Source organism: Panulirus ornatus, chromosome 70, assembly GCF_036320965.1.
Source record: "Panulirus ornatus isolate Po-2019 chromosome 70, ASM3632096v1, whole genome shotgun sequence".
Classification (NCBI taxonomy): Eukaryota; Metazoa; Arthropoda; class Malacostraca; order Decapoda; family Palinuridae; genus Panulirus; species Panulirus ornatus.
This window is the reverse complement of record NC_092293.1, coordinates 6,889,707-6,961,795: the sequence shown is the minus strand read 5'-3', so window position 1 is coordinate 6,961,795 and position 72,089 is coordinate 6,889,707.

The following is a 72,089-nucleotide window of genomic DNA, read 5'->3' as shown; positions in this document are numbered from 1 at the left end:
TTACTAACGATTGTATTTAAGACCACTAAGGTCCGTCCCAGTAGGGTTATTCAATCCCCTACTAATAAATATCTATATAAAATATATTTAAGCAAGGATAGCGATCCAGATGAGATCCTATCCAAGTTTACGACCATCCCCTTCAAGCTAGATGCATCGATAGTGCTAATAATATTGATGCATCTATCTTGTCACTTAACCCCATAGAGATAACTGAAGCCATAAATCAAGAAAACAGTGACATTAATGTCATCAACGTTTTCAAACTGAACATTTCAAGATCACTAAAAATACAATGTTCTAACTGGACCGAGACAGATCGCCTACTGTCCCGGGGAATCTTGTTTCCCATGATCTCAGTGCCTGCCAAATACCACAAACCTGACCAGTAACTCGATATACAAGGTTTTAAATGTCTACAACACGGACACGAGACTAAGAGCTACAAAGCTCAGCGCCAGACATGCAGTCAATGTACGGAAACTGGTCACGGTTTTCGTGAGTGTAAGGCTCAGGCAGCAACCTGTGTTAATTGTAAAGGTCAACACGTTGCTGTATCTGGGCAATGCCCACGAAAGTATGAGCAACTCCGCTCGGCGCGACAATCTCTCAAAACCTCCAGCTCGTCCCCTTCTACAAACCCTCACCTCTACGCAGCAGTTGCTGCTGCACCTCCGTCTGCCACCCAAGCTTCTCCTATCCCAACCACAAACTCCTCCGACCTCCTCACCCTACAAGGAAGGATGCAAGCGTGCTACCTCAAAGCACTGTTCTTGAGCAAGGAAGACAAGTGTGAATTTGTCATGATTTTCCACTTGCTGCCAGCACACATTAACCTGCCCAATGTACTTACTCCACCCGAACTCCTCACCTCCCACGCCAACAGCCATCCTTCCCAGGCTCCTGTCACACGTCTCCCTGACCCCTAACGCAAATATGTCCCAGGATACTTCCAGTAACACTTCAAACTCTCCACCAGCAACACAACCTGTCACCCTCCCAATACCTCCCCCGCACACCCTAACACAACTCCATCCACCACCCTTCAACCCAACACCAACACCCCACCCATTTTTCCACTTACCAGTTCCTCTTCCACACTCACCATCACAACTTCCGCTTTCCCCCGACCGTCCCTCCCGAACCTCCACTTCCCAATCCCTCCCCTCCTCCCCCACTATTTCCCCTCCACCTCCCCTCCTCTCGCACCTAACCCTCCCAGAGGAGCCACAGAACCTGACCCTGCCGACTCACTAGACAACCTACCTGCTTACAACGTCAACATTCGACTCGTCGACTATGACTCTCCCTCTCCCTAACTCCTCCCAGGAAGTTGCTGACCCAAGACCAGATAAACCTCCACCGAAGTTCACAGAAGACCCTCAACGGAATACCAATGGTTGTCATCGAACACAGAAGTAAAAGAACGATAGATTTCCCAAAATCGTAAAATGCTTAAAATCTTGCAGTTTAATGTGCTCATCTACCACAATGGCCGTCATCTAGTTGCCACTCTCCTCGGAGAGAAAAGACCCGATGTTTTGATAATCAACAGCACATGTATCACTAATGGGTGTAGAATTAGACACTACGGATATACATCCCGACAGTCTTCAGACGGTAGACACGAGGGAGTCGCCATTCTTACAGGCAATACTGTCGAACACGAATGATAACCACTTCATGGCGTCTCGAACACTTTCTAGCGGTAAACACCATATATGGCTTCATTATCTTGTGCACTACATACTCTCGACCCAACACTAACATTCCACTCCACGATCTTTGGACCGTATTCAATCACACTCATATCCCAGTCTACCTTCTAGCTGAACTCAACGCCCAACACAGAACCTTCCACCACAACAGAAACAATTCTCATGGTGATGACCTATTCACTTTATGCTCCTTCAAACGTCTCAACTTCCTGGGACCTTTCTTCCATACCATCTTCACTGGCCCTGGAGGAAAGGGCAGACCCGACCTTGTCTTCTCCAACAAAGCAAGCAATTATCTTCATTACTTTTTGTCTCCAGGACCACTGTGTTTCCGACCCAATCCTTCTCTTTTTTCACCTCTCATCTAACCCTATCCCCGTCCCACCACCCTCACACTACCACTACAAAAAAAGCAGACTAGCGCAACTTCAAAGACACTTTTTCTAATTGCACTTACACCACAAACTATGAAAATCACCCAATAACACTAATAGACACAGAAATAGAACATATACACGAAACAATCACACAGGCAGCTGACATTTCTATTCCCAAATCTTCATTTACATCAAGATACTCCTTCTTCCCTTCTCCCAAAACAACAAGACTTCTCTCGTGCTACCGTCGCAAAACAGACATCGTTTGGGCCTAGTACGGTGGGACCTCACATCCCTACGAAACCACACACTCAACAGCCTTCTAGAAGACCACAATAGACACTGGAAATCTCTTATCACCACAACAGAACAACACCGAATCAAATCTCCTCAAGAGTTTTGGAACAGAATACGAAAACTCAAAGGAATATAAAAAACAGTCTTTAATGGGCTTAATTACGACAACACTCTACACCATAACCCACAAGACATTGCCAACATTTTTCAAAAACACTGGGAAGGTATCTTTCACCCTCACCCCCCTCACCCTCTGGCGTGCGAAAACACTCAAATCGTCACACAACACATACAAAACAGACCCAGTCACTTCTTCCCAGAACAGATCATACACCTCCAATCGCTTTCACACGACAACCTTCTCACAACTCCCATAAAATCGAACGAAGTCAAATTCCTCCTCCTCAGATCACCCAAAGTAGCCCCAGGTAATTCAGGCATTGGTTACCAGCTACTTACACATCTCCCTAACAACACTATTAGAGCCATCACCTTCCTCTTCAACGTGGCACTAGCCTCTGACAATTTTCCCGCGGCCTTCAAAACAGCAACAACCACAATGATACCTAAACCCAACAGATCCAACAGAGACCCCATGAACTACAGACCCATCAGCCTACTTGAGTCCATTGGGAAGACATTTGAAAGAATCACAAACAACAGACTTAGACAACACCTTACAAACAACAACCTACTCTCACACAAACAGTTTGGCTTTCACCAACATCGCTCCACACAAGATGAACTCAACATCATTACGAACTACATAAGAAACAACACGCGGACATACAAAATGACCGCACTCATCACAAAAGATGTTGAAAAAGCCTTTGACACCGTGTGGCACGATGGATTGAGGTATAAACTAAGCACCCAATTCCAACTCCCACGACCCACCATTAAGCTTCTCTCTAACTATCTTAGCAAAAGAAAAACCCGAATCAAATACAGAAACACTTACTCAAACTACTTCTTCCTCAATGCCGGTGTATCTCAAGGCTTCGTGCTGGCCCCTACTCTTCACACTCTACTCAAATGATCTTTCCAGTCCTATACACCTGGACTCCATCACTCTCCAATATGCAGATGATGTCACGCAGCTAATCAGAGCCAGAACCCTCACACACTTAATCAATAGAAACCAACAGGAAATTAACCACGTTTCGCTCTAGGAGTTACAATGGAAGATTAAAACAAATCCTTCAAAATCTAACATATCCTACTTTAATGTACGTCAGAGATACAACATAAGTAATGTCTACCTACACTCCCGTATACACCGACATTTACCCATTCCCATCTCAAACACCAACACTGTGCTGGGCCTAAACTATGATGTATACCTGAGAATGAGCCGACATATTCAGTCTAGAGCGGCTATTGCGAGAGCAGAGTTCGCGAAATTGTATAGATTTAGAGAGGCGCAATTCAAAGCCAAATTGCACCTCTATAAAGCATTAATAGGATCACTTATCACTTATGCCCCTTCAGCTCTTGAACTCGGAGCCAAACCCAACATCCGTGCACTCCAAATCATTCAGAACAATGCTCTACGTTGGGTTTTTAACATCAAATGGCACGAGTTCATCAGGAACACAGAACTTCACGAGAGAGTACGAATCCCTCCATTAAACATCTATTGGAGGAAATTGTTTGAAAGACAAGTAGAGCGATTTCAAATACATCATACTCACTGGATTGATTACTTCAACAATCTCCTGGCAATAGATCACCCAGGTAACATGTTTAATATACAACCTGAACAACATCCAGTGCTAATATATTAAAAACTAAAAATCACTATAGATCTTGCTGCTAAGTCCGTGCGGGGAACGCCTTGGTAAAATCAGTGTCCATCTGCCAGAGATACGATCCATCTCCTCCTATATCCTTATTAAAAAGAAAAATTAATAGATAAATAGATAAATGAATAAATAAATGAATAAATAGATAAATAAATAAATGACAAATAAATCTACGAAAAGAATATCAATAAAAAAACAAATAGAAGAAAACAAACTCGCCCTCCACTTATTATCTCTGCCCTACTTATTCGATTATTCCTATGCAAGCTGGGTTAAGCCCTGGCTCTTTTCCTCCCTCTAAAATTCACTTCCTCTAACAAATCTTGCTCTTCCCCCCCTTCCTCTCTTTTCCCGCTCTTCCTTGGAAGGGACTTTTCTATCATCATTCCTCATCATCATCACCAAACTAGTATGATTGGAGGGAACCTACAAAATTAAGCAAAGTTCTTTTGCTTCTCTTTACTTTTTCGTGTTGATCCTGGCGTTAGTATTTACTGAAGATTCAGTGTCTTGTATTATGTCATACAGAATCACACATGTACTATTCAGTTTCTAGGTCCACTGGTTTAACAAAGTTGGAGGAGGAGCAACACTAGAGTTTCTGATGGACGCACTGGTGTAAAACTTGAGTAGGGTAGACCGTAAGCGAGGTACGGCCTCCAGTAGTTTCAGTAAATGATCGTAAGTGTAGGGTAGACCCTCCAGGCCCAACTTAACTGTGTCCCTCACGATGTGGACCCCGCGGGGAGTCGTGAGAAGGGCGCCTGGTACTGCCATGGTGTCATATACAGGAAGACACCAGAAGGACATGAGAAGGAAGAACCTGGAAAATGATAAACTTAGCAACTTCTTAAAGGCGAAGTCTTAATGAATACTGATGTGTGTGTGGTGGTGTTGTGAGGGTGATGGTGATGTGAGGGTGGTGTTGATGTGAGGGTGATGGTGTGGGGACAGACTGAACAGTGGTAGAAGGTGGTTGGCTTACATTGTTTGGAGGTTGAGGAGTGTTGTCTGGTGTGGGACCGGGATGATAATGATGATCATGTTCACAATAATGTACAACTTTCAAGTGGTCCTCATGTTCTTCACGAATGTCACTTGTATTTAGATGTCGAACCCTAAACTTATGTCCTTTAGATGAGCTAAGACTCTATAGGGTCCAGAACATTTTGGGTCAAGTTTACGACCCTCACCTGTAGAGTTAAATTCCTGCGCCATTACCAAGAGTCCGGGAGCCACCGTTAATGGTTTGGTCGATTTATTAGCCTGATCCGTGAAGGTTGTAGTGGCTTCAACTAGATTTTCCTTGATCCTTTGATGAATCAATTGAGTCGTGCGATATTTTTCCGCTACAACTGATCTCTGGACCGCTGGACATGAAGGAGGGGACGCTATTATGTCATACCGCAACACTTTATCAAAGCCGTGTAAGGCGTGGAAGGATGCGTCTCCAATTGACTTATGATATGCAGAGTTTAATGAACATTGGACATCAGACAGGTACTCACTCCATTCATCATGATCAAAATTAATGTTGGTGCGAAGACACTGGAGGATCTTACGGTTCAACCTTTCTGCCAGGCCATTCGAGGCTAAGTGATGAGCCATTATATTACATTTACTTATGTTATACAATTTACGGAGTTCTTCTAATAATGAGTTATTAAATTCCCCACCATTATCTGTGACTGAAATCTTCGGCGCATTATGTCTGTCTAAGATATGTTTTTTGAACGCCTTAGCGACCGTAGCTGCGTCTTTAATTTGAACTGGAACTAATTCACAATATCTCGTGAAGGCATCAGTAATTACTAAGATGTATCTGTAGCCTGCCATGGACCTAGGAAAACCTCCTAATATGTCCATATAAACTCTTTCCCATGGGTATGAAGGTAAAGGATATTTCAACACAGTCTGCGGGGTAGTGGGACTTCCCTTGTGTGTGTTACATGTCTGGCTCCTTAAAATATGATCTGTAATGTTTTTCTGCATCTTGGGCAAAAATACCTCAAACGAGTTTGCTTATAGCATTTATCTGCACCTGGGTGTGCGGTCTGCGGTGAATCATGTGATAACCTCAAGAAATTCTGTACTAATGCTGTTGGAATTATTGTTTGTTTAACAACACGGGCGAGCACTCCTAATTTCGCGTCCCTGCACAAGACTCCCTCACTGTGCTAAATACAATTCTCTGACTGGAACAACTGTTTTAGCATCCAAGGAAGATCTTATACCCTCTAGGAATTCTATGACAGGACCCCAGACTGGGTCATCACGTTGATGCTGTCTCAACCTCTCTACATCACCCACAGTGGCTGCACCCCACTCTGCGGGAGAGCGCGTCTGCAACTACATTGGATGAGCCAGAAACAAAACGAAAATCTGGGTCAAGTACTTGTATAATTAGAAACCATTTCTGAAACTTTCCTGTAGGATCTTGTCTTTGAAAAATACCTAACAGTGCTCTATGATCTGTATAAACTGTCATAGGGTAACCATATATGTATTCCATAAAATGTTTGAGTGCCCAAACAACTGTAAGGCCTTCTAATTCTGTTATTGAGTATTTCGATTCCGTCTTCGAACATGAACGGCTCGCATAGGCTATGGGAAAAAGTCTACCCTTATTTGATTCTTGCATAAGTACATCTACAAGACCCTATTTACAAGCATCTGTTGTGTGTAAAACGAAGGGTTTCTCAAAGTTGGGAAATCGAAGGATAGGCGCCTCGATCAAGTGTTGCTTGAGTTAAACGCACTGTCTTGCGCTGTAGACCACTGGAATGTAACTCCCTGTTTCGGAAGTGAAGTAAGGGGGTTTGCGATCTTCGCGAAATTAGCGATAAATCTTAGATAATATTCTTCTAACCCAAGGAAGTATTTGACCTTGTCTGTTGTGGAAGGGACTGGGCATTCTACAACTGTTTTGACTTTATGTGCATCAGGTTGAATACCGTTTTCATCAACGGCGTGACCTACGTAATTAATTCTTGTCTGTAGAAAGGAACATTTGGATAACTTGACTTTTAGGTTCTCATCCTTAAGTCGTAGGAATACTCTCTAAAGACTTTTGAGATGAGAAGCAATATCTGGAGACATGACAATTATATCAACAAGATAAACCAATACATCTTTGCCCAACATGTGACGACAAATGTTAGTCATTAACCTTGAGAAGGTGATCACCGGTGAGGAATGAAGACCGAAGGCCATGATGCATGTGAACTGCCAATGACCATCTGGCGTACTGAACACAGTCAGGGGGCGGCTTTCCTCTGACAAGGGAATCTGCCAAAATCCGCTCAATAAATCCAAAGTTGAAAATACCTTATTGTTACCGAGGCTATGAAGAAGCTCTGATACCACTGGTAATGGGAAACCATCTTTCAAAGTGACCTTGTTGTTGAGTTTTCTAAAATCTATGACTGGGTTTAAAAGTTCCGTCCTTTTTCGGAACGATCAGTTGTGGTGAATTCCATGGTGATCGTGATTCCTCTATAACCTTATCTTTCAACATGTCCTGAACAAGTTTGTTTGCTATGTCTCTGTGCGCGTGTGGCAATCGGTAGTCTGGGACGTCAATGGAACGTGTGTTTTTCTCTAAGTTAATAATGTGAACATCCAAATGAGTTCTACCGAGTGGCTCTCCTGATAAGGCAATAGTAGACCTTTACTGGTTAAGTAAGTCTGTTAACTGGTCAACATGTTTGGTTAATCCTACCTTGGATATCATGTCAGGGGTGATGGTGGGGAGCTGACTCAAGCCGTGCACTGCTGAGTCAGGGGTAGGAGGAGTAGGTGGTGGTGGGTTAATGGAATGTGAGACCAGACGGATATTAAACTCATGCAACTCCTCGTCTTGAATTCCGGACTTCAAAACGGAGAATTCCACAAGCTTGGTCCCACTACGGAGACGGACAGGAGTGGGGTCCCGTATTGGCAATGTATATGGTGACCTCTCTATCTGGGGTCTCATGAATAGAGGCGTCCATCATGGATAGTCGTGTGACAGTTAGTGAGGAAGGTTCAGCAACTACTCTTAGTGCGAGATCACCCTGACTATGTCTAAGTTCATGATCATTCATGCATGTTCGAGAAAGTGAGAGAGGAACCTTCGTTAATGTGTTACTATGCAGAGTCATGTTGGTTCTCAGTTTACCAGGGCAATGATGAGTAGAAAAGTAAAAAGGATGCGTATTGTCTACCATGAAGCAGGACGTGGGAGCAGATGTATTAATGACTCTGACTGAGTGAGAACTCTTCTCTGACAATGGCAGGAACGTATTATCAACACAAACCACATGATAAATAGGACAGATCTTATGTTGTGCCACACATAGAGTGGCGTTCTAGTAACAAGTTAGCAGGAAAAGTTACACCACGAACAATGTAAGGGGTGACGGTCATGACCAAGTCGCATATGCGAATGTTCATTTTAATAGTGCCCCTTACGTCGAGATTTTCATTTGAGATACTTTGAAGGGATGGGTAAAAGTCCGAGCATTGAACAAGTTGAGTGCGCCCCATTAATGGTTGAATAAAATCATAATGAATGACATCTGCTTCCGTGCCGCTGTCTAGAAAGATTGTGATTGGCTTATCCTGGAAAGAACCCACTAAATCGAAACTTGTAATGTGAGAAAATGGCGAAGAACGAAAATGTCTTAAGAGTTCCTTATGTGATGGAGTCTTGTCATGAGCGAGAGATTGTCATTGTTGATAATGACATGATGAACCTGTGTTAGGTGACGTCTGTCTAGCTAATGCTCGACATTCCGCTGAAGTGTGTCTAGCGTTGATATGATATGAACACCTGCTTGGTGGTGTTGGGCGCGAGCGGGTGAAGGTCAGCCTGATGTCTGACTGGAGGAAATCATGACTAGGTCGGCAGAATTGTGACGACCGAGGCTGTGATGACATGGGTCGTTGACTGCGTTTGTTGTTCTGGTCGAGGCTCACGTGAGAATGAGTCCCATGTGTAAGGACACACATTCGCTTTATGTCCTGGTTGGCCACACCGGAAGCACGTCACTTTATGTGAGTGTTTGTCATCACTGAATCGCTGTATTTGACCATGAGAAGAATGATTGTGTTGACCACTAGAATGTTACGTCACACTTTGGGAAGCCGACACTCTCCCCAGTGTCTTGGTGTTGGAATAACCACATTTCTTTTGAGTGTAATTCAACACTTTTGTTACTGACCCACAATGATGGGTCGATGTTCTCATTAAGTAACCGTCGTCTTACGTCTGGAGGTCAGGTCCTTGAAAATGAAGGTTATGTGTAATAAACGCATGAATGTTTGTACATGAGTTTCAGGATTCATCATGGCCGATATCCAGGGTAAGGATTCATAAGCCTGCCTAACTAATCTCATTCTTCCATGTAAGGTACTCCAGTGATCAGGGACTGACGTATCATCCAAGTATGTTGTGTTAAGAGCACGTAAAAGGACGTGTAGTAAACTATCTGAGAATGATTCCTCACAACCTGATGTAAACAACGTTTTAAATTCCTCCCAAGATGTACAGTTTCCAATGTCATCTGAGTCATAGACAACCCTAGCTTAATTGTTAGGCTGGTTGAAATCAATGAGGTTTTTAACAGCCGATATAAGCGCTCTGTCTCCTGAATCACCATTATGTTCAACAATGTCCTCTGCATTTCTAATCCACTGATCAAAATTTGACAGTTTACCATCAAATAACTCGTGTGGTTCCCTAGCTTGTTTTAGTGTTACAACGGTTTTTAGTGAAGGAGTTTTTGTGAGGTGGCGGGGGAGGTGGGTGTGGGTGTGGTAACGTGTGAGAAGGTTTCTGTGGGTCATATGTGTCACCAGAATCTGTCAAAACAACTTTGTGTGACGTCACCATTTTAGAAGGCTGGTTCCGTTTATAATAAGGGATTCTAGGTAAATTCCTAAGTACATATGAACCTTTACGATTACCGCATGGAATATCTTCGGACATGTAATACAATCTTACTTAAAGTGTTTAAGTAATAATCCTCTCGAAAAAATCAAAATACAATGAACACTATTGTCCTAATCCAAAATACCTAACCTGAATATTATTTGAAAATATTGTACTGAAATAAAGGCAATAAAAAGTGTGGGATAACAATATAACATATCAATACAAGATTCTGTATGTGAAAGTAATCATCACTGAAAACAACAGTAACAAAGTATGAAAACATAGGAATATATGCAAGAATAACTAAAACCCTTAGATTAATTTGCTAAACTACAAGGACGAATAGTCATATTACCCAAAAGTATATATATATATATATATATATATATATATATATATATATATATATATATATATATATATATATATATATATATATATATATATATATGTATATATATATATGCGTGCATAGTGCCATTGTACAAAGGCAAAGGGGATAAGAGTGAGTGCTCAAATTACAGAGGTATAAGTTTGTTGAGTATTCCTGGTAAATTATATGGGAGGGTATTGATTGAGAGGGTGAAGGCATGTACAGAGCATCAGATTGGGGAAGAGCAGTGTGGTTTCAGAAGTGGTAGAGGATGTGTGGATCAGGTGTTTGCTTTGAAGAATGTATGTGAGAAATACTTAGAAAAGCAAATGGATTTGTATGTAGCATTTATGGATCTGGAGAAGGCATATGATAGAGTTGATAGAGATGCTCTGTGGAAGGTATTAAGAATATATGGTGTGGGAGGAAAGTTGTTAGAAGCAGTGAAAAGTTTTTATCGAGGATGTAAGGCATGTGTATGTGTAGGAAGAGAGGAAAGTGATTGGTTCTCAGTGAATGTAGGTTTGCGGCAGGGGTGTGTGATGTCTCCATGGTTGTTTAATTTGTTTATGGATGGGGTTGTTAGGGAGGTAAATGCAAGAGTTTTGGAAAGAGGGGCAAGTATGAAGTCTGTTGGGGATGAGAGAGCTTGGGAAGTGAGTCAGTTGTTGTTCGCTGATGATACAGCGCTGGTGGCTGATTCATGTGAGAAACTGCAGAAGCTGGTGACTGAGTTTGGTAAAGTGTGTGTAAGAAGAAAGTTAAGAGTAAATGTGAATAAGAGCAAGGTTATTAGGTACAGTAGGGTTGAGGGTCAAGTCAATTGGGAGGTAAGTTTGAATGGAGAAAAACTGGAGGAAGTGAAGTGTTTTAGATATCTGGGAGTGGATCTGGCAGCGGATGGAACCATGGAAGCGGAAGTGGATCATAGGGTGGGGGAGGGGGCGAAAATTCTGGGGGCCTTGAAGAATGTGTGGAAGTCGAGAACATTATCTCGGAAAGCAAAAATGGGTATGTTTGAAGGAATAGTGGTTCCAACAATGTTGTATGGTTGCGAGGCGTGGGCTATGGATAGAGTTGTGCGCAGGAGGATGGATGTGCTGGAAATGAGATGTTTGAGGACAATGTGTGGTGTGAGGTGGTTTGATCGAGTGAGTAACGTAAGGGTAAGAGAGATGTGTGGAAATAAAAAGAGCGTGGTTGAGAGAGCAGAAGAGGGTGTTTTGAAGTGGTTTGGGCACATGGAGAGAATGAGTGAGGAAAGATTGACCAAGAGGATATATGTGTCGGAGGTGGAGGGAACGAGGAGAAGAGGGAGACCAAATTGGAGGTGGAAAGATGGAGTGAAAAAGATTTTGTGTGATCGGGGCCTGAACATGCAGGAGGGTGAAAGGAGGGCAAGGAATAGAGTGAATTGGAGCGATGTGGTATACCGGGGTTGACGTGCTGTCAGTGGATTGAATCAAGGCATGTGAAGCGTCTGGGGTAAACCATGGAAAGCTGTGTAGGTATGTATATTTGCGTGTGTGGACGTATGTATATACATGTGTATGGGGGGGGTTGGGCCATTTCTTTCGTCTGTTTCCTTGCGCTACCTCGCAAACGCGGGAGACAGCGACAAAGAATAAAAAAAGAAAAAAAAAATATATATGTCTATATCTATAGACTAGGGACTAGTAACACACAAACGGAGCATACCTCACAGAGTGAACCATTTTGACACAGTTCTTATCTGAATGGGAGGTTCGCTCGCTTAGTCGTCTCGGGTGTGGCGTAGCGAGGTGGAGACGTGTGCAGAGTAGCGGCTCGCTGAGTGTAGCGAGGTGGAGACGTGTGCAGAGTAGCGGCTCGCTGAGTGTAGCGAGTTGGAGACGTGTGCAGAGTAGCGGCTGGCTGGGTGTAGCGAGGTGGAGACGTGTGCAGAGTAGCGGCTCGCTGAGTGTAGCGAGGTGAAGATGTGTGCAGAGTAGCGGCTCGCTGGGTGTAACGAGGTGAAGATGTGTGCAGAGTAGCGGCTCGCTGGGTGTAGCTAGGTGAAGACGTGTGCAGAGTAGCGACTCGCTAGCAGGAAAGTTGAGTGAGCGACAAGGGCTGGACCACGCGATGCTGACGTCTGGGATGTCGCCACGGCTGATGATGACGCGTCTCTGGAGCGGTTGACAAGATGACCTCCACGTTGGTGTTGGCAGGATGGCTGACCTTGCTTGACACGTCTGGATGTGATGACAACACTCCACGGCGGTGGCGCTGTCTTGATGCCCTTGCAAGCGACACAGTGTCAGCAATGCAATAAAGACGTATCTTCAATGCATTGAGGTACGGGTGATGGAGCACGTAGCCGGCCGTGGGTTCCGCCCTTAACGTCCACAGGAGGGAGCACCAGGACTGTGTCAGGTAGGCTTGTATGACTGCTGCCAACACCAGACGTAGAAATATGAAGTAGATGTGACGGTCGTGTGTGGTCACGTGGGTTCTTACGTCACTGCCACCATTTGTAAGGTTGAGTTGATAGGAAGGAAATCAGGTCTTCTTCGTCTGTGGTACTCAATGAAGATCAGGCAGCCTTTGTAGACTTATTACAACAAAACGTGTACGTCCATCTGTAGTACTCTGGGCTATAGTCTTATGACACATTACGACACACTCTAGTGAACAGTGTGACGATGCTGGCCAGTATGTCCCTCAGGTCACACTGGCAGGGGTTATATGGAATTCCGTCAACACCCATTCAACAACGTGTTCAAATAACAGATCAGCTCTTACTGTGTTCAAATAACAGATCAGCTCTTACGTGTTCAAACATCCTGATTAACAGTAGCCCGTGGGAACAGTGGGCCCGTGGCAACATGCATCTAACTCTATGTAACTCACAGTAAAATGATAATGACAAATACCTAATGAAAAATTAACGGTAGTGTGCGTGAGTCTTACACCGTCACTGTACACGTCAGTCACCATACATTACTGGTTGTCTGGTACAACATACAGGTGGCTCCCTCACTGTAGACGTCAGTCACCATACATTACTGGTTGTCTGGTACAACATACAGGTGGCTCCGTCACTGTAGACGTCAGTCACCATATATTACTGGTCGTCTGGTACAACATACAGGTGGCTCCCTCACTGTAGACACTGTAGATTCGTTAGGTTTAACCATAAACCTAAACTAAAGCAATATGGGAACATGAACAAATTTTACGACTGAAATATCAGAGACGATCGAAATTAAGAGTGAATGAGAGCGATATAAACACACAGTTTAAAAGGACAAAGTATGAATGGCAGCCAGGGAATAAGAGGCCGCCCAGCTAAATTTAAAAGTTCGCGTTCAGTGGCAGAGTTAAATTAATTGTACAAAGTCCCATTGCTCTGGTGGAATTTAAAGGTCATGTGTACCTCTACAGACAGAATTTAAAGGTACATATTAAAGTGCAGAATTCCAAGAATATCGTTAAAATAATTCACTTTAAATTCTTTAGTTATGTGAAGCATTTCATACAACAGCTGCAATATGACGGTGTGTAAAAGTTCACTGTTGCATGGTAGTATTAAAGTGTTTAATTGACGAGGTTAATTAACCTAACCTAACCTAACCTAACCCAACCTAACCTAATGACGTATCTAAAAGGACTTTGTTGACATAATGCAGCTGGAAGATTTACGTTCAAATGATGATGTTTAGATGTTGGTTAATGAATGAGGGAGTTAAATGGATGAATTTTAAGTTCGCGTTTCATGGAGTAGTTTTGAAACAATTTGTTAAAATGTCAGAGTTTAAATGATCATATGTACAAGGTTGGCCAGATGGCGGGAGTGTGTAGACACAGCCATAATTATCCGATGATTGCATTTAGAAACTGACAGCTGTAATATAGCAAGAAATATGAACAAAACAGAGTTGGTGACATGTTTCATATATTTGAAATACAACTCTGAAGATAGTTCGTAGATCCTTAAGGGGAATGAATGGTGGATAAATGGTGAGAAAATGTGCAAAAACGGGGCTAAGTATTTCAGTCCAAACTAGAATTCTTTTGTTCACTTCTTCGACATTGATCTCAGGACATTTCAATGGCGGAGATTTACATGATACAGAAAACCATCGAACAGGGACGATAGACAGATAAAAGGTTATATAAATAGGCAAACTGATAGATGTAGGTGCAATCAGAGTCGCCTATGATTTCGTTCACAGCGAATGAGATGATAAATGGGCGAGGCTATAACCATCGTCTATGATTATTGTAAATGACTAATAATGATTAATCTTTATTGTTTTTGTGCGACTGCTGTTAGCCTTTGAAGGTTAATGTTCCCTCAAAGTTGCCCGGACCCTACCACTAGGAGGTCAGCAGTTCGACTTAGGGTCCATTTGTGCCATGTTTATGGCACCCAACAGAATGGATGTATTTTTCTTATTTTTTTTTTCATCCCTATGGATGGGACTCATAAATGTTAGGAACTTTTCCTAACGATTTGATCCTTTATGGTAATCGCTTCATTCGTACAATAGTTTGTCAATAATTTGCAACTGAATGAGAACTTTTGCCATAGGAAATGTCTTCTGAGGACCGGGTATAACAGGGTCGACTGCTGGAGGAGGAGCAGCTTCTCCAATCTCAGGGACGGGAACTTAAGGTTCAAGGAATTTCAGGGATGAATGTTGGTGGTGTGGACTTTAATCTTCAACACGGCAGCTTCAGCTTTAGGGTCGGCTGCTGCTGCAGGTGCTGCTGATCCTCCAGTCGCAGTGACGGACACATCAGGGTCTTCATCGACGACCAGTACGAGTACGTCGGGATCCACCAAGCCTGATTCATCCCCATAGAAGTAGGGGATCAAGGTCACCAATTCAGTGGTAGGCATCACTTTGCCCCGTTGTTTGGTGGGAGCCAAAGAAACATTGATGGGGATGGCGGCTGCTCCTGTGTCAACTACACCAGTTTCCTCGCTGGGTCCGCCTTCGCACAGGTCATCATCATCTTGATGCCGAGTCTGGATCTTCACCACTACTCTCTCGTGCACGGGTTCGATATCCAGACGTGATCTCTTCCTGGAAGGCCTTTGGCATTCTGGAAGGCACCGCTTTCCTCCCTGGGCCAGGCCCTCACTGCCGGACAACCAGGCAATTCTGGTGTAGGCGTACTCCTGGTGGCGGCCGTTGCGTCCTCCAAGTCTGCGATCTGCCTTGATGCCCCACCGTCCCAGTGTTCTGCCGACGTTCAGGACGGCAGCTTTCTCGTACCCGAACCCTTCGCAGAATTCACAGTATCGCAAATATAGCTCAGTTCGGCTTATACAATCTTTAACAGCCCCGGTTTGCTGGATGTGAGCCTCGAAAAATTCAAGGAAGGATTCCTTGCCAGGGTACCGATGGGCAGCGCGGACGTGAGTCATTTCTGCGATCTGGTGAGATGAGTGATTTACTTGACGAAGTAAACTTTCATAGACCAGCACTTGCAAAAATATAGTGAAGCCACACAAAAATATAGTAGACTAGCGTTTCCTTATTGATTTAATATCCTAGATGATAGATTAACAGAGTGAAGTTGAAGCACTAGTGTAGTGAAGATGAAACAACAATATAGTGAAGGTAGCAGGATACGATAGAGGGTGTACACTGGGCAGAATTACCTCTTGTGGAGAGTGTCATGTAGCTTGTAGCGGATATAATGACATCAATGATGGTGTGTGTGTATATGTGTGTGTGTGTGTGTGTGTGTGTGTGTGTGTGTGTGTGTGTGTGTGTGTAGTTGTACAAAGACTATATAAGGAAGACAGGAAAGCAGGAGTAATCTCGCGTGAGCAATGACTGCTTTAATTGTGCACGTTGTCAACAGCTGGTGGTACTAATTACCCTTGCGCTATCTGGCTGTCTGTTTGTTGACGAAAACTTTACAGTGAGTTTTCAGTTTAAAAAAAGAAAATAATCTAAAACTTGTTTTTTTTATGTTTTTCCCAAGGATGAAGCATTGTATGGACGACTTGAGACAAGTATGAGCAATAACATATGTAGGTAACATTAAACACAATGTTAGGGACCAAATCAACTAGACGGTTTCATCAACAATCATGCCATATCAACCAGGACATATTTCATTCTTTAACATTAAAGCAACATATTTACATACATATCCTGTAATTGGTCCACGTAAGCCTAATGATCCTGATGAAGTGATTATGCAGATAAGAGATGATGGGAAATACTCTAACAATAATGAGCTTGAAAACAAAGTTAACTAGCATAAGTGATTCGTCAATAAGTAAGCTCAAGAATATTTTTTTCTCTAATTACAAAACTGTAGGTATTGGGGAAATATGGTATGTACTTCTTGATATCTAAAAAATTCGCCTTTGTTTTTGTTGAGTTTGTAGAAAAATGTAGTTGTTTGTTATCTACTTGTCTTAGATTTATCCCATCCTACGTTTATATTTATGAATGTCTTACCAATTCTATCACAGCAATACCCCTTACCTTTCTTTGTCCTGTGGAAATGTGTGTAAAATGTGATGTGTGGGAGTAGTTTTCCTCCTCATACATATCACACATAGATAACATCTTTTTCTGCTCATAATCATATATCTGATTAATCTCATGTGAGTTCTACGTACCGAATCATAGACACCATTATCTCTCACCATCATGTTCACTGCAGAGAGAGACACCATTATCTCTCACCATCATGTTCACTATAGAGGGAGACACCATTATCTCTCACCATCATGTTTACTACAGAGGGAGACACCATTATCTCTCACCATCATGTTCACTACAGAAGGAGACACCATTATCTCTCACCATCATGTTCACTACAGAGGGAGACACCATTATCTCTCAATATCATGTTCACTACAGAGGGAGACACCATTATCTCTCACCATCATTAAGTTCTGGCCTGCAAGTAACAGAGATCTGCTACTCAGGACCACCTGGCCATTGTTTGTTCGTGCCAACATTTCCATCTATCGATCGCCAATATACCCAGTCTGTCCCATCTATCGATCACTATAACCAATCTGTCCCATCTATTCATTTTCATTATACACTGTCAGTCCCCATCTATCGATCTTCACTATACCCTGTCTGCCACCATCTATCGATCTTCACTATACCCTGTCTGTCCCATCTATCGATCTTCACGATACCTTGTCTGTCTTATCTATCGATCTTCACTATACCCAGCCTGTCCCATCTATGGATCTTCTCTATACCCTGTCTGTCCCATCTATCAATCTTCACTATACCCTGTCTGTCCCACCAATCAATTCATTATAATGTGTGTCCCGTGTACACATCTTCACTATAACCTCTGTCCCATATATGGATCTTCACTATACCCAGCACCCAGCCTGTCCCATCTTCAATCATAAAATACACAAAGAATTATAATCTTAATATCAGTGATGGTTTATAGAAATTAGATAACTTTATTGTTGATAGAATATGTAAAATGACAAGTTTATGAACTTTCGCTCTCTATCTTAGACAATCTCAGGTTTACCAAATGGCGTCCTAGCTTGGTCTCCTCGATGTATATCAACTGACTGTTATATCTCTCTCTTGTGTCTCCCCTGATGATGTGATTATGACACGAAAGTGCACTTGGGAACTTAATGGGGTTCATTTTCCCCGTGGACTCATATTAATATCTTGAACACGCGGAAAATTGTGGTCCTTCCCAGTTTATATTTCGCGATTGTTCAAAAAAGAAAACTAGCAAGGTTAGCGGTTCCTGGCGTGAGAAGTGGTCGCCACTTTCAAGGAGAGAGTTCTATCGTATCTTTGGGGGAGATGGCTACCGTGACTGCTGGTTTAGGCTTCGTGGTGTTCCAATCTGATTTAATATAAATCACTTTTTAAACAAAAACTTTCGTTAGCTATAAAAACGGCCTGAAGTATTTCCTGCAAATTTGGTATTTGTTTTTAGGGAAATAGATTTGCATACAAGCCTTAGGATAAGAAATATTTCTAATGATGAATAAAAATCCTATGTTAGAATTTTTAATGGCATCATCTGCACATCTTCACTATACCATCTGTCCCATCTATGGATCTTCACTATACCCAGCCTGTCCCATCTATCAATCTTCACTATACCCTGTCTGTCCCATCTATGGATCTTCACTATACCCTGTCTGTCCCATCTACGAATCTTCACTGTACCCTGTCATTCCCATGTATGCATCTTCACTACACCCTGTCTCTCCCATCTATGGATATTCACTATACCCTGTCTGTCCCATCTATCAATCTTCACTGTACCCAGTCTGTCCCATCTATGGATGTTCACTATACCCTGTCTGTCCCACCTATCGATCTTCACTATATCCAGTCTGTCCCATCCACCTGTACCCCTGGTCACCATGTAACAACCATTAACCCACCTACAGTATTTTAGATGGTCTCTGCATTCAAAATCGCCGAAGTCGACATGCTTTTGTTTGTATAAAGTCGACTATGCTTTTATTTCTATGTAGGATATTAGAGCATGGGGGTACCTTACTATATTTTTCCATATCAATATAGACTCACTATATTTGTGGACATACAAGGATAACCGAGGTTACTTCGTAAAGTGCACAACGTAATCTTAGTATCTTCAACATGGAAGATTTTGCAAAAAGCTCAGTTGTGGAGGTGGTCGAGCAGCAGCAGGTGCTCTGGGTCGCCCTCCTTGACCAGGCCTACCTGCCTTTCCACGATGAGGAGGATTTGCTGGACCGTCCACCACACGAGACCCGACTCCCACATATAGATGAGTTGGGCTGCGATGATGACGACATACATGTCATCGTGCCCACCAACGACCAGTTGCAAGGGGTTCTCAAAACCGTCCTGCAGAGGTATACCATCAGGGTCGTCAACGTTCCATACAAAATCTCAAGGTCGAACGTCTGGGAATTCTTCAAGCAGTTCGGCGACATCGTTCGCTTCGACATGCAGTCCTACACGACCTACGAGAACCACCGCGGGATTGCCGTCATCCAGTACACCTGCTATGCCTCCTACAAGAAGGCACTTCTTGCCGACGTGACACCACTCTCCGTCAACGGACGCTGTGCAAAAGTGAAACCTCACCGTCCCACTGATGCTGACCAAGTGACCTCGCCCACCCAAGTGGCACTGCAGCCCACACTCCCAACCAGACCCACCATCCATGAGGAAATGCAGCCCACCACACTTGTCAGGCCCACCTTCAGGGAGACATGGCAGGTCTCAAGACCTGTCAGGCCCACCATTCAAGACCGACTCTCATTGATTCATTTTTCAAGATTAAGGAAAGTTATAATAAAAATATTGTATTGAGTTTCTCCGTTGGCGTCAGGGTAAACACCCATCCCCCCCGAAGCTTGGTTACCTTTCCGTGGTGGGGGGGACTTCATGGATTGGGCAGTAGCAACCATCGTTGGTTGCTTCTGTTCAATCCATGAACGAAAAACCAAGCATCTTGAGCGTAATTGTCGTTTAAATCCACTTGGTGTCAAAACTGACGCGAAAGCGGTTGTCTCAATTTTGTCAGAAATGTTTGTGCGTTTCGGCCTGATGGCTGGAGTCGGTTTGGCGCTGTGGTCATGAGAGAATACGAGGAAGATTGGCAACCGTCCCAGAAGTAGCTACAGTGAGGCCCAGCAGCTGTCCCTAATACTGTGGAAGGCACTCATGTAAGGTGTGCAGTGAGACGCAGCAGTAACAAGGGAAACGGACAACCAAAACAGCAATCTTGATCATCAGGAGGCTATCCAATGCTCAGAGTAGATAAGGACGATTATTGTATGGCTTCGCTCAGAGGATGAAAATCTTATCCGTGAAAATCAACACGTAAAATAACTAGTAGTTAGTGGTAGTGAAGTGGAATAACGTATTTCTGTGGTCTTAATAGTAAAACGAAACTTTTCGTTTTCTCCATCAATCTAGAGGTGTTGTAGACCACCATCCTTAAGGTTGTAAGGTAATGGTAACTTCAAGGCTATGACCTCAGCAAATTTGTGATGGAAAGTGTAGGAAATGTGATAATATATATGATATAAATTATATAGTTGTATAATAAATGTGTATTAGAATTTTGTCTTCTCTTTGCCCGTTCATTAATTCAAATACAGGTAAGTTTTCTCTCTAACGAGGTGGGATAAGCTACGTGCACTCGGCTTATGAATGTGGTGACTTTCCCTTCATTACCACAATGGTGTGCTGAACTGAAGATGTAGAATTCCGTAGACGAAACTAAGATGGGAAATCAATCTACATCAAAAATTGAACGTATGAATCTTTAGATGGACATAAAACAAACGGACAGAGGAGCACACTGGAGCAAATGAATTCCAATATCACCACTTAAAGTAGGCCTTTCAAGTAGTTGTGGCTTTAAAGCAAACTTTTTCTAGCCAAGGTTTAGTTAGCACCTAAACTAACCCCCACGACCTTACCTTAAGAAATATTTTCAGAAGGTACTGTCTGAACATATTTCTAAGATAAGGTGATTTAGGTTTGGTTTAGATGCTAACCTAACCTAGGCTAGAAAAAGTTTCCTTTGCTTCAGAGCCCCAACTACGTAGACGGGCTACTGTTGATATTAAACAGTAACAGGAAGATTATGAAACTGAGATGAAATGAATAAGATATAGAATGGGTCAGTTGAAAGTTGAAGTATTTGCTAGATACAATTTTTGACAGATCCAAATGCATCCTAAATTCAGTCACTTAAATCACAATGCTGAATATTGTTTTAATTGTTGGAACTAGTTACAGGAAGTAAAAATATCAAGCTTAAAGGGATGCCATTACAATAACTTCATATACCTGTATAGGATCTCTTAAACTTCTTTTCCGTAAAGCTGAATGGATTTAAATCGTTTAATCTGCTCTCTGAATTTGTTTCTCAGACCAGTAATCATCTTTGGAGATTACCTCAGTAATTTCTCCATTCAATGTCTTCCTTTTCAAATTAGTTGACGATCACAGCAGTACAATATCCAAGCTGGGATGGATATGTTTTGGGATGGCGAGAAGTCAGGTCATGCAAGAATGTTATCAGAACTTAGAGATTTATGAGTAGATAATACAATGTAGTTATCTTGGCAAGATATCCAACATGAGATTATAGTCATAATAACAATATAGTCACAAGGCCAATATATAGTCACCGGAATATTATATTTATCATGATAATGTATCACTTATGACAAAATATGCATGATTAAAAAATGACAATATAGCACCTACAAAAAATATCACATTGCTAATATAGCCAAGGTGACGATATATACACGATAGTACTGTAACGAAAATAAGAAGATAGCCAAAATGACAATATGTTCATAATGACAATACTGCCACTATGTATATATAATCTCCATGACACTATAGCTACACTGACAGTAAAGCTATCTTCACAAAAGCGTAAAATTGAAAATACAGCAAACGACAATATAGCCACCATGACAATACTGCCATCTTGACAATAATGTCACGTTATAAATCAATCGCCAGCACATTAGAGTCACTTTGATACCAATCTTACAATGACTTTGTAAATATCATGAAAACATAGCCCCCATGTCAACATATTAGCTATGACAATTTAGCCATTATGATAATATAGTCACGACGACAATGTATTCACTATGACAATAAAGCTACCATGATCATATAGATGATATGATAATATAGTCAAAGGAAAAATATAGGAACATCCAACTTATATTCGCAAATGCAATATAACCACCTGGCAGTATAGATACTGTAAATGAATAGTCGCTTTCGGATCATAGAAAACATATAGACTCCAGGACAATATAATCTCTGTGAAAGAACAAGACTCAGACAGGATTTATCATTATAATATAGTCATAACTTTATAGCTGTTATGTGATTGTAGTCAACATGACAAAATTATCACAATGAAATAAAACGGTATTACAATATAGTTACCATAATTATACACCAATCATGATTATATAATCAGCAGGTTGACATAAACAATATCACAGTGTAAAAACCATGACAATATAAGTGACATGATGAGATGATATTCATTCACTTACACTTACAATACCAAATAAGCCGCCATGGAAATATCATCATGATCATATAATGACAACAATATTGTAGATAATAGCAACATATGACCCGAACGACAAAATTAACCATAGCAATATAGCCATCAAGTTGATATAGCGACCAAGATAATGAAGCCAGGACGGCATTATATTCAAAATAACAATACAGCCACCATGCCAATGTCTTCACCATGACAATGTAGCTACCATGAAAATATAGTAACCTTGACTATGTAGCTACCATGATGTAATATTCAAATTGAAAAATATCTACAATAAGAGTTCAGCTGCCAAGACACTATATCTCCAAAACGTTATTATTGCCATCATTATAATATAACGCCAGAATAGAAATATATATACCTACTACTCGACAATATAGCTATTCTGACAATATTGCCAACATGAAAAGACAGTCACCTCCTTGTTATATAACAAAAATGACAAATAGCCATCATGGCAATATAGTTACCTGACAATACAGCCACAAAGGCTACACAGTTACCATAACAATGTAATGTTAATGACAATATAGCTAACATGACTATATAGTCACAATGACAATACAACCACTGTGACAATAAAGATAACATGACATTACCGTCTCACTTTGCACACCACTTCGACCAGAACATCCTATATCTGCCACTCTATCATCAAACACATTCAACAAACATTCAAAATACTCACTCCATCTCCTTCTCACATCACCACTACTTGTTATCACCTCCCCAATAGCCCCCTTCACTGAACTTCCCATTTGTTTCCTTGTCTTGCGCACTTTATTTACCTCCTTCAAAAACATCTTTTTATTCTCCCTAAAATTCAATGATACTCTCTCACCCCAACTTTCATTTGCCCTCTTTTTCACCTCTTGCACCTTTCTCTTGACCTCCTGCCTCTTTCTTTCATACATCTCCCACTCATTTGCATTATTTCCCTGCAAAAGTCGTCCAAACGCCTCTCTCTTCTCTTTCACTAACAATCTTACTTCTTCATTCCACCACTCACTACCCTTTCTAATCTGCCCACCTCCCACGCTCCTCATGCCACAAGCATCTTTTGCGCAAGCCATCACTGCTTCCCTAAATACACCCCATTCCTCCACCACTACCCTTACCTCCTTTGTTCTCACCTTTTTCCATTCTGTACTCAGCCTCTCCTGGTACTTCCTCACACAAGGCTCCTTCCCAAGCTCACTTACTCTCACTACTCTCTTCACCCCAACATTCTCTCTTCTTTTCTGAAAACCTCTACAAATCTTCACCTTCGCCTCCACAAGATAATGATCAGACATCCCTCCAGTTGCACCTCAGCATATTAACATCCAAAAGTCTCTCTTTCGCGCGCCTATCAACTAACACGTAATCCAATAACGCTCTCTGGCCATCTCTCCTACTTACATACGTTTCATTATGTATATCTCTCTTTTTAAACCAGGTATTCCCAATCAACAATCCTTTTTCAGCACATAAATATACAAGTTCTTCACCATTTCCATTTACAACACTGAACACCCCATGTATACCAATTATTCCCTCAACTGCCACATTACTCACCTTTGCATTCAAATCACCCATCACTATAACCCGGTCTCGTTCATCAAAACCACTAACACACTCATTCACCTGCTCCCAAAACACTTGCCTCTCTTGATCTTTCTTCTCATGCCCAGGTGCATATGCACCAATAATCACCCACCTCTCTCCATCAACTTTCAGTTTTACCCATATTAATCGAGAATTTACTTTCTTACACGCTATCACATACTCCCACAACTCCTGTTTCAGGAGTATTGCTACTCCTTCCCTTGCTCTTGTCCTCTCACTAACCCCTGACTTTACTCCCAAGGTATTCCCAAACCACTCTTCCCCTTTACCCTTGAGCTTCGTTTCACTCAGAGCCAAACCATTCAGGTTCCTTTCCGCAAACATACTACTTATCTCTCCTTTTTTCTCATCTTGGTTACATCCACACACATTTAGACACCCCAATCTGAGCCTTTGAGGAGGATGAGCACTCCTCGCGTGACTCCTTCTGTTTCTCCTCTTAGAAAGTTAAAATACAAGGAGGGGAGGGTTTCTAGCCCCCCGCTCCCGTCCCCTTTAGTCGCCTTCTACGACACGTGAGGAATGCATGGGAAGTATTCTTTTTCCCCTATCCTCGGGGATAAATATGATATGTATGGCAATATATTCAGTCACTCCCATATCTGACATTTTTCCTGCTGGCTGGTGCCGTTAAAGTCATATGGTAATTTACCGCAATTAGAGGGGACACAGTCTCAGTTAAGTTGGTGAATGTTGGTTTGCGGCAGGGGTGTGTTATATCTCCATGGTTGTTTAATTTGTTTATGGATGGGGCTGTTTGGGAGGTGAATGCAAGAGTTTTGGAAAGATGTGCAAGTATGCAGTCTGTTGTGGATGAGGGAGCTTGGGAAGTGAGTCAGTTGTTGTTCGCTGATGATACAGCACTGGTGGATGATTCGGTGAGAAATTACAGAAGCTGGTGACTGAGTTTGGTTAAGTGTGTGAAAGAAGAAAGCTGAAAGTAAATGTGAATAAGAGCGAGGTTATTAGGTACAGTAGGGTTGAGGGTCAAGTCAATTGGGAGGTAAGTTTGAATGGAGAAAAACTGGAGGAAGTGAAGTGTTTTAGATATCTGTGAGTGGATTTGGCAGCGGATGGAGCCATGGAAGTGGAAGTGAATCATAGGGTGGGGAAGGGGGCGAAAATTCTGGGAGCGTTGAAGAATGTGTGGAAGTCGAGAACGTTATCTTGGAAAGCAAAAATGGGTATGTTTGAAGGAATAGTGGTTCCAGCAATATCATATGGTTGGGAGGCGTGGGCTATAGATAGAGTTGTGCGGAGGAGGGTGGATGTGCTGTAAATGAGATGTTTGAGGACAATATGTGGTATGAGGTGGTTTGATTGAGTAAGTAATGAAAGAGTAAGAGAGGTGTATGGTAACAAAATGAGTGTGGTTCAGAGCGCAGAAGGGGGTGTTTTGAAATGGTTTGGCCACATGAAGAGAATGAGTGAGGAAAGTTTGACAAAGAGGATATATGCATCAGAGGTAGAGGGAACGAGGAGTAGTGGGAGACTAAATTGGAAGTGGAAAGATGGAGTGAAAAGATTTTGTGTGATCGGGGCCTGAACATGATGGATGATGAAAGGTGTGCAAGGAATAGAATGAATTGGAACGATGTGGTGTACCGGGTTCGAAGTGCTGTCAATGGATTGAACCAGGGCATGTGAAGCGTCTGGGGTAAACCATGGAAAGTTTTACGGGGCTTGGATGTGAAAAGGGAGCTGTGATTTCGGTGCATTATCCATGACAGCTAGAGACTGAGTGTGAACGAATGTGGCCTTTGTTGTCTTTTCCTAGTGCTACCTTGCGCACATGGGGGAGCAGGGGGTTGTCATTTCATGTGTGGCGGGGTGGCGACGGAAGTTAACAAGGGCAGACAGTACGAATTATGTACATATATATATATATATATATATATATATATATATATATATATATATATATATATATATATATATATATATATATATATATATATATATATATATATATATATATATATATATATATATATATGTGTATACATATATATATATATATATATATATATATATATATATATATATATATATATATATATATATATATATATATATATATATATATATATATATATATATATATATATATATATATATATATATATATATATATGTGTGTGTATATATATATATATATATATATATATATATATATATATATATATATATATATATATATATATATATATATATATATATATATATATATATATTTATATATATATATATATATATATATATATATATATATATATATATATATATATATATATATATATATATATATATATATATATATATATATATATATATATATATATATATATATATATATATATGTGTTATTGACTGGTTGGTAAGGTTATTTAATGTATGTATGACTCATGGTGAGGTGCCTGAGGATTGGCGGAATGCGTGCATAGTGCCATTGTACAAAGGCAAAGGGGATAAGAGTGAGTGCTCAAATTACAGAGGTATAAGTTTGTTGAGTATTCCTGGTAAATTATATGGGAGGGTATTGATTGAGAGGGTGAAGGCATGTACAGAGCATCAGACTGGGGAAGAGCAGTGTGGTTTCAGAAGTGGTAGAGGATGTGTGGATCAGGTGTTTGCTTTGAAGAATTTATGTGAGAAATACTTAGAAAAGCAAATGGATTTGTATGTAGCATTTATGGATCTGGAGAAGGCATATGATAGAGTTGATAGAGATGCTCTGTGGAAGGTATTAAGAATATATGGTGTGGGAGGCAAGTTGTTAGAAGCAGTGAAAAGTTTTTATCGAGGATGTAAGGCATGTGTACGTGTAGGAAGAGAGGAAAGTGATTGGTTCTCAGTGAATGTAGGTTTGCGGCAGAGGTGTGTGATGTCTCCATGGTTGTTTAATTTGTTTATGGATGGGGTTGTTAGGGAGGTGAATGCAAGAGTTTTGGAAAGAGGGGCAAGTATGAAGTCTGTTGTGGATGAGAGAGCTTGGGAAGTGAGTCAGTTGTTGTTCGCTGATGATACAGCGCTGGTTGATGATTCATGAGAGAAACTGCAGAAGCTGGTGACTGAGTTTGGTAAAGTATGTGAAAGAAAAAAGTTGAGAGTAAATGTGAATAAGAGCAAGGTAATTAGGTACAGTAGGGTTGAGGGTCAAGTCAATTGGGAGGTAAGTTTGAATTGAGAAAAACTGGAGGAAGTAAAGTGTTTTAGATATCTGGGAGTGGATCTGGCAGCGGATGGAACCATGGAAGCGGAAGTGGATCATAGGGTGGGGGAGGGGGCGAAAATCCTGGGAGCCTTGAAGAATGTGTGGAAGTCGAGAATATTATCTCGGAAAGCAAAAATGGGTATGTTTGAAGGAATAGTGGTTCCAACAATGTTTTATGGTTGCGAGGCGTGGGCTATGGATAGAGTTGTGCGCAGGAGGATGGATGTGCTGGAAATGAGATGCTTGAGGACAATGTGTTGTGAGATGTGGTTTGATCGAGTAAGTAACGTAAGGGTAAGAGAGATGTGTGAAATAAAAAGAGCGTTGTTGAGAGAGCAGAAGAGGGTGTTTTGAAATGGTTTGGGCACATGTAGAGAATGAGTGAGGAAAGATTGACCAAGAGGATATATGTGTCGGAGGTGGAGGGAACGAGAAGTGGGAGACCAAATTGGAGGTGGAAAGATGGAGTGAAAAAGATTTTGTGTGATCGGGGCCTGAACATGCAGGAGGGTGAAAGGAGGGCAAGGAATAGAGTGAATTGGATCGATGTGGTATACCGGGGTTGACGTGCTGTCAGTGGATTGAATCAGGGCATGTGAAGCGTCTGGGGTAACCATGGAAAGCTGTGTAGGTATGTATATTTGCGTGTGTGGACGTATGTATATACATGTGTATGGGGGTGGGTTGGGCCATTTCTTTCGTCTGTTTCCTTGCGCTACCTCGCAAACGCGGGAGACAGCGACAAAGCAAAAAAAAAAATTATATATATATATATATATATATATATATATATATATATATATATATATATATATATATATATATATATATATATATAACAATTAGTTGATATATAACGAATAAACGTAGCTAGGACGCCATTTGGCAAACATGCGATTGTCCAAGACAGACAACTAGTGTATCATAGACTTATTATGTGGACAAAAAGGCGGATTGTTTGCAAATCATATCAACAATAAAGTTGTCCAATATGCATAGACCTTTATCAATATCAAATTCATAATTCTTTGTGTATTTAATAATAGAAGATTCAATGGTATTTCTTGTGGTACTGGAGTTAGAGTTAATAGCTGATATGGCATTACTCCAGTCAATAAAATGGTCATAGTTTTTAACTTGATTAAACAAGTTTCGATTCTTTTCCTTTTCTTACACTATATTTATGTTGCTTAAGTCTAACAGAAATATCCTTACCAGTCTGCACAACATAAAACTTATCACAGTTTCTACATGGCACTTTATAGATGCTCCCAGAAGAATTTTTTGGTGAGTTCCTGATTAAGATATTCTTCATGATAATATTGTTGCTGAAGGCAACATTTACATTAAAGGATGTAAGCAATATGGGAAGAAAAGTAAAGTTATTATCAAAAGGGAGAACTAAAATATTCTTCGTGTCAGTGGAAGGTATGGGCTCAACTCTATAAAATGATTTCTATGCTAATTTAAGGTATTTATTAGTGAAAGATCTAGTTTACTTCAACTTAGATCCAATGGAATATATCCTCTTAAACACATTATCAGTAAACTATGGACTGCAAATACGTAATGCCCTATGGAACATAGATTGAAATGATGATAATTGAACTGTCAAACTGAGATAGCTTGATCACGCACAAAATTGTGATACTTTCCAATATATATATATATATATATATATATATATATATATATATATATATATATATATATATATATATATATATATATATATATATATATATATATATATATATATATATATATATATATATATATATATATATATAAATATATATATATATATATATATATATATATATATATATATATATATATATATATATATATATATATATATATTTTTTTTTTTTTTTTTTTGTCGCTGTCTCCCGCGTTTGCGAGGTAGCGCAAGGAAACAGACGAAAGAAATGGCCCAACCCCCCCCCCCATACACATGTATATACATACGTCCACACGCAAATATACATACCTACACAGCTTTCCATGGTTTACCCCAGACGCTTCACATGCCTTGATTCAATCCACTGACAGCACGTCAACCCCGGTATACCACATCGCTCCAATTCACTCTATTCCTTGCCCCCCTTTCACCCTCCTGCATGTTCAGGCCCCGATCACACAAAATCTTTTTCACTCCATCTTTCCACCTCCAATTTGGTCTCCCTCTTCTCCTCGTTCCTCCACCTCCGACACATATATCCTCTTGGTCAATCTTTCCTCACTCATTCTCTCCATGTGCCCAAACCACTTCAAAACACCCTCTTCTGCTCTCTCAACCACGCTCTTTTTATTTCCACACATCTCTCTTACCCTTACGTTACTTACTCGATCAAACCACCTCACACCACACATTGTCCTCAAACATCTCATTTCCAGCACATCCATCCTCCTGCGCACAACTCTATCCATAGCCCACGCCTCGCAACCATACAACATTGTTGGAACCACTATTCCTTCAAACATACCCATTTTTGCTTTCCGAGATAATGTTCTCGACTTCCACACATTCTTCAAGGCCCCCAGAATTTTCGCCCCCTCCCCCACCCTATGATCCACTTCCACTTCCATGGTTCCATCCGCTGCCAGATCCACTCCCAGATATCTAAAACACTTCACTTCCTCCAGTTTTTCTCCATTCAAACTCACCTCCCAATTGACTTGACCCTCAACCCTACTGTACCTAATAACCTTGCTCTTATTCACATTTACTCTTAACTTTCTTCTTCCACACACTTTACCAAACTCAGTCACCAGCTTCTGCAGTTTCTCACATGAATCATCCACCAGCGCTGTATCATCAGCGAACAACAACTGACTCACTTCCCAAGCTCTCTCATCCCCAACAGACTTCATACTTGCCCCTCTTTCCAAAACTCTTGCATTTACCTCCCTAACAACCCCATCCATAAACAAATTAAACAACCATGGAGACATCACACACCCCTGCCGCAAACCTACATTCACTGAGAACCAATCACTTTCCTCTCTTCCTACACGTACACATGCCTTACATCCTCGATAAAAACTTTTCACTGCTTCTAACAACTTTCCTCCCACACCATATATTCTTAATACCTTCCACAGAGCATCTCTATCAACTCTATCATATGCCTTCTCCAGATCCATAAATGCTACATACAAATCCATTTGCTTTTCTAAGTATTTCTCACATACATTCTTCAAAGCAAACACCTGATATATATATATATATATATATATATATATATATATATATATATATATATATATATATATATATATATATATATATATATATATATATATATATATATATATATATATATATATATATATATATATATGTTGGAAAGGATCACAATTTTGGGCGTGATCAAGATATTCCTATGAGTCCACGGGGAAAATGAAACACGAAAAGTTCCCAAGTCCACTCTCGTGTAATAATCACATCATCAGGGGAGACACAAGAGAGAAATATAACAGTCAGTTGATATACATCGAAGAGACGAATCTAGGACGCCTTTTGGTAAACATATGAGTGTCCAAAACATACAACGAGTGTTCATAAACTTATCATTTTACAAATCTTATCAACAATAAAGTTATCTAATTTGTATAGACCATCACAAATATCAAGATTATAATTCTTTTGTATTTAGTAATAGAAGAATCAATGATATTTCTCTTGGTAATAGAATTAGAGTTAATAACTGAGATGGCGTTACTCTAGTCAATACGATGATCATAGATTTAAAATGATTAAACAAGACATTTTATGTTGGTCAGACTGGTAAGGATCTTTCTGTAATACTTAAGCAACATAAATATAGCATAAGAATGAGACAAGAATCAAATGCCTTGTTTAATCATGTGTGTGTGTGTGTGTGTGTGTGTGTGTGTGTGTGTGTGTGTGTGTGTGTGCAAATATCAATAAAATGGCAGGAGTGGATTATACGTACAAAAGAGGTGCTCATTAAAGAAAGATAGAATACTGAATAGTGGTGAAAACCTTTGTATTTATTCCATTGAGAAAGTAGTAAATTGAATTATATCTAGAGGGCAATAAGTTTTCAAGAAAGAATGAAATTTTTTCTTCAACAAAATCAAACAGAAAATAAAAAAAAAAATCATGAAAGCCTAATACGTTTGTGTTGCTTATCCAGGCCCATTTTTACTAAGTAATGTTGGAACGGCTTCACCCACTTTAATCACTTGAGTACATAGAATATATTATCGTCGATGTTAAAGAGTTTCCCTTTTGATGTTATCCTTAAAATAAAGGTTAAGGAGAGTGAGATAGAGCTTAACGTTAAAGTTAGGATAGCTAAGGCATCCTTGAACATATAATCACTAGTCAGGTGTTAATATAGGTTAGGTTAGGTTCAGTATCCTTCATCAGGTCACCATTACCAAGGAGTTGTTATGTTGGGTCAGGCAACATTAAACCAACTTTCAGTATTATTTACTCATAAATCTTTAAGTTCTAATAACCCAAAATATTTAGAGTAGATAGGGTAGAAACTGATGGAAGCCATTTCTAACATTCTTGCATAACCTGACCTCTAGCCTTCCCAAAACATAGCCATCCGAGCTTGGATATTGTACTGCTGTGTCCGTCAACTAATTTGAAAAGGAAGACATTGAATTGAGAAATTACTGAGGTAATCTCCAAAGATGATTACTGGACTGAGAAACAAATTCAGAGAGCAGATTAAACGACTTGAATCCACTCAGCTTTAGAGAAAAGAAGTTTAAGAGATCCTATACATGTATATGAAATTATTGTAATGGCATCCCTTTAAGTTTGATATTTTTACTTCCTGTAACTAGTTCCAACAATTAAAACAATATTCAGCATTGTGATTTAAGTGACTGACCTTAGGATGCATTTCGATCTGTCAAAAACTGTATTTAGCAAATACTTAAACTTTCAACTGACCCATTCTATATTCTTATTCATTTCATCTCAGTTTTATCACCTTTCTGTTACTGTTTAATATCAACAGTAGCCCGTCTACGTAGCTGGGGCTCTGAAGCAAAGGAAACATTTTCTAGTCTACGTTAGGGTAGCATCTAAAACAAACCTAAATGATCTTACCTTAGAAATATGTTCAGACAGTACCTTCTGGGGATTAGTTTAGGTGCTATCTAAACCTTGGCTAGAAAATGTTTGCTTTAAAGTCATAACTAGTTGAAAGACCTACTTTAAGTGTTGATATTGAAATTTATTTGCTCCAGTGTGCCCCTCTGTCCGTTTGTTTTATGTCCATCGAAAGATGCATACGTTCAATTTTTGATGTAGATTGAGTTCCCATCTTAGTTTCGTCTACGGAATTCTACATCTTCAGTTCAGCACACCATTGTGGTAATGAAGGGAAAGTGACCACATTTACAAGCCGAGTGCACGTAGCTTATCCCACCTCGTTAGAGAGAAAACTTACCTGTATTTGAATTAATGAACGGGAACAGAGAAGACAAAATTTTACTACACATTTATCATACAACTATATATCATTTATATCATACACATTACCACATTTCCTGCACTTTCCATCACAAATTTGCTGAGGTCATAACCTTGTAGTTACCATTACCTTACAACCTTAAGGATGGTGGTCTACAACACCTCTAGATTGATGGAGAAAACGAAAAGTTTCGTTTTACTATTAAGACCACAGAAATGCGGTAATTCCACTTCACTACCACTAACTACTAGTTATTTTACTTGTTGATTTTCACGGCTAAGATTTTCATCCTCTGAGCGAAGCCATACAATAATCGTCCTTATCTACTCTGAGCATTGGATAGCCTCTTGATGATCAAGATTGCTGTTTTGGTTGTCCGTTTCCCTTGTTACTGCTGCGTCTCACTGCACACCTTACATGAGTGCCTTCTACAGTATTAGGGACAGCTGCTGGGCCTCACTGTAGCTACTTCTGGGACGGTTGCCAATCTTCCTCGTATTCCCTCATGACCACAGCGCCAAACCGACTCCCGCCATCAGGCCGAAACGCACAAACATTTCTGACAAAATTGAGACAACCACTTTCGCGTCAGTTTTGACACCAAGTGAATTTATACGACAATTACGTTCAAGATGCTTGGTTTTTCGTTCATAGATTGAACAGAAGCAACCAACGATGGTTGCTACTGCCCAATCCATGAAGTCCCCCCCACCACGGAAAGGTAACCAAGCTTCGGGGGGGATGGGTGTTTACCCTGACGCCAACGGAGAAACTCAATATTAGTGCAGAGATCTTTTCCTCGGTAAAGAAAGTGTAGCCGGACTCCGCCCTCATGAGATTACTCCACGACAGCAAAGATCACCCTCTGGTAGGCTGTGCTATAGGCAGCACAGCTCCGTCAAAGATCTCACTCCATAAGTGAACTTATATAGATTCCTTTTTTAACATTTTGTCTTGTCTATAAGGAACTCATCAGTTCTTCTCCAGTGAAAGCAAAAAATCATCGAGAAATTCATTTGCTTCCTCAATATCAGGATCTTGTGGCTCTATGTGGGGGACGGGGCTGGTGGGCTGTGTGTCTGGCTGTGTCTGGGGAGCGGGGCTGGTGGTCTCTGTGACTGGCTGTGTCTGGGGAGCGGGGCTGGTGGTCTCTGCGACTGGCTGTGTCTGGGAAGCGGGGCTGGTGGTCTCTGTGACTTGCTGTGTCTGGGAAGCGGGGCTGGTGGTCTCTGTGATTGGCTGTGTCTGGAGATCAGGGGAAGTCTTGGGTATAAATTTCAATATACTGTGAGCGATATCGTCTCTCAACCGATTCCTCTCGATCTTCTCTTGCACGGCCTTCATGATACGTTTGGGCGGCTTTCTCCATTTTCTTTGCATTTCAGTTGGTGATCCTGCGCCATCGAGCCACATGATACCAGAATAGTATCGTTCCTGTTTCCCAACGGGTCCAATCTTGGTGTCACACATGATGCCGAGTGAACCCAAATGGCGGCCGATGTTTACGTTGGAAGCCACGGGCTCGTTATGTATCTTGCAGTAACTTTCATACCGTTGCTGCAGCTCTTTCCTGCTGATAAGGTACCGCTTCATAGTAATAGTCTTTCCCTTCATTTGAACGAAGGTATTCATGAAACTAACAAAGGAAGCCTTTCCTTTCTAATCGCGTTTGTAGTAACAGAAGGCCATTGAAGACGTGCACTGGGTCAGGCGAAGTATCACAGACTAACAAGATAGTCCTATAATCAATGATCCTGTATCAGCACTGAACTCGAAATACGTCAGAACGACTATTTCAACCCAGGGCTGGAGGGCCAATCGATGATATTCTCACGTCTTGCTCAACCAAGTAACCTCGGTTAGACCTTGTTTATATTCAAATATAGTAAAGTTAATATAGTGAAGCTTGATGATTCTATTCATATGTAAGTTGCAATGTAGTTTGTGTGTATATATATATATATATATATATATATATATATATATATATATATATATATATATATATATATATATATATATATATATATATATATATATATATATATGTATATATATATATTCAATAACGGATGGAACTTGGCTCCTAAAGTGATTTTGTTGTTGGAGTGGGACCTCCAGCCATTCTGTTCACCTTTTCCCTTTCTAGACATGTGGTGGTGCATTGGGTAGTGTGGCAACCTTCGTCTTCATCTTTTTGGGTGCAGGCTTGCAAACCTCGTGGAGTAGTTGTGGGGTTTGCTTCTTTGCTGCACCCGACATAGCCATCTGGGTGTAGCTATCTACCCGGGCTGGTGGGTCGGCCTGCATAGCTACACGCTCACTCGGTACCTGGGCTGGTGGACGAGCAGCCTTCCTTTCTTCCATGGCTACAGTCTGCCTAACAACCTGGGGTTGTGGAGCAGCCATCCTTACTACCACCCAGGTTGGTTGGGCAGCCTTCTTTCGTTTCTTTGCTACACCCTTCTGGTTGGGCTGGTTGGGCAACTTTCTTTTTCCTCTTCTTCGATACAACCTGCCAACCGAATTCGTCTGCTGGTGGGTCCGTTTCTTTCATGGATACAACCTCTGTAGCCACTTGGGCTGGCCGGTCAACCTTCGGTTGTAGGTAAAAGTATATATATAGAATAATATGGTTATCATCAGCAGCCAGAGGCCATTCCTCCCTCCTTGCCTGCAGAGTTCTTGATTTTCGGGAAAGTTCTACGAGATTCTGGTAAGATAAATACCATTGAGAGGACGTTGTTAGGGGACAGTCAGGTTCAGTTTAGAGTTGGTTGTGGGATGGTCCTTTTACTGTGTCGTATCAGCCAGATGGGTATTTCTTTTCACAGTTTTCGTTAAAGTTTGTTTTCTAGAGGCATAATCTAGAGCACTATTTTCCATATGTTTATCATTTTTGTTGTTATAGTTTCATTATCATCATTAGTTTTGTTATTGTTGACTTTCAGATATTTGATGTTATGTTTGTGATTGCCGTGGAAGCGTCTGACATCTTGCTAGAAGACTTTCTGGTCACGATATTTCTGCACTGGGGAGTTGATCGTATTCTTTTATTGCAGGTTTTGTTATTATCTTGCTTTGCATTAAGGTCTACTGGAGGTTTTCCCAATGCTGGTTGAACATATGTCCAGCAACAGGAGATGGCGTAAGATACAGTATTTATGACTTATCTATCTATATACCTATCTAAATATCGCTCTATCAGTCTATCAATCTAACTGTCTATCTATCTATATATCTATCTTTATCTGAAAGTCAACAATAATAGAATCATTGATATATGAAGTATAACAATGTCCTCTCAATGACAATTATCTCACCAGAATCTTCTAGAACCTTCCAGAAAACTATGGTTTTCTAGAAGGTTCTCGAAGATTCTGGGTAGGAACTGCCATTGAGAGGACGTAGTTATACGTATCATTAATGATATTATTGTTGACTTTCTGATTTAGAAAGGTAGATAGATAGATAGATAGATAGATAGGTAAAAAACAGATATTAGATAGATCGATAGATACGTAATGCTGTATATATCAACTTTCACAGAAATCAGTGATATCTGCTTTATTTTGCAAGAAATACATGTACATGGATGGAGTGATAATATGGGTTAGGTATAAGACCAGTCGTGTTGAGATTGTAGTTAATGTGACCATTGACTTCAACCTTAATGGTGTAGTGAAGATAAAGTTGTAGTGAAGATAAATCTTGAAGTGACTCATAAGGTTATTGTGAGTACAAGGATGCATCGTAAATGAGTACTTCCTACCTGAAAGTCAACAATTACAAAATTGATCAAGTATAACAACATCCTCGGACAACCAACTACAACCACCAACCATAGAGTGAACCTGACTGTCATCTAACGACGACCTCTCAAAGGTAATGATCTTACCAGAATCTTCGAGAACCTTCTAGAAAACCTTGAACCCTGCAGGCAGGGAGGGAGGAATGGCCTCTGGTTGATCATATGTAAAACATTTAGATGAAATCACATCTTTTCTTATCAGGTCCCATGGTGTAAGGATCCAGCAATCCGAGTTCGAATCTCGTTGGCACCTCACCTTTTCAGTTTTCTTAGAAACTGATGATGGAACTGAGCCATATAGTTGACCTTCGATGGACATATATTTCTTACGACCCACCATTTTATTTAAGTATGAAGATCTCACGGCAGAGAGGAAACGTGTGATATTCAAAATCAAAAGCCGCAATTGCCCTCATGGTAATGGTCGACATGTTTGCAGACAGATGACACAGACATGTGAGAAGTTAGACAAATATGGACGTTCCTGGTTGTTGTATAGCCTAGGTTTATTATCACTTGTAATGAAGGAGAAATGTTGCACATTATTCCACACCTTTTTATTTAGGCTAGGTTAGGCTAGGATGACTAGGGTCCATAACGTAACAGAGCTGGGAAATGCATCATATCGGATCTGTATTTGTGCAAAATGGCGCAAGTTTGTGGAAGTGATTTACGCAATGCCGGAGAGAATCCACCTCCACCAGAAATAATGTCTCAGACCATACAATATCTGCTGTTGGACGAGCAGGTACATTAGACCAATATATTCCTGTAGTTTGCTGCTCTTCCCAAACACGCAGCAAGACATTCGTAAAAGCGTTAAACTGAACTTTTCCATCGGTTTTCATATCTTTAATTACTTACACCAGTTCCAACAGATGGAAAAAATCATTTGAAAAATCAGAAATTATTTGCCTATAAAAAGCATTTTGATCGATCGTACCAAATATTCAATTATTTATGTACCCGACAAAATATTCAGTCACTCCTATATCCGACATTTTTCCCGCTGGCTGGTGCCGTTAAAGTCATATGGTAATTTACCGCAATTAGATTATAGATATATTCATCTATATGGAATGGTTCAGCGTGAAGAAACATATATATTTTCACTAAATCCTCCTCTTCACTACACTCCCATCTTCACTACATAGTTCTAACACATCTTGACTACACCATTGTATGACCTCATTGTGTTCTTATCTTCACCACAGCCTCGGCAAAATTGATGTTTTCTTTACACATCAGGGTAGATGGCCATCTTTATGATGACAGAGAACACACATAACATATTAAACCACTTATCTTTAGTCACTTTTATCTAATTTCTGCTGATAAAAACGAATTATAATGACAATCCTTGTGTTCTGTGACAGGACATTGTACGGGTGAAGGAACTGTTGTCAGGCACATGTATTAAACTATTGAGAAATAAACTTAACTGTATTAAAGTACTGACTTCACTATATTAGACTTCTCTATATTAAGCTATGCTAGGATATGATCAGTTCACAGGGTATATAAGGGCGGGAGCCGGGCCGAGAGCATCATTTGAGCTGTGACCTCTGTCGAGTGAACATCTCTGCTCCGCCTTGCAAGCTCCCTCAACCTTTCCTCGAACACTTCAATATAATAATGTTCACCAAGGAGGTAGGACGATCCTCCTTTGTCCAGGAGATGGAATTTGGATATGTCCATGTATTTGACATGGGCTATGGCTGTGTGGACATGGAAGTGATGGATGGAGTGGAACTTGGCTGTGTGGATATGGAGGTGGAATACCCAGACGTTGAAGAGATGGATGGAGTGGAATTGGTGGAATACCCGGACGTGGAAGTCATGGATGGAGTGGAATTTGGCTGTGTGGATATGGAGGTGGAATACCCAGGAGTGGAATTGGAGGAAATGGAATATGGGTGAAGCTGGTATGAACGCCATATGGATTTGGTGAAGGTTGACCTCGTAATGTGTTGACGTAAAATAGGTCAACTACTGTGACCATGTGGCGGGGAGGGCCACATCCACCAACTACGAAGAGAGCCCTACCAAGGAGAAGTATCCTGGCCCACACGACCTACCAGACCCACCATCCATGAGGAAATGCAGCCCACCCCACTTGTCAGGCCCACCTTCAGGGAGACATGGCAGGTCTCAAGACCTGTCAGGCCCACCATTCAAGACCGACTTGGTCCCTCAACACATGCCAGGCCCAGCGTTCTAGACCAACTGGGACCAATAACACATGACATGTCCTACGTTACAGACCGACTGCACTCCGCACCACGTACGGGCGTTAAAAGGCGTGTCGAGATGACACGCTCCCCGTGCCAAAAGATTCAGTTGGTGAGGAACCTGAGTTCTTTCTTCCTGCTGGTGCTGCAGGAGAACCCGGCCCTAGAGTGGACACTGGAGGCGTGTTTGTGTTTGGGTTATCACTGAGGAACCAACACCAAGACAACTTTAGTTTCGCCCCGCCAAGGATTACGTTAATCTGGCGGAAGTCTGGCTTTCTCCCAGTAGTGGATGACACATAATTCATTTTTCAAGATTAAGGAAAGTTATAATAAAAATATTATATTGAGTTTCTCCGTTGGCGTCAGGGTAAACACCCATCCCCCCCGAAGCTTGGTTACCTTTCCGTGGTGGGGGGGACTTCATGGATTGGGCAGTAGCAACCATCGTTGGTTGCTTCTGTTCAATCCATGAACGAAAAACTAAGCATCTTGAACGTAATTGTCGTATAAATTCACTTGGTGTCAAAACTGACGCGAAAGCGGTTGTCTCAATTTTGTCAGAAATGTTTGTGCGTTTCGGCCTGATGGCGGGAGTCGGTTTGGCGCTGTGGTCATGAGGGAATACGAGGAAGATTGGCAACCGTCCCAGAAGTAGCTACAGTGAGGCCCAGCAGCTGTCCCTAATACTGTGGAAGGCACTCATGTAAGGTGTGCAGTGAGGCGCAGCAGTAACAAGGGAAACGGACAACCAAAACAGCAACCTTGATCATCAGGAGGCTATCCAATGCTCAGAGTAGATAAGGACGATTATTGTATGTCTTCGCTCAGAGGATGAAAATAGTATACAAGCTAGGCTTTTAAAGTGTCTCAAATCTATGGAGAATAAACAAAAATCTATGAAACTATTTCTTATAATATAGTAACATGTAATGAGGTTAGTGATTTTGTATATTTTATGCAACCTACGTTAACAAAGTTGATCAGGGATTGGCCAGATATATATATATATATATATATATATATATATATATATATATATATATATATATATGTGTGCTTAGACAAATAGGGGAGAAAGAATACTTCCCACGTATTCCCTGCGTGTCGTAGAAGGCGACTAAAAGGGGAGGGAGCGGGGGGCTGGAAATCCTCCCCTCTCGTTTTTTTTTTAATTTTCCAAAAGAAGGAACAGAGAATTGGGCCAGGTGAGGGTATTCCCTCAAAGGCCCAGTCCTCTGTTCTTAACGCTACCTCGCTAATGCGGGAAATGGCGAATAGTTTGAAAGAAAGAAAGAATATATATATATATATATATATATATATATATATATATATATATATATATATATATATATATATATATATATATATATATATTTTTTTTTTTTTATTTGTTTTTTTTTTTTGCTTTGTCGCTGTCTCCCGCGTCTGCGAGGTAGCGCAAGGAAACAGACGAAAGAAATGGCCCAACCCAACCCCATACACATGTATATACATACGTCCACACACGCAAATATACATACCTACACAGCTTTCCATGGTTTACCCCAGACGCTTCACATGCCTTGATTCAATCCACTGACAGCACGTCAACCCGGTATACCACATCGCTCCAATTCACTCTATTCCTTGCCCTCCTTTCACCCTCCTGCATGTTCAGGCCCCGATCACACAAAATCTTTTTCACTCCATCTTTCCACCTCCAATTTGGTCTCCCTCTTCTCCTCGTTCCCTCCACCTCCGACACATATATCCTCTTGGTCAATCTTTCCTCACTCATTCTCTCCATGTGACCAAACCATTTCAAAGCACCCTCTTCTGCTCTCTCAACCACGCTCTTTTTATTTCCACACATCTCTCTTACCCTTACGTTACTTACTCGATCAAACCACCTCACACCACACACTGTCCTCAAACATCTCATTTCCAGCACATCCATCCTCCTGCGCACAACTCTATCCATAGTCCACGCCTCGCAACCATACAGCATTGTTGGAACCACTATTCCTTCAAACATACCCATTTTTGCTTTCCGAGATAATGTTCTCGACTTCCACACATTCTTCAAGGCTCCCAGAATTTTCGCCCCCTCCCCCACCCTATGATCCACTTCCGCTTCCATGTTTCCATCCGCTGCCAGATCCACTCCCAGATATCTAAAACACTTCACTTCCTCCAGTTTTTCTCCATTCAAACTCACCTCCCAATTGACTTGACCCTCAACCCTATTGTACCTAATAACCTTGCTCTTATTCACATTTACTCTTAACTTTCTTCTTTCACACACTTTACCAAACTCAGTCACCAGCTTCTGCAGTTTCTCACATGAATCAGCCACCAGCGCTGTATCATCAGTGAACAACTACTGACTCACTTCCCAAGCTCTCTCATCCCCAACAGACTTCATCCTTGCCCCTCTTTCCAAAACTCTTGCATTCACCTCCCTAACAACCCCATCCATAAACAAATTAAACAACCATGGAGACATCACACACCCCTGCCGCAAACCTGCATTCACTGAGATCCAATATATATATCATCTTGGTGTATGGGAAGGCCATATGGGAGACGGAGAGAGAGGCAGGAGAAGGAGAGAAATGATCAAACCTTCCCGCTTGTTCATAGTTGCTGCCTGAAATTTGTCTTCTGATAGTTCTACAGTTTTTGTTTGTGTTTGTTATACTAATTAGTAACAGAAGAAAATTGTAATATAATGATTAAAGAAAATTATAGTAATTATAATTTAGAATTGTTATAGGTCAAGATTTGTACGTGAAGCGGAAGACCAAAATATGGTACGGGTCAGCCATTCGTGAGTGTAAGCGACAGCTATTGATAGTTACTGGCTTTAATTTATGATCATTTATGATATCTATTTTTTACTTTTGTGTTAGCTGTTTTAAGTATTTATTTTGTTTGCAGACTAAAACTTCTCTTATATGTTATTGTTTCTTGGGAAATTCTAGTTAATCGAGACGTTCATAAAGAATTATTTTTGGTCAGTTTGTTTTGTTTGAACAGACATGCATGATGGTAAGGGACAGAATAAAAGTTACGGTTTGTTTATATTTGTTATTATTGATTAGTACTTTTCTTTTCATTTCTAACATTAGCTGTTTAAAGTGGTTGTGTTGTATTTAGACAAAGTTCTTTTTCAAATCTTATTGATTACCACATGAAAGCTAGGCTCTATAAGTGTCAAGTAAACAATATGTGATATTTTGAGTTAAGTTGAGGTGCTATTTACCACTGGCGTTTAGATATTTGGGACCCTTGGGGATAGATTTGCCAAGATTATCACGGCCAAATTGACTGGATGGCAACCTAGGAGCTAGGCAGAATTGGATATCATAAAAACCCTAAACAGTCGGTGGTTCCTGGGCCCTACCCTCCATCCTCTTGTAACTACGCTGCTGATTACCATTTTGTTCTTAATATTTTTCAGAGGAACAAGACACTTCTGCATCTCTGTAAAGTTAAGGACTCATTGAAATTAATTCTTCAGATATTATCTGCAGTAAAAGGTAAAGCTGACAAGTTACTTTGCTCTTCTTCATAATGGGTCTCCCCTGATGTTTTCAATTAATGTTTAGCCTACCTAAATTTTCCATTCGAACTAATATATTTGGATGGTGTACGCAGACTGTAATTTGAAAGGAATGGCCTCGCTGAGCCCCAAGATGACCCTGTTTAAGAGAATACTTTTATTGTGAAGTAAAAATGTCGTACAAGATGTAAATCATTTCCAAAGCTTTTCTCTTTTCCTCATGTTGCCACATTAAAATATTTAGTTGAGCTAGTTTGTTTTTCCTTGAAACTGCATGAAATATTCATATGTGTGTAACTATGATTATTCCATCGATAATTTCATTTCATGGATTTTCCATGCTTTATGCTGATATCTATCTTCTTGTGTTTAATTATTTCATTCTGGTACCAGTTTTCACAACACATTATGTACTTTTGATTCTTGTATTTGGTCGCCAGTTTATTCTTGCATTATGGCTTCACCAGTCTAGCGACAACAAAATTGGCTGTAATATTACTAATCCATGTAAACTGTTTCATTGTTTATCTTTGCTATGTACTGTACACCTCCAGTTGCCTTTTTTTTGTACCTTGCATCAAACCAATAATTTTCATATGTATTCCTCTCAGTGTTATTGTTTACCAGTAAATTAGTTTATGTACATGATTGCAGTCAGTTTTGTGTTTAAGGTTATTATATTTCTAGTCCTGGACATTTTAGTGCTGTGTGTTCCATATGTTATCTTTAGCTTCTATGTTAGAGGCTATTTTTGTTTCTTATTTGATATATTATATATGGAGAGTCTTCCTACGATCATAACATTATGTTTGTATTAAACCATGTTCACAGCTCCCTTACCGACTGCCACTGTGGTGTTGTGTGTTTTAGTTATCAGTTTTGTTTCTTGAATTAGACCATCGTTGGGATATTGATTTCATCCCATATTCTCTACTCCTTGTATATTTCGACATGAAGGATATTATATGGGAAATCTATACTGCCATAACCTTAACAACAATATTGTTTTCCTTTAGTAAGCTTAACAATATTATTTTTCATTTAATGAGCTTAGCAATATCTTTTTCCCATTGGTGTGATTGACAATATTTTTTTCCCTTTACCATTGCTCTTACTACGTCTCTTCAGAAAACTAGTATAAAAATGGTATTTTCACTTTCAAAGTAATGTAATGACATAACGACTAAAAGATCTGATAACATACCAACCTCTTTAAAGTTAACAGGTGATCAATTTGAGACCTGTCATTCACTGGTGTAAAGTTAATTTTTGTGCAGTGTGTTATTTAAGGTTATACTCAGGCATCTGAAGAATTCACACATATGTGTTAACTACAGGGAGGTAAGGGCCAGGTCATCTAACTAGTAATTCCAGCTTATGACATGTGTTCATAGTGCCAATTATATCAAAAAGCACTACTACAATTTGTGCTTTAACTACAGTCAGTGGTATCACCTCCACTGTACATTACTGTCATCCACTGGAGACTACTCAGAACACTGGACGTACAGCAACCATTCAGAAAATAACTTACAACACTCCGTCACAAACACCTTCACCTCGAGCACAAATTTCCAATAAACAGCATTACAGAATGCGCATTTTCAGTCTTCACAAATAGATCATTCTACGCCACAGAACTGCAATGCCAAACTAAAGATTTTGCAATTCAGTGCTAGTAATGATAAGAACAAATACACAGAAATTCTCAGCTAATTAAGAGAATGCAGTATCCTTGTAGCACTCATCTAAGAAGCTAGTCTCACATCCAGATCTCACAGCTGTAAGAAATAACAGACAAAGAGTAGGTACTCATAACACTTATTCACCAAACCATAATTTTCTCCACAACTGACACCATACAACAGCTCACAGACAACAACAATATCCTATAAACACAGTACTAGGTGCAAGATGATCAACATCTGCATACCTCCTCACTCTACATACCCCATAAGATACACTACCCAACAGCAGAACCTCGGTAAGATGCTACCATTATCAAAGATTTGAATGTCCACTTTGTTCAGCATTCACACTTATGATCTCTGAGGTGAATCTCTTCAACTGTAACTTCTCAGTATACTTAACCTATGCAACCAACCAACCAACCAGACTCCCAGTCCACCAGCTCCTGCAGCTAACTTTGTGAAACAACATTCTGCTCACACCAGCATTACATGGAAGGATGCTACGGCAACCATCCTCTGACCACTTACCCATCCTGAGCACACTCCATCCAGCTCACCCAGTCAATACAAAAGACAGCTACCTGGGTCAGAGGAGTGCAACGTGACGACCACCTGAGTGCTGGATCACTAAACAGGCGTCACTAACCCTCCAGATACCCAGGCGGTTAGTACTGGTAATATACCTCCCTGGTTGTTAGCTTCCTACAAACTACTACCTACTCCCATATATTACACACATCGTAAAGTAAAGAAACCACCTTACACATAACCACTCACCACTGATAGAAATCAGAGATCAAATCAATATTCTTATATAAATCTATCATTAACCTTATCATATAGAGGCAAACAGATAACTGGCACTCTTTCATCAACACAGTGAACCGAAAGACCCACATCACCACTCGTCTCACCAGTCCTCACTCATGAAGCACACCTGACTCATCACAGTAAAATCCATTGTCCCAAAGAACTTACAAACATACTCATGAGACATTTCTCAAAAATTACCCACAAACCAATCTCGCCTTTAAAAAGGAAAGTTGTGAAAAATCTACCCAAAATCCATTCAGAGACAATCGCCCACGCACCCTTCACTCCCACTAATACAAACAGTGCTTTTAAAATATTGGGGAACTTTCCTCCTACAGACCTTAATAATGTAACAGACTTTCACATGAAACACTATGGTCCATTTGCTAATGGGTTTGGAAGCCTCTCACCAACATGCTCTTGAACTGGCCCAAATGCAGCAGTCACACAACCAGTCTTCCACCACCTAAAACAGTGTACCTGGACAGAAGTCCCACAGACTTTACATATGTAATGAAAATAGATAATTAAGGTTTGTCGTAGTCATTGATTATGTTAAAATTTTTAGTTTTCTGAGGTTATTTAGCCTAGATTTTGTGAGTCTATTTAGCGTATGTGAGCACATTAAAAAAAATGGGTAGTAAGGATAACAATGTGACCTCAACAGGAAATATGTAAACATTGTGTTAGGGATGAATGTTTCACAATCAAAGGTTCAGCTAAGGACTTAAAAACTTCCATTAGTTTCTTATATATTAGATGTCCTCGCTGCTCTGATATCTAGAAACTGTATCTTTGATAGAGGTTATATTTTAACATCCTTTCAGTTCTATGTAGCCCTTAAACTTGCACCTTTAAAATGCATTTTTGTTGCTTAATTTTCTGTTTGGTGACTTTCCAAGGCATATTTGAAGGCAAGTCTGCCTCCACATTGATGGATCTATTAGGTCTTGCAGAACAACAGACGCTTCTGTCCTCAAGGCAAATGACCTGTATGTAGAGAAGGTCAAGAATCATTGTTTAAGCTTGTATTTAAGAGAATTGATATGATATACAGTTTGTTGTGCAACTATGTACCTATTTTCCTGACAGTGGAAAGTATAATCGGTTTATTTTTCAGAAATCAGTTTGATGAATCCTGCCCTGAGCCCTTGCTTGCTTAATTCAAAATGAAGTGCATTAATATGTTGCAGCAAATAATGGAGAAGACTTACACGCACTTAAGCATACAGATGCTTGACTAGGAAGCATCATAATTTCTAGAAACTGCCAATCCCTCCTCAGAAAAGTCAGCAGACCCTGCAGTCTCAGCCATCTTGTTCAGACCAACAATCCAACTATTCCAAGGTCAGACATAAATGAAACTTTTCTCTGTGATGTGAAAATTCCTGCAGCAATGTAGAACTCTCAGAGCTATGTTGTATATGTTCGTGGTAAAGGCTACTTTAAAATGTCATACAAGTTGTAGGGGTTTCATATGATGAATCTTTTTTCATATTCAAAGGAGTAAGTGGCTCTTAAAATAGTGAAGGAGCCCTTTTTTTCGGTTTCTTTGAGAAAAAAGACTTGTCTGCTACTGCTGGTATCATGCCACGCCTGTTTTATGCTGAACTATCATAACATTGTCATATTGACAGAGCAATATGGAGGCTTTAAATACTATGATTTACTTGCACACATACGGGAATCACTAGCAGGGCGAAGCTGGCTATCTAGTGGTGTGCTCACCACCCAACAGTACCAAATAATTTCCTGTCAAGTGGAAAAATGAAACTCTGATCTAACATTTCTCACAGAAACTGAAAACAAGGTGTAGGGAAATGGAATGACAGTGGTCAAAGATAAGAGAAAATGAATTATACTGTAGCATGACAGGCATGAAAGAGCTGGTCTTCAGAAGAGTTAAAACAGAGATTTTATCAGGAATACAATATAAATCTTAAAGTAGAGCTTACAAAAATCCTATAAGGCAACTTACAATAAGTGTGATCTTAGAGCACATAATAATCACAATCCAACCAGGTGTAGCTCTCAAAAACCATTGAGGTAGCAAAGTTGAATAACAATACAAAGGCTAACTGAACAATGTGCAAAGGTGAATAAAAATAATATTCATGTATAGGATTTTTGTAAGCTCTACAGTAAATTTGATGGAAGGTACTAAATTGTTAAGGAATAGGGGAAATATTTGTAAATTTTCATTTGTTCGTCAAACACAAAGAACATCATCTACATACCTAAACCAAATTGCATTAGAAGGTAAGATATCCTTTAGTAATTTTGTTTCAGAAAATTCCATATAAAGATTACTTAGTACAGGTGAAAGAGGGTTACCCATTGCCATCCCAAATTTTTGAGTATAATAATCTTTTATACACAATTTTATCAGTTCAATGAAATTTGACTTTGAAGCAGGTAAATGAATATCATCCAAGACATCAAATAAATATTCTAAAAGGTCATCAACCGGAACTTTAGTGGAAAGTGAGGAAACATCAAAGCTGACTAGTTTAAAATCAAAATTAACATTGATAAAGTTTAGCCTGTTGACTAAATCTACATTGTTCATGATATTAGAATTTGATACCTTACCCAATAAAGGGCTTAATAAAGAAACTAACCATTTTGACAATTTATATGTGATGGAGCCTACTGAACTCACTATAGGTCTTGCTGGAAAATTCTGTTTATGTGTTTTGATAAGCCCATACATATATGGCAATGAAGGGGACAAAGATGACAAACTTTTGATAAGAGAGATGTTACCTTTCAACAACAACTTCATTTCTTTATTGAAATGAGAATTAACTGCTTTTAAGGGAGTTTTACTAAGTTTAGAATATGTTGTGTCATCATTTAGAAGATCATTCATTTTAGATAAATAGTTACTTTTGTCTAAAATCACAACAGAGTTAGACTTATCTGCTTTAGTAATATGTATATCCTTGTCTTTCTTTAAGGTGTTAATAGCTCTTATGAATCTTTTAGGGCAATTAGCTTCCACTGGTTTTGACAAACTGGCATACACTAAACCCTTAGAAATATTAATTTTTCTTTACTTAAATTACTGTATTTTTATAAATTACAAAAAGACTTTGTGACATCAACACAGCTGGCTTCCCTGTCAGAGCACACAAAACAAACCATAGCCTAATGCACACAAGGAATCTTCATCTAGTTTATTAGTAAGGTTTACCACAAAAGATGGGTTTGTGTTCTTGGTCCAGTCGCTGTTATCAATAAGATGGTCCAACTTACAATTTAGTGACACTTGTAGCCTATTGCATTCTTTCCTTAATTCATCATAGCAATAGTCCAACATCCGGTTCTTCCAATGTGTCGGTATTGCCATTTGAAAGGCACGTTTCTTCTCTCTTGAAATGCGAAAAGCCTCCTCCATTTCAAGTTTCTTTAATTCAATGTTTTTCTTTAAAATAATATTTTGGAATTGGTCAAATCGTCGACCAGACAGCTGAAACAAACGTTGAGGTAGGACAGATCTTGGCATCATTTCTTCATCAAGGCATTTCCTAAGGAATCCAAACCGTAACTTCAGTTGGTAAGCCTTGATTAGCGATTTGGAGAAAGCAGTAACGAAAGAGAAAGTCCAGGACAGCTTGTAGAGAAGAAATAGAAGAGCCGTGTGGAATCCATGTTGGAAAGGATCACAATTTTGCGCGTCATCAAGATATTCCTATGAGTCCACGGGGAAAATGAAACACGATAAGCTCACAAGTGCACTTTCGTGTATTAATTACGTCATCAGGGGAGACACAAGAGAGAAATATGTCAGTTGATATACATCGACGAGACGAAGCTAAGATCCATTTGGTAAACATGTGATTGTCCAAAACATACAACGAGCGTTCATAAACTTATCATTTTACAAATTTTATCAACAATAAAGTTATCTAATTTGTGTAGACCATCACTAATATTAAGATTATAATTCTTTGTGTACTTAATAATAAAAGATTCAATGATATTCCTCTTGGTAATAGAGTTAGAGTTAATAACTGAGATGGCGTTATTCCAGTCAATACAAAGATCATAGTTTTTAACGTGATTAAACAAGGCAGATAAGTCTAACTCTGTTGTGATTTTAGACAAAAGTAACTATTTATCTAAAATGAATGATCTTTTAAATGATGACACAACATATTCTAAACTTAGTAAAAATCCCTTAGAAGCAGTTAATTCTCATTTCAATAAAGAAATGAAGTTGTTGTTGAAAGGTAACATTTCTCTCATCAAAAGTTTGTCATCTTTGTCCCCTTCATTGCCATATATGTATGGACTTATCAAAACACATAAACAGAATTTTCCAGCAAGACCTATAGTGAGTTCAGTAGGCTCCATCACATATGAATTGTCAAAATGGTTAGTTTCTTTATTAAGCCCTTTATTGGGTAAGGTATCAAATTCTGATATCATGAACAATGTAGATTTAGTCAACAAGCTAAACAATATCAATGTTGATTTTGATTTTAAACTAGTTAGCTTTGATGTTTCCTCACTTTTCGCTAAAGTTCCAGTTGATGACCTTTTAGAATATTTATTTGATGTCTTGGATGATATTCATTTACCTGCTTCAAAGTCAAATTTCATTGAACTGATAAAATTGTGTATAAAAGACTGTGTATTTCAATTTAATGGAGATTATTATGCTCAAAAATTTGGTATGGCAATGGGTAACCCTCTTTCACCTGTACTAAGTAATCTTTATATGGAATTTTCTGAAACAAAATTACTAAAGGATATCTTACCTTCTAATGCAATTTGGTTTAGGTATGTAGATGATGTTCTTTGTGTTTGAAGAACAAATGAAAATTTACAAATATTTCTCCCCTTACTTAACAATTTAGTACCTTCCATCAAATTTACTGTAGAAAAATGAAAATGATGGTATGTTACTATTTCTAGATTCCATGATCCATAGACAAGGAAACAAGTTTAAGTTTAGCATATACAGGAAACCCACTAATGTATGCTCATATATCCATTATTACTCATCTCAACATGATCAATACAGCTGCACCCAGAGCCACCGACTCTCGCTCCACTTACAAGAAGGTGGAATCAAACATCATCATGAACAAAAGCATGGAACGAGACTAACGAGGGAGATTATAATGAATAACATCAAAATCATTACTAGTTGTAGTGATCGCAGGAGACTACAGAGATTAGAAGCCATTCACATAAGAGAGGAAGCCCCTGTCATCAACATCCAGACAAACATGACTACAGCCTTATAGCTCTATGATGGCCCGCCAATAGGACGTAGAGCTGATAATGCCTTGTCAAATTCCCGATTGCTCAGATGTGATTAATTACTTTGTTGTTACAAACATTCCATTATACAAAGGAATGTAAAGGTATCCATACAGCAGTGGACCACTGGGTCACTTCGAGGCTGATGGTGATAGTGGAAGATATCAGGAACTCACACATTAGTGTAGTGGAAGATATCAGGAACTCACACATTAGTGTAGTGGAAGATATCAGGAACTCACACATTAGTGTAGTGGAAGATATCAGGAACTCACACATTAGTGTAGTGGAAGATATCAGGAACTCACACATTAGTGTAGTGGAAGATATCAGGAACTCACACATTAGTGTAGTGGAAGATATCAGGAACTCACACATTACTGTAGTGGAAGATATCAGGAATTCACACATTAGTGTAGTGGAAGACATACAGATAATCTAAAGATAAACCTGTATATTGTCAGTGTGACTAATGATGAGTCGCAAATAATGTTAGCCTTGAACTTGAAGGGAAATGTTTATCAAGTTTATTGTGAAACGTATTTATAATGCTGCTTCCAACCACTCTAACTGGTACATTATTCCATGTTAACAATCATATTGAAGATAAAATACTTCACCTCATCTGAGGTCAAACGTTTGCCCACCATCATTACTACGAGTGACACCAGACGTGACGTCATTAGTAGATAGATATCTATACCTCATAGTGATTTTTGTTGGTAATACAGACAGTTAGTTTCGCTCTATTTCCAATGAACGTAACTTTAAAGTAAAGTACACACGGTAAAAAAGTATCTTCCCGGATGTGTCCGATGAATTTAGAAATGATCAATACGACTCGTGTTGTCTGGGTAGGGTTGGTGAGTGTGAATGTGGACATATTTCCTCATAATTATGGCAACTCATCTTTATTGTTAATTCCATCGAAATATGAAATCAATATACAATTCAATATTACAATTTGTCCCAGCATTGGCACGGGGTCATATCATATGATCATGATGAAATTGGTTCATAGTTAGACCTGCCAAGTCTCCTCAAATATGGAATGTTTCTAATTGTTGGATTCACCAGGTCTCCATATGAGTGGTCTGTACCATGACAGGTCGTTAGGTCTATGCTTGGTACGGGCCCTCACCTCAACCCGGCTCTTTATCTGATCTTGACTAACAGGTAGTTTGTTGTTAGGGAGGCTGGCTGCCTGGCTGGCACAGGGCTTTACAATATGACGGATCTCTTTGTACCAGGTAAACATACATGTGTATTATTGGAGTGATCAGAATATCTCCTTTATGACCAAACAATTTAATGGTAGTATTTCGTATAGGGTCAATGTAATGTTGGTATATTTGAAAACATATGAACAGTCATAAAGCCTGAATCCATAGTATATGTCAAACATTAAAGTTATATACATGTTGACTTTTATCATTACCAGTACAACATTGCTGAACTAATGGTCTTCAACCGGCGGTATGCACAACCTCAACAATCAGGAGTTGTTCATTATTTCTGTTATAAAGACTCAGGTACGTCATCCAAGGTAATGATTACTATCTTCTTTACAAGGATCACTTAAACTTGGAATAAAAAGATAATAAATTAAGAACCATATGTATATATATAAACATGAAGATATATGTATCTACTTGAGTCAGACGAATGCGTTATATACTTAAGAATGTGACTGACAACTTAAAGAATAATGTACAAACATGATAGTTGATGTGATAAAGGATTTATGATAAATATGTAGTGTGTTGCATCAAAATGGTTCTTAAGAACGAAGGCCTTTTAGCCAGCAAAAATGATAAGAAATTGAAAAATGTGTTGAAAGCATAATAATCATATGCCCCAGAATATATTATCCTCTGGATATCTAAAATAAAATCCAACGCAAAATAACTAGGTTAAAACAGGATTCATTCAGCATTCAAGAAAATATGTACTTTCCCTCTCCTTATCTATCATCATTTCTTATGTTTACTTCCAACAAATGTCTCGTATATCATATAAAGATTCGTTATAGGTATTAGGTGAATATTGTCCAGCGACGCGTTGTATAACTCTCTGTTGTCAAAGTTCACCGGTGGAGTAGATCATATATTACAAAGTTGTGTCTCTCCACACAGATGTTACACGTCCCAGGTTAAGATATTTCCTTGATATGGCGTTTATCTAACATAGATATGTCTTCTATAAAGATCTGTAAACACGTTCTCCTGCGGGTCGATATTTAACGTTTTCGTATTAATCATTTGTAACTGACCAAGCATTACAAAGTTGTTTCACTTCCCACAATCTGTTTCATTAATCATTCTAACTATATTTGTTTCATCATAGATTTGATCCTTACAATAAATATCTATTATTTGTAATTTTCTTTATCATATCATTAGTCAGCTGAAATGCACAATACGCTTGTCAACCTGGCCAGTCTACTGTTTTGGTTATATTATTCACAAGGTGTAACAGGACTCCATCCGTCAGCTGTGTCACCACCAGTAACAAGTCATCCTTAGCAAGGCTGTGTCATCCTCAAAGGACGGAGAGAAATAGTACAGTCTCGTCGGAAATCTTCTTGCTCAAAGGTGTCCATCATCCCCTGCTCCTGTGTAGAGTGCAGCAGCCATGAAGGTGTAGGAGCGCCTACAAAGGTGTGCTGGTGATGTGTGGTAATGATAATAATACTGTTCACACCATCACCAACAACCATTTCTCAGGTTTGTCTCTCCTACTTGTCGTCACTGATGTCTTCCTTGGATGTACATCTTTCTATATTAGATTGTTCCATCTGTTCACACAATAATACGTGGAAAGGATTGTTAGCTGACTTTAAGGTGGAACATATAAAGGATTCATTACCTACTCACCTTCCATATGTCGCTGTTCGTTTGACTCCACCATTCGTCGTACGAACAGGGTGAGAGCGTGTACGGTCTCAGAATTATCTGGAACCTCTGGGAAAACTGTTCAAGATGATTCGAGTGATGGTTATAACATGACCTTTACCGCAGGTATGATTATCTTAGATGTCTTGCTTGAGTGACAATGTAGCACCTGGGTTGAGGCCAAGAACTTGTTACCCTCCTCCTTTCAGTCTGTTTTTCTATCTCTTCCTCACAACACTCCCGAGAACCCTCCAGCAAACTCCACCACACTCCCCTTCCTGCCAAACCCTTCCCTCTACGTCGTCAGTAATCAAGACAGACATTCATAGCTTCATATGCAGCTACCTGCTGGTCCTGGACCATCATTTTATCTTGAACTTATGGTTCACATTCTGGCTTCATGACCTTTAGGTGATAGCCCTTAAATCCAACAACATATATACATCCTGTTATACAACTGATGTTACTGTCTGACGTATGTATGGTGCGGCTTGATGACCTTACCTGCTGATGGTCAAACATGTTATCATGTTGCAAATATCGTGATTTGTATGTTTTGTTGTGTGGCACAGATTCTGGTGTAGATATCTTTAATAACCTTTACCGGTTACTATCCAGTATAGTGAACGATAGACAGACTTACGTGTTACAGACTCCGTATGATAAACACCTGACGAATCTCGACACAAACATTTATCTGTTGGGTAAGATCAGAGAACGAGTCGTCCAGTGGTAGAACATAAACCTACAACATATAACAACAACAACAACAACAACAACAAACAACTGTTATGTGAAGATCTAGTTATTCAAAGTGAGATGATCACAAGGAAGTTAGGGATATAGAAGAGTAGGAGTGAGGTATAAGCTGGAGGCGGACCCACCCACCGTGGCTGGTGCTATATAGAGCAGTGAGGGATAACACCATATCTTAACCCCTGGTGATGTGTGAGCTTATAAACACTGGTGGTATTTATGGCGGCCACCAACCAGGAAGTAATGTTCACCAGGTATTGCTCTGCTCTACACTGATCCAACAACTACAAGGATAATGTTGTTATAACCTTCTTGATCATGCTGGTTATAGAAGTATTATAGATACATGTTGGTGACACAAGGATAATGTTGTTATAACCTTCTTGATCATGCTGGTTATAGAAGTATTATAGATACATGTTGGTGACACAAGGATAATGTTGTTATAACCTTCTTGATCATGCTGGTTATAGAAGTATTATAGATACATGTTGGTGACACAAGGATAATGTTGTTATAACCTTCTTGATCATGCTGGTTATAGAAGCATTATAGATACATGTTGGTGACACATCATAATGATGGTCTCGTCTGGTGTCCACATAGCCACAGTACTTTACTACAGTACATACAGTAATATCAGTCGTAACAACACTATGTATGTAGTCGTGATTACCGTAACATGTGAGTGGCAAGATTGGATGACGTAACGTAACAATATCAGACTTCATCATTCTCAATAGTTTAGGTGGATCATGTAATATTTGGCGTTGCTTCATGTTTTATCAGATGATAAAATGATGGTTGGCCTAATGACCTTCACAAGTCAATGGTCATTAAATCCAACACAGCAACCAACCACTCAGGATGACCAGGAGGGAGCCACCTGGTGCAGACCAGGTGTACCAGCCTGGTGGAGAGGATCAACTGCTCCACCTCAGGATAAGAGCTGCTCAAGTTCTGTAGTGAGGGACACTCCAAGTGGCATGTGAAACTACCAGTCTTAGTTATAAACTACCGCCCGGCTGGCCGGTGGGTGGCTGTGGCCAACATGAACCCAGGGGCTACACACACACACACACACACACACACACCGCCCACTGACCTGACCACCGGCCGGTGGGTGGCTGTGGCCAACATGAACCCAGGGGCTACACACACACACACACATACACACACACACACACACACTGCCCACTGACCTGACCACCACCACTGTGACCTGACCATGTGTGGCATGTAGCTCATCCTTGGACACCATTAATCAAATACCTAGACAGAATTTTTATGTTAGATAAAAGACATTTCTTGATAGTAAACATAAGAAATGATGACGAAAGATAAGGGACGCTATTACAGGTAAATATTTTGTTAAAATATGAAATACTCTTCCTCAAACTAGCTCCCTGTACTATATTATCTTTTACATACCCAGAAGAAAATATATTCTGTGGTTAATCACAATAAATGTTTATGTTTAACAGGTTTTCTATTTCTGATAGTATTTCACTGATTCAGGTTTAAAAACCTTGGTTCTGAACAACCATTATAATGCAACACAATACATATTTATCATAAATAAATCATTTATCACAATAACCATTATGTTTGTACCAGATTCTTTAAGTCCTCAATCGCGTTTGTTAATAAATAATTTTTCCGCCACATTTCAATACATAACAAATATCTACACGTGTGTAAATATATGTATATGTTTTTATGAATTTTTCTTTGGCTTTTATAATTAAGGTGTAAGATATCCGTCTGAAGAAAATACTAGATAATATTATAGGTTATGTGCGTGTGTGTGTGTGTGTGTGTGTGTGTGTGTGTGTGTGAGCGTACACAGGAGTGAAAACATATTTTACACTTATAAGGTTAAGAGACGGGGCAACACGAGTGTACAAATCCTTCCTCAAAAGACTCACGTGATAATGATTAAAGTAGTCCACACACACACACACACACACACACACATACACACACATACACACACACACAGAGCGGCGCCAGGCTGGAGGCGGGGCATCGTGACGTCACAGGCAAGTCCCTCCCCCCGCCAGATCCAAACATGTGTTGTGTCTGGTGATGGCGGTTCAAGATTTCCCACATTTATATTGATCTTTACATTATCATCCACTCCCAAAGTCACCTGGCATTCTTGTGTTTCAACAACAGACGTGATATATGCAACACCAGGCAAACATTGTACCATTATCTGATAGGTTAATTGGTGCACAATCAAGAACCAGTGAATTTCATCGCCGCCATAAGTAAGTAAGGAAGGTGACTTTAATGATGATAAATACGACCTGGTATGGCTGTGTCTACACACTACCGCCATCTGGTCAACATTGTACATACCAACATTTAAACTGTGACATTCAACCACAAGGTTTAAAGTCGCTCATGAAAACGCGAACTTAAAATCTATCCATTTAAATCTACCATTCATCAATCAACATTTAAACACCGTCATTTGAACGTAAACCTTCCAGCTGCGTTATTTTACCAGAGTCCTTTAAGATACGTCATATAAACACAAAACTTAAATGTACGTTAAGCTTGTGCAAACCATCATTGAAACTCAAACTTTTGAATTAGAATTGTAATGAAAACGCGAACTTTTGCCTCTGTCAAATTACAGCTATTGTACAAAATGATCAACTTAACTGACAAATTTTAATGTCAGTTAATTTAACGATATCCTTTGTGGCTCATCTTTGAAACACAAACCTTTAAAATTTTGTCTCTAGAACTAACCACAACCATCAAGTTCTGTATGTGGAATATATAAGGAAATTTGTATAATCTGTCAAAATTCGTCGTATAACGCGAACTTTTTAACCCTTCTATTTACCTGGGCCACTCTTCCCTGGCTGCCATTCATATTTTGTCCTTTTAAACTGTGACTTTATTACACTTTCATTCATTCATCATGACTTTATTACACTTTCATTCATTCATCATGACTTTATTACACTTTCATTCATTCATCATGACTTTATTACACTTTCATTCATTCATCATGACTTTATTACACTTTCATTCATTCATCATGACTTTATTACACTTTCATTCATTCATCATGACTTTATTACACTTTCATTCATTCATCATGACTTTATTACACTTTCATTCATCATTCATCAACTAGTTCGTCTCACTGATATTCCATTCATAAACTTCATTCTTGCAGCTTATCATTTCACCGACATGTTGCTTTTTTAAGGTTTATACTTCTTTGTGTATTTAATAATAGAAGATTCAATGATATTTCTCGTGGTACTGGAATTAGAGTTAATAATGCCATCTCAGTTATTAACTCTAACTCCAGCACCACGAGAAATATCATTGAATCTTCTATTACTGAATACACAAAGAATTATAATCTTAATATTAGTGATGGTCTATACAAATTGGATAACTTTAATGCTGATAAAATTTGTAAACAATTCACCTTCTTGTCCACATAATAAGTTTATGATACGGTTGTTGTCTGTCTTGGAAAATCACATGTTTACCATATGGCGTCCTAGCTACGTCTCTTCGTTGTATATCAACTGACTGTTATATTTCTTTCTTGTGTCTCCCATGATGATGTGATTATTACACGAAAGTGCACTTGGGACTGATGGGAATATACTTGATCACGCACAAAATTGTGATCCTTTCCAAAATATATATATATATATATATATATATATATATATATATATATATATATATATATATATATATATATATATATATATATATATATATATATATACATATATATATATATATATATATATATATATATATATATATATATATATATATATATATATATATATGTGTGTGTACGTGTAGGAAGAGAGGAAAGTGATTGGTTCTCAGTGAATGTAGGTTTGCGGCAGGGGTGTGTGATGTCTCCATGGTTGTTTAATTTGTTTATGGATGGGGTTGTTAGGGAGGTAAATGCAAGAGTTTTGGAAAGAGGGGCAAGTATGAAGTCTGTTGGGGATGAGAGAGCTTGGGAAGTGAGTCAGTTGTTGTTCTCTGATGATACAGCGCTGGTGGCTGATTCATGTGAGAAACTGCAGAAGCTGGTGACTGAGTTTGGAAAAGTGTGTGGAAGAAGAAAGTTAAGAGTAAATGTGAATAAGAGCAAGGTTATTAGGTACAGTAGGGTTGAGGGTCAAGTCAATTGGGAGGTGAGTTTGAATGGAGAAAAACTGGAAGAAGTGAAGTGTTTTAGATATCTGGGAGTGGATCTGGCAGCGGATGGAACCATGGAAGCGGAAGTGGATCATAGGGTGGGGGAGGGGGCGAAAATCCTGGGGGCCTTGAAGAATGTGTGGAAGTCGAGAACATTATCTCGGAAAGCAAAAATGGGTATGTTTGAAGGAATAGTGGTTCCAACAATGTTGTATGGTTGCGAGGCGTGGGCTATGGATAGAGTTGTGCGCAGGAGGATGGATGTGCTGGAAATGAGATGTTTGAGGACAATGTGTGGTGTGAGGTGGTTTGATCGAGTGAGTAACGTAAGGGTAAGAGAGATGTGTGGAAATAAAAAGAGTGTGGTTGAGAGAGCAGAAGAGGGTGTTTTGAAGTGGTTTGGGCACATGGAGAGGATGAGTGAGGAAAGATTGACCAAGAGGATATATGTGTCGGAGGTGGAGGGAACAAGGAGAAGAGGGAGACCAAATTGGAGGTGGAAAGATGGAGTGAAAAAGATTTTGTGTGATCGGGGCCTGAACATGCAGGAGGGTGAAAGGAGGGCAAGGAATAGAGTGAATTGGAGCGATGTGGTATACCGGGGTTGACGTGCTGTCAGTGGATTGAAGCAAGGCATGTGAAGCGTCTGGGGTAAACCATGGAAAGCTGTGTAGGTATGTATATTTGCGTGTGTGGACGTATGTATATACATGTGTATGGGGGGGGGGGGTTGGGCCATTTCTTTCGACTGTTTCCTTGCGCTACCACGCAAACGCGGGAGACAGCGACAAAGTATAATAATAATAATATATATATATATATATATATATATATATATATATATATATATATATATATATATATATATATATATATAAATATATACTCCAGTATGTTTACTTTCGATAATGAGGAACAAAAGAAAGAGCCAAGTAAGTAAATTTCGTCAAAGACATCTTTCTTTTCTAAACGCTGCCTCGCAAAGATTTTCATTAATACAAATTGAAGAAACAGACACATTTTTCTATTGTCTGGTTAGCTCAGTGGTAGAGCGTGAGTCTCAAGGTCGTGATTCGAGACCCACACCAGACATAATTTTGGTCTTTCTCTTGTTTCATTTTGTCCGCATCACATGTGTGCAACATTCAGTATGTTCGTCCAACGTTATAGTGAAGATCTTCACAATAAATTGGGGTTTTCGACCTTATCTGATAGGGTCAGGTCCACTAAGACGTCCTTGAAATCTTCCAGAAGCTTCTGGCGATCCTCCTCCAACTGCTGGGCACATCAGAGTTAACATGGGCCGGACATCGGTTGTGGAACGACTTAATCTGCTTCCGGTAGTTAGCAGGGATGATAATGAGGGCTCTGACCTCATACCAGGTCATGTTAATTCCAGTCTATTGCATAGTTCCAGTCTATTGTTTAGTTCCAGTCTATTGCTTAGTTCCAGTCTATTGCAACGAAAATAAAAAAGTAAAACAGTTATTCGTGAAAACTTGAGAGGAAAACACGACAGCAACATGGTTTAGTTAGGGAGTAGTGACAATTGCCTTTGCAATGATAATAAGGAGGTAACACAATGAGGAACACAAACTTTCCAAAGCTACGTTCAAGTCAGACTTTGAACTAAGTTCGGTAAACAGAAGGATGATGTTAAGATGAGAGTGTAGTGAGGAAGAGTATAGTGATGATAAGGATATTGTCAAGATAGCTTGTAGTGGAGATACAAATGCAGTGAAGATGCGAATGTAGTAGAGATAAGGGTTATCAAAGAGTAAAGTTTATTCAAAATGATTATGTAGTGAAGATAAGAACTATTTTTAGTGAACATCAGGCAGTACAATGATGATGGTATGGTAGAAATAACGGTGTAGTGAAGAAGAGGGTATAGTGAAGATAGAATTTATTGAAAATACGCTTGTAGTGAAGATGATGTTGTAGTTTGTGAATATGATGTTGTGGTGAACTTAACCTTATTGACCTGATCCCCCAAATCCTCCAAACTACGTTCAAGGGCCGATCCAAAGCCGACCGAAAAGGTTATTTCTCTGTGTATTATTAGTGGTTGTGGTGTGTGTAGGTGTGTGTAATCATCTATCTGACCTCGTGGGGCCCCGTGTAAGTACGTTGTTTGTGTGAGCGGGTAAAATCTAAAGCCTTCCTTGAAACCAGCTTGGTCAAGATAAGGTCATACGAAGATGAGGTTGTAGTGAAGATTATAGTAAGCCTTGCATAGTGAAGATAAAGGGATAAAGGAGAGGAGATGTAGTAAAGAATATCGTAGTGAACACAAAATGATTCAAGCTACGTGCAGGGTCAGCCTATGGGCTTGAACTTATATTTTAGGTCAAAGGCATCACCAGTACACCCTGACCAGCATTAAAGTTTATCCGTACACACAAACACACACACACATATATATATATATATATATATATATATATATATATATATATATATATATATATATATATATATATATATATATATATATATATATATATATATATATATATATATGAATATATATATATATATATATATATATATATATATATATATATATATATATATATATATATATATATATATATATATATGAATATATATATATATATATATATATATATATATATATATATATATATATATATATATATATATATATTTTTTTTTTTTTTTTCATACGATTCGCCATTTCCCGCATTTGCGAGGTAGCATTAAGAACAGAGGACTGGGCCTTAGAGGGAAAATCCTCACCTGGCCCCCTTCTCTGTTCCTTCTTTTGGAAAATTAAAAAAAAAACGAGAGGGGAGGATTTCCAGCCACCCGCTCCCTCCCCTTTTAGTCGCCTTCTACGACACGCAGGGAATACGTGGGAAGTATTCTTTCTCCCCTATCCCCAGGGATAATATATATATATATATATATATATATATATATATATATATATATATATATATATATATATACACTGTACCAGAAGCGTTAACAAAAGCTCATTTGGTGAAATCGTGTTTCCTCACATAAAATGTTATCCCAGATGTCCAAAATTCTTCTCTTTGGTCTTTCATTTTCTATGTTTTCCACTTGACTTTCTTCACTCGAAGTGATTTACCGTTCATGTTTTAGATTAAACTATATTTGTCAATTCACCAATTCCCTCTCCCATCTCATCATGACGCTTCTTATTGTTCTTTGATTTGAATCTTCAGTTTTCACCTCTCCTTCAACATGATAACCTCTGAATCTGTGAGTGTGTAATTACCTATTTTTACTGTGTGAGGAGAGAGTTCTACACTCGCCAGGCCAAATCTCTAGAACATTCTGCACTATTATACAACTTGTAGGATTTATGTATGGTGTCTGCCTTAACCATGACCTCATTCTTCTTATTCCATTCATCAACCACTCTTATATAAACTTTAAGATTACTTCTCTGAATATATTTGAACAATATTGCCCTAATTTCATGCTATGTTCTCTAGGTTTGTGTGTGTGTGTGTGTGTGTGTGTGTGTGTGTGTGTGTGAGTGTGTGTGTGTGTTCTCAGAAAGTAACTGTGTACTATTCAACAAGGATTTCCCAAAAGCCATTTACCTCATTTCCTTTTATTTTGATGCTTGAAAATGGCTAAATTTTCGACAAAGTGTTTTTGTCTTATTAGTACTTATGATGATTTATTGATTCAAAAAGTATTGGTATTTCGAAACTATTTAGATCCTCTAACATCTCTAACCATCTTCACTACACTCTTAACACCACTGGCCATCTTGACTGTTTCTTCGACACCTTTAGTTTCATCAAATAATGATCGCAGCAAAACTAAGTAAATCCGTCTACATATCCGGATTTGTATGGGATTTAATCTGGATAGATCTGGTTATGTGACGTCACACGACCCAGGGGTATATAAGGCCGGCGGCGAGAGAAGTGTAATCATTTGAGGATGGGACTCCGTACCGACAACATCTCCTCTCACACTCTCCGGCAAGAAGAAAATTTGGTAAGTGCGCCTCAGGCCGGAATCAAAATGAGTGTTCCAGTTGTAAAGTTGACCCAGAAGGATGTGAATGACCTGGTGGTTATGAGAGAGGTGGGTCGGGGAGGCAACGCCAAGATTGAAACGGTGTTGTTCCGTGGATCGTGTTGCGTCATCAAAACCCTTCTCGACGGAGTGAGTTCGAAAAGTCTTATGGATGAAGCCGACATTCACAGGAGACTGGCTGGGGCAGGAGGAGCCCCTCTCCTTCGAGCAGTGTGCCGCAACCCCCCACTGATCATCTTAAGCCACACTGGCCAGCCTTATGATAAGTACATGAGAACATGTCGGTCGGACGAGGAACTGGTCGAGTCCGCCATCATGGTCGCTCGTCGGCTGATGGAAATCCATAAGAAAAACATTGTCCATAATGACGTCAAGGTCGAGAATGTGACCGTGACGATGGGTGAGAAGCCAGAGTTTCACATCATCGACTTCGGCTTGAGCGTTAAGAAGGGAAGCTGCGTTGAGTACAATGTTCCTGACCTGTGGTTGGCCCCTGAGGTCAGGGAGCGCAAGCCGGTCTCCCCAGCCAGTGACGTCTTCTCTTTTGGGCATCTAATGAGGCACGTGTCCATCCTGGTCAGGAAGCAGGGTGTGCGGGAAAGCCTCCAGGATCTTTACCAAACAGCGACCCACAGCGACCCCTCAGAGAGACCAGCTCTGCCACTTATTATTGGTGAGCTGAAGAAGGTGATGAGGTCAGTCCGCCGGAGGCGTACCAGAGGAGGGGGCCAACGGAACCAGAGGAAGGGCAGGAAATGAGGTGCCCTTCCTCAACTATCTACCTCACAATAAGAACTTTGTTTTAGAGGAAATTATTATTTTTACATATCTTAAAACGGGATAGACGTTTCTTTTAGAGGAAATTAAGATATTTATTTAAAACGGGAAAAAGTTATGGAACTCGACATGCAACCACCTCCTCGTGGTGAGTTCTGGGTGATAAGAGATCAAACATCTCTTATCAGCTAAGAGTTGCATACAAACGTATTTCCTGATAAGTAAAAGACGACTGGATAATGTTCTTATGATCTTAAATGTTCTTAGAGTCTGGCTAGTATTATCTTGGAGGTCTTCTATCCTCTACAGCTCGGGCTGGGCCCAGATTGTATCATGGACAAGGATAAATGATCTTAGCCTAGCAATCATGGACAACGATAAATGACCTTAGCCTAGCTATCAAGGACAGCGATAAATTATCTTAGCCTAGCTATAATGGACAGTGATAAATGATCTTAGCTTAGTTATCATGGACAGCGATAAATGATCTTAGCCTAGCCATCATGGAAAATGATAAATGATCTTAGCCTAACCATCACGGACAGCGATAAATGATCTTAGCCTAGCCATAATGATGGACAACGATAAATAATTCTGAAATTTTTTTTTTATCTCAAACACCATTATTTTCCTCTTGCTCTAGTATTCCATTGCCTCGCCTCTCCTCCCTCTTCATGTAAGGTTGATCACATCAGCTGATATAAGTATACATCACCTCACTCGATCCCCAGTCGGGAAGGACATGCAAGGTCTTCATAAATATTGTGTATACCTAATACAAGCTGGTCACACCTGCTGAGGTGTTATCCTTCATCAAAACTCGCAAATAATCTTCGTTCTTAACGCGTCAGATAATTCTAAATAATAAACCAATTCTTGTTTTAATAATACTAAACGAAGAACAATTTATAAAGGATAGAAATTGAATTTGTGCTTGTTGGTGGTAGATGAAAAAAGACAAAAGAAAATCCATCTTAATCACAATATCTTCATATATAACTGTACACCTTCTAACTGTGTTCATTACACAATCCCTCATGTAATGCAAGACTAGCTTGCAGGAAACGATGAAATGCTGCAGCTCAAGAATGAATTACTTCTTCATCTCTGGTCGTCCAGACAGGCTAAACAATGAAAAAAATATGTTGCTATTGAAAAATTATTACCATAATTAGATATAGCCTTAACCTTTACTCTTATGTTGATAGGTCAAGGTCAACCAAGTCAAAAAAATTAGTGTAGTCACATAAATGTCTTTAAGATGATAAACAGAAACATTACATGAGACTGACAATAGGGTGTCACTTATATGTCTGGGGGTTTATTTTCATCATTCACCTATAAGACAATTCCTTGTAGTATGATGCCAAATACTTCATATTTCTCCCAAAATATTAGAATTTCACAATAAAGATATCACTTCTCACTCGAGACTTGCAAATATTAAATTTATGTTGTGCTTCGCTGTGTATGAAAATAATACCAATACACAATATTAGCTTTGATGAAGATTATATTTATTTCATTTGGTGAAGATTAGGTTAGGTTAGGTTAGGTTAGGTTAGGTTAGGTTAAGTTTAATTTGCTCAAATCGTTAGCCTATAAAATTTCCTAAAATGAAATTTAGGCTTAAATTTTTTTTTTATAATGATTAAATGGCTCATGAGTTAGGAAACTGTGTAATTAAAATAAGACGATGTTAAAGAACAAAGTTGATATTCAACATTTGTCTTCAGAGGGATTTATTACATTCTTTTTTTTAATAGTGTATACATGGCACTTGCCCTATGCCGTAATATTAGTTCAATTTCCCTCTTCGAGAGGTATTACCTCGGCTTTTGCTCGCAAGAGCTGGCTGCTTGTGTGCCCCCCACCACTTGCTAGACCACGCAATACCCGGCAAGCTGCTGTGTCACATGATTACTGTCTGGACATTGGCAAGTCAAGGGTAGGCCGTTTGGATAACTTGTTTCTTTCCCTTCACCTCGAAGCTTTTGGAACTCTCTACCCTGTTGTCTTTCCCAATAACTATGACCTGGCAGGTTTTTCACTTCCTCCAAAAGTTTGTAAACACTTTCCAGTCTACTATCTCTTCCTTTCACATTCCCATATCTTAATTAAGACCCAACCTTGATGTTCGTCCGTGAATGAATTAGCCGTTAAAAATAATACTAAAGCCCAGTAAAGGCCATCGTAGGTCAAATAAATATAGACAAAGAAAGTAGAAATTGATTTCCGTAAGTGTTTGTTTAACTGACTCTTGCAGGAATAAAGATTATATGAAGAAGGAAACAGAAAAGGAAAAGAATTCCACAGCTTAGGTGTTCCAGGGAAGAAAGAGGCTTCAATAGGCAACCTTAGAGTGACCTGTTCTCCTGTAGAAGTTGTGGGAAAACAGTGGCCTAACTCGCGCTAACTCGTGACTTTAAACCATCTTTATTGACTGCTTGCAGGGTCATTTATTATAGATCAACATCGTTATTAGGTTTACGTATTGCATGATTTTCTTCTGCACTTCAAATGCCATGTTACGAAAATTGGATATCTTTTGTGCAGCATAATTTGGAACATTATATTTTGTGGAAGACATTTCAATAAGGCAGTAGTCAAGGCTATACATTTCAGGAAAATGTGGGCCAAGTGATGCACTTCAAAAATGTTAACAGTGCCCATAAAGATCTCAGTTAGTAGGAGATATTGCAGAAGAAAAATAACTCCATTAAGATACATCCTGCTTGGGATTACAGATGTTGTGTCATGTGGTTGTTTCCATCTGGCACCATTATTGTGGTGGTCAGTCATTGTTGTGACTGATGTACTGCAGTTAAAGTATTGAGCATTAAACTAAGGAATTAAATATCTTCCTTCAAATAATTTCATATCCAAATTAACGCTAAATATATTAGTCCGATTAAATGTATGTCTGTATTTGTGACCTAATTTTGATTTAGTGCAACCTCGTGGAAACTCTTTACATACGAGTGGATATTATAACAATGTTTGATAACACAATAGTACTATATCAACTGTATATAGTCTCTCCACAGACGTCAGCTCCAGCAACACAGAACAAATTGAAATACATTTACCTCCGTCAGGTCTACAACGTAAGAAATTTTCTCTTAGTTATAAAACATCATTTGACCGTGAAGCAGCATTACCCATCAGAATGAATATATTTGTTAAGAAAAGTTACATGATTTCATGAGTATCATTTGACAAAATTATAGAAATAAGAAAGCCCAAAACTGACACTGGTATGGATACTTTCGTTTTACTTCATTTACTTCATTAATATATACATATTAATTTGAACATGATTTATTGGAAGTCACAGTTTATTATGATAATGATAACAACAAAAACAGTAGAAATAACAATGATGATAATAATGATAATGATAATAATAATAATAGTAATGATAATGATAATAATAATAATAATATTAATAATAATAATAATATTAATAATAATAATAATAATAATAATCATGATAATAGTAATAATAATGATATTAATGATAATAATAATAATAATAATAATAATAATAATAATAATAATAATAATAATAATAATAATAATGATAATAACAATGATGATAATAATGATAATAATAATGATGATAGTAATGATAATGAATAATGATAACGATGATAATGATTACATTATCATCATTATTATTATTATTATTATTATTATTATTATTATTATTATTATCATTATTATTATTATCATTATTGTTGTTGTTATCAGTGTCTTCGGCCAGCCATAATCCCAGCTTCGATCATTTTCAAGGTCAGATATAAGGCCACCGTCATTGCCCATCTTGAGTATTCCTTTACTTTCACTGTTCCTACAACTTTCCTAGCGCTACCTCCCGCACATGCGGGGGAGGGGGTTTTCATTTCATGTGTGGTGGGGTGGCGACGGGAATAAGGGCAGACAGTATGAATTATGTACATGTGTATATATGTATATGTCTGTGTGTGAGTATATATATATATATATATATATATATATATATATATATATATATATATATATATATATATATATATATATAGATATATATATGTATACGTTGAGTGTATAGGTATGTATATGTGAGTGTGTGGACTTGTATGCATATACATGTGTATGTGGGTGGGTTGGGCCATTCTTTCGTCTGTTTCCTTGCGCTACCTCGCTAACGCGGGAGACAGCGACAAAGTATAGTAAATGAATATATATATATATATATATATATATATATATATATATATATATATATATATATATATTTTTTTTTTTTTTCATACTATTCGCCATTTCCCGCGATAGCGAGGTAGCATTAAGAACAGAGGACTGGGCCTTTGAGGGAATATCCTCACCTGGCCCCCTTCTCTGTTCCTTCTTTTGGAAAATTAAAAAAAAACGAGAGGGGAGGATTTCCAGCCCCCCGCTCCCTTCCCTTTTAGAATATATATATATATATATAAATATATATATATATATATATATATATATATATATATATATATATATATATATATATATATATATATATATATATCTTTTTTTTTTATACTTTGTCGCTGTCTCCCGCGTTTGCGAGGTAGCGCAAGGAAACAGACGAAAGAAATGGCCCAACCCACCCCCCCCCATACACATGTACATACACACGTCCACACACGCAAATATACATACCTACACAGCTTTCCATGGTTTACCCCAGACGCTTCACATGCCTTGATTCAATCCACTGACAGCACGTCAACCCCTGTATACCACATCGCTCCAATTCACTCTATTCCTTGCCCTCCTTTCACCCTCCTGCATGTTCAGGCCCCGATCACACAAAATCTTTTTCACTCCATCTTTCCACCTCCAATTTGGTCTCCCTCTTCTCCTCGTTCCCTCCACCTCCAACACATATATCCTTTTGGTCAATCTTTCCTCACTCATTCTCTCCATGTGCCCAAACCATTTCAAAACACCCTCTTCTGCTCTCTCAACCACGCTCTTTTTATTTCCACACATCTCTCTTACCCTTATGTTACTTACTCGATCAAACCACCTCACACCACACATTGTCCTCAAACATCTCATTTCCAGCACATCCATCCTCCTGCGCACAACTCTATCCATAGCCCACGCCTCGCAACCATACAACATTGTTGGAACCACTATTCCTTCAAACATACCCATTTTTGCTTTCCGAGATAATGTTCTCGACTTCCACACATATATATATATATATATATATATATATATATATATATATATATATATATATATATATATATATATATATATATATATATATATATATATATATATATATATATATATATATATATATATATATATATATATATATATATATATATATATATATATATATATATATATATATATATATATATATATACATATATATGTATGCATTTGTAGAAGTCATATGATATGTATGGATCTGGAGAAGGCATATGATAGAGTTGATAGAGATGCTCTGTGGAAGGTATTAAGAATATATGGTGTGGGAGGCAAGTTGTCAGAAGCAGTGAAAAGTTTTTATCGAGGATGTAAGGCATGTGTACGTGTAGGAAGAGAGGAAAGTGATTGGTTCTCAGTGAATGTAGGTTTGCGGCAGGGGTGTGTGATGTCTCCATGGTTGTTTAATTTGTTTATGGATGGGGTTGTTAGGGAGGTAAATGCAAGAGTCTTGGAAAGAGGGGCAAGTATGAAGTCTGTTGGGGATGAGAGAGCTTGGGAAGTGAGTCAGTTGTTGTTCGCTGATGATACAGCGCTGGTGGCGGATTCATGTGAGAAACTGCAGAAGCTGGTGACGGAGTTTGGTAAAGTGTGTGGAAGAAGAAAGTTAAGAGTAAATGTGAATAAGAGCAAGGTTATTAGGTACAGTAGGGTTGAGGGTCAAGTCAATTGGGAGGTGAGTTTGAATGGAGAAAAACTGGAGGAAGTGAAGTGTTTTAGATATCTGGGAGTGGATCTGTCAGCGGATGGAACCATGGAAGCGGAAGTGGATCATAGGGTGGGGGAGGGGGCGAAAATTTTGGGAGCCTTGAAAAATGTGTGGAAGTCGAGAACATTATCCCGGAAAGCAAAAATGGGTATGTTTGAAGGAATAGTGGTTCCAACAATGTTGTATGGTTGCGAGGCGTGGGCTATGGATAGAGTTGTGTGCAGGAGGATGGATGTGCTGGAAATGAGATGTTTGAGGACAATGTGTGGTGTGAGGTGGTTTGATCGAGTAAGTAACGTAAGGGTAAGAGAGATGTTTGGAAATAAAAAGAGCGTGGTTGAGAGAGCAGAAGAGGGTGTTTTGAAATGGTTTGGGCACATGGAGAGAATGAGTGAGGAAAGATTGACCAAGAGGATATATGTGTCGGAGGTGGAGGGAACGAGGAGAAGAGGGAGACCAAATTGGAGGTGGAAAGATGGAGTGAAAAGGATTTTGTGTGATCGGGGCCTGAACATGCAGGAGGGTGAAAGGAGGGCAAGGAATAGAGTGAATTGGAGCGATGTGGTATACAGGGGTTGACGTGCTGTCAGTGGATTGAATCAAGGCATGTGAAGCGTCCGGGGTAAACCATGGAAAGCTGTGTAGGTATGTATATTTGCGTGTGTGGACGTTTGTATATACATGTGTATGGGGGGGGTTGGGCCATTTCTTTCGTCTGTTTCCTTGCGCTACCTCGCAAATGCGGGAGACAGCGACGAGGTATAAAAAAAAAAAAAAATATATATATATATATATATATATATATATATATATATATATATATATATATATATATATATATATATATATATATATATATATATATATATATATATATATATATATATATATATATATATATATATATATATATATATCCCTGGGGATAGGGAAGAAAGAATACTTCCCACGCATTTTCTGAGTGTCGTCGAAGGCAACTAAAGAGACGGGAGCGGGGAGCTAGAAACCCTCCCGTCATAGCAATTTAACTTTCTAAAAGGGGAAACAGAAGAAGAAGTCATGCGGGGAGTGCTCATCCTCCTTGAAGGCTCAGATTGGGTTGTTTGAATTGGGCTCAGACTGGGTTGTGTGGATGTAACCAAGATGAGAAAAAGGAGGGATAAGTAGTATGTTTGAGGAAAGGAACTGGATGTTTTGGGTCTGAGTGAAACGAAGATCAAGGGTAAAGGGTAAGAGTTGTTTGGGAATGTTTTGGGAGTAAATTAAGGAAGAGCAAAAGAAGGAGTAGGACTACTCCTGAACCAGGAGTTGTGAGAGTGTGTGATAGAGTATAAGAAATTAAATTGATATGGGTAAAACTGAAAGTGAATGGAGAGAGATGGGTGATTATTGGTGCCTATGCACCGGGGTATGATAAGAAAGGTCATGAGAAGCAAGTGTTTTGGGAGCAGTTGAGTGAGTGTCTTAATAGTTTTGATGCATGAGACCGGGTTATAGTGAAGGGTAATTTAAATGCAAATGTAATTAATGTGGCAGTTGAGGGAATAATTGGTGTACCTGTTGTGTTCAGTTTTGTAAACAGAAATGGTGAAGAGCTTGTAGATTCGTATGCTGAGAAAGGATTAGTGATTGGGAAAAACCTGGTCACAAAGAGATATACATAAGCATACATATATAAGTAGGAGAGATGTACAGAGAGCATTATTGGATTACGGGTTAATTGATAGGCGCTTGAAAGAGAGACTTTTCGATGTTAATGTGCTGAGAGGTACAACGGATGGATGTCTGATAACTATCTTGTGGAGACGAAGTTGAGAATTTGTAGAGGTTTTCAGAAAAGAAGAGAGAATGTTGGGGTGAAGAGAATGATGAGAGTAAGTGAGCTTGGGAAGGAGGCTTGTTTGAGGAATTACCAAGAAAGACTGAGTGCAGAATGGAAATAGGTGAGAGCAAAGGACGTAAGGGGAGTAGGGGAGGAATGGGATGTATTTAGGGAAGTAGTGATGGCTTACGCAAAAGATGCGTGGGAGGTGGGAAGATTAGAAAAGGTAGTGATTGGTGGGATGAAGAAGTAAGATTATTAGTGAAAGAGAAGAGAGAGGCATTTGGACGATTTTTGCAGGGAAATAGTGCATATGACTGGGAAATAAACAAAAGAAAGAGGCAGGATGTCAAGAGAAAGGTGCAAGAGGTGAACAACAGGGCAAATGAGAGTTGGGGTGAGATAGTATCATTAGATTTTAGTAAGAATAAAAAGATGTTTTGGAAGAAGGCAAATAAAGTGCGTAAGACAAGAGAACAAATGGGAACATCAGTGAAGGGAGCTAATGGGGAAGATAATAAAAAGTAGTGGTGATGTGAGAAGAAGGAAATTGAGAGATTATTTTGAAGGTTTGTTGAATGTGTTAGACGATATAGTGGAAGATATAGGGTGTTTTGGTCGAGGTGGTTCTCGAAGTGAGAGGGTCAGGGAAAATGATTTGGTAAACAGAGAAGAAGTAGTGAAAGCTTTGCGGAAGATGAGAGCCGGCAAGGCGGCAGGTTTGGATGGTATTGCAGTGGAATTTATTAGTAAAGGGCGTGATTATGTTGTTGACTGGTTAGTGAGGATATCTAATGTATGTATGGCTCATGGTGAAGTGCCTGATGAGGGTATTGACTGAGAGGGTCAAGGCATGTACAGAGTAAAAGATTGGGAAGAGCAGTGTGTTTTCAGAAGTCGTAGAGGATATGTGGATCAGGTGGTCGCTTTAAAGAATGTATGTGAGATTTACTTTGAAAACAAATGGATTTTTATGTAGTATTTATGAATCTTGAGAAGGCATATGATAGAGTTGATAGAGATGCTCTGTGGAAGGTAATACGAGTATATGGTGTGGGAGGCAAGTTGCTAGAAACAGTGAAAAGTTTTTTTATCGAGGATGTAAGGCATGTGTACCAGAAGGAAGAAAGGAAAGTGATTGGTTCTCAGTGAATGTCGGTTTGCAGCAGGAGTGCGTGATGTCTCCATGGTTGTTTAATTTGTTTATGAATGGGGTTGTTAGGGAGGTGAATTCAAGAATTTTGGAGAGAGGGGTAAGTGTGCAGTCTGTTGTGGATGAGAGGGCTTGGGAAGTGAGTTAGTTGTTGTTTGCTGATGATACAACGCTGGTAGCTGATTCGGGTGAGAATCTGTAGAAGTTGGTGACTGAGTTTGGTAGTGTGAAAGAAGAAGCTTAAGGTAAATATGAATAAGAGCAA